The sequence below is a fragment of the Rattus norvegicus genome, chromosome 4 (genome assembly GCF_036323735.1).
Source record: "Rattus norvegicus strain BN/NHsdMcwi chromosome 4, GRCr8, whole genome shotgun sequence".
Classification (NCBI taxonomy): domain Eukaryota; kingdom Metazoa; phylum Chordata; class Mammalia; order Rodentia; family Muridae; genus Rattus; species Rattus norvegicus.
Window position 1 is genome coordinate 157,170,059 of NC_086022.1, and position 71,670 is coordinate 157,241,728.

The 71,670-nt window shown below is 44.0% G+C and overlaps 2 protein-coding genes across 10 annotated transcripts; one reads left to right on the forward strand and one right to left on the reverse strand.

Annotated features, from left to right (window-relative positions):
• Positions 1-3,095: 3,095 nt before the first annotated feature.
• M6pr (mannose-6-phosphate receptor, cation dependent) lies at positions 3,096-12,235 on the forward strand. The gene is made up of 7 exons (NM_001007700.1): positions 3,096-3,248; positions 6,658-6,837; positions 7,593-7,759; positions 9,480-9,589; positions 9,718-9,848; positions 10,579-10,705; positions 10,848-12,235. The coding sequence occupies exons 2-7, from the start codon at positions 6,659-6,661 to the stop codon at positions 10,968-10,970; spliced, it is 837 nt and encodes a 278-aa protein (NP_001007701.1). The 5' UTR covers positions 3,096-3,248; position 6,658; the 3' UTR covers positions 10,971-12,235.
• Positions 12,236-12,289: 54 nt separating this feature from the next.
• Positions 12,290-35,446, reverse strand: Phc1 (polyhomeotic homolog 1). Of its 9 annotated transcripts, none has more exons than NM_001107886.1 (15): positions 34,416-34,502; positions 31,806-31,963; positions 30,189-30,299; positions 29,296-29,376; positions 28,552-28,701; positions 27,755-27,910; positions 19,923-20,412; positions 17,539-18,362; positions 16,859-17,006; positions 16,408-16,619; positions 15,440-15,554; positions 14,765-14,873; positions 14,443-14,593; positions 13,819-14,050; positions 12,290-13,182 (listed from the first exon to the last, which is right to left on the reverse strand). In NM_001107886.1, exons 1-15 carry the CDS (start codon positions 34,450-34,452, stop codon positions 13,028-13,030), a joined length of 3,129 nt encoding a protein of 1,042 aa, NP_001101356.1. In that variant the 5' UTR covers positions 34,453-34,502; the 3' UTR covers positions 12,290-13,027. The 9 variants fall into 9 exon arrangements, with proteins under 9 accessions (NP_001101356.1, XP_063142195.1, XP_063142196.1 ...); XM_063286125.1 differs by lacking the exon at positions 34,416-34,502 and adding an exon at positions 35,418-35,446 and having other exon boundaries at positions 12,293-13,182; XM_063286126.1 differs by lacking the exon at positions 34,416-34,502 and adding an exon at positions 34,512-34,650 and having other exon boundaries at positions 12,293-13,182; positions 27,755-27,886.
• Positions 35,447-71,670: the final 36,224 nt, after the last annotated feature.

A 71,670-nucleotide genomic window follows, 5' to 3' on the forward strand; every position in this document is an offset into this window, starting at 1 on the left:
AATTGAAGACCCAGAAATGAACCCACACACCTATGGTCACTTGATTTTTGACAAAGGAGCCAAAACCATCCAATGGAAAAAAGATAGCATTTTCAGCAAATGGTGCTGGTTCAACTGGAGGGCAGCATGTAGAAGAATGCAGATCGATCCATCCTTATCACCCTGTACAAAGCTTAAGTGGATCAAGGACCTCCACATCAAACCAGACACACTCAAACTAATGGAAGAAAAACTAGGGAAGCATCTGGAACACATGGGCACTGGAAAAAATTTCCTGAACAAAACACCAATGGCTTATGCTCTAAGATCAAGAATCGACAAATGGGATCTCATAAAACTGCAAAGCTTCTGTAAGGCAAAGGACACTGTGGTTAGGACAAAACGGCAACCAACAGATTGGGAAAAGATCTTTACCAATCCTACAACAGATAGAGGCCTTATATCCAAAATATACAAAGAACTCAAGAAGTTAGACCGCAGGGAAACAAATAACCCTATTAAAAAATGGGGCTCAGAGCTAAACAAAGAATTCACAGCTGAGGAATGCCGAATGGCGGAGAAACACCTAAAGAAATGTTCAACATCTTTAGTCATAAGGGAAATGCAAATCAAAACAACCCTGAGATTTCACCTCACACCAGTGAGAATGGCTAAGATCAAAAACTCAGGTGACAGCAGATGCTGGCGAGGATGTGGAGAAAGAGGAACACTCCTCCATTGTTGGTGGGATTGCAAACTGGTACAACCATTCTGGAAATCAGTCTGGAGGATCCTCAGAAAATTGGACATTGAACTGCCTGAGGATCCAGCTATACCTCTCTTGGGCATATACCCAAAAGATGCCCCAACAAATAAAAAAGACACGTGCTCCACTATGTTCATTGCAGCCTTATTTATAATAGCCAGAAGCTGGAAAGAACCCAGATGCCCTTCAACAGAGGAATGGATACAGAAAATGTGGTACATCTACACAATGGAATATTACTCAGCTATCAAAAACAACGACTTTATGAAATTCGTAGGCAAATGGTTGGAACTGGAAAATATCATCCTGAGTGAGCTAACCCAAACACAGAAAGACATACATGGTATGCACTCACTGATAAGTGGCTATTAGCCCAAATGCTTGAATTACCCTAGATCCCTAGAACAAATGAAACTCAAGACAGATGATCAAAATGTGAATGCTTCACCCCTTCTTTAAAAGGGGAACAAGAATACCCTTGGCAGGGAATAGAGAGGCAAAGATTAAAACAGACACAGAAGGAACACCATTCAGAGCCTGCCCCACATGTGGCCCATACATATACAGCCATCCAATTAGACAAGATGAATGCAGCAAAGAAGTGCAGGCCGACAGGAGCCGGATGTATATCGCTGCTGAGAGACACAGCCAGAATACAGCAAATACAGGGGCGAATGCCAGCAGCAAACCACTGAACTGAGAACGGGACCCCTGTTGAAGGAATCAGAGAAAGAACTCGAAGAGCTTGAAGGAGCTCGATACCCCTTATGAACAACAATGCCAATCAACCAGAGCTTCCAGGGACTAAGCCACTACCTAAAGACTATACATGGACTGACCCTGGACTCTGACCTCATAGGTAGCAATGAATATTCTAGTAAGATCACCAGTGGAAGGGGAAGCCCTTGGTCCTGCTAAGACTGAACCCCCAGTGAACGTGATTGTTGGGGAGAGGGCAGTAATGGGGGGAGGGTAGGGAGGGGAACACCCATAAAGAAGGGGAGGGGGAGGGATTAGGGGGATGTTTGCCTGGAAACCGGGAAAGGGAATAACACTCGAAATGTAAATAAGAAACACTCAAGTTAATAAAAAAAAAAAAAATAAGACAAGGTTACTGCTAACATAAGATAAAGATTGTTCTTTGATGAGGAGCAAGATAAAAGAAATATACTGTTATCACTAATATGTAATATTGGAGGTATTAAAATGTTTATATCTGAAATTGTTAGCCAAAGCAACGGAGCAAAAATAAATAAATAAATAAATAAATAAATAAATAAGAAGTATTATGTACTAAAAAAATGTATTAAAACTTTTAAGTTAACTTTTTTAAAAAGAATGGGACACTGCAGTGTTAGCAGTTTCAAACACAATACTACCTCTGACATGAATCCCTGTTTAAGCAGACTGAGGGAGGTGCATGCAAAAGCACGTGAGAGTCAAAAGGGCATGACCAGTTAAAGCAAAAAAAAAAAAAAAAAAAAAAAAAACTTCAGAGGAAGAAATGAATAACCTGGAGAGCGATTCCAGGAAGCCGCATAGTTTAAAACCAAGCTCTAAGAACACCTAGGGCTTGAGACAGTGGATAATAAATCCAAGGAGCCTTCAAATGACCTTACCAAAGGCACAAAGTCACCCTGGGCCCCCCAAACAGAAGTTCAGACTAGAGGACCGGCCACACATAGGGCAGATAAACAGAGTATGCCTATCTAGCAAGTTGCCACAAGAGGACAAACTCATTACACAGTTAACAGTAACAGTAGTTATGTCCTGAGAGAATTCGAAAATTCTGAACAAAGAAAACCAAGACATATGGGACCCTAACGTTCCATTGTCTGGGTGCCTGAGTCAAGTGCAGACCAGAAGCGATCCCAGTCGACCGATAGCTAAACAGCACCGCACAGAGGCCAACACGGTAGCAGAAGTCTAGAAACTACAACTCCCAGAGAGCTCCGGGCGAGGGAACTACAATTCCCAGCAAGCCCAGGGAGCGCCACTCTCCGTAATTTCGCAGATCGCCCTCACGTACTGTCTTCAACTGGACCTATCCGGACACCTGGCGCATGACCCCCGCGTGAATGGGGTGCGCCCGCCCAGAGTCCCTGGAGGCAGAGCTCGAACCTCATTGGTAGAAAAGAGACCCGAAAAGAAGAAACTGATCTTGACAATCTCGGAGTGATTGGGGTTGATGGGACCGGGGAAAGAGTGAACTCGGCTGCTGACCAATCAGCGTTCAGAAGAAAGAAAAGGGAGCTAAGGTTCTGCGGTCACATGCCGCGGAGTCTAGTGGGAGGAGCAGTTGCTCAGCAGGCTCTCCTTGCTTCCTGTTTCCGGCTTCTGGAGCGGGGCGCAGCGCGGCGCCTAAGGGAGCGCTGGCTTCAGAGAGGAATCGAGGGACTGGGGTCTGTGCCCCCGCACCCCCGTTCTCCGGCCGCGTCTCCCAACCCCACAGACACATTCTTGGGGGTTTCTGAGCTTCGGTTGCTCTGTTTTCCTGTGACACGTGAGTGTTGGGGGCGTGGAGGAAGCGGGCTGGGGTCCTTGCACACCTCTGCACTGAAGGAAATGCGGACCGCGAGTCTCGCTTGGCCCTCGTTCTTGCTGGAGATACTGCTAGGGAGCCGAAGGGCGGACTGGAGGCAAAAGGCATGAGAACGGAAAACGTCAGACTTTTAGGCGTGAGGAAAAGGAGTTCCAAGTTCAGAGAGGAATTTAAGATGTTTTAAAGGTGGGAAAAAGTGCCCATGTGTGAAGTGTTACTGGATGCTTGTAGAGAGAATTTTTGACCTGTATCATGGGAGTAAAGTGGCGTCATGGCGTCATTTGGGATAAAGTATGACTTTGAGCAGATGGAAGGCGAGAATTTCCAGAATCCTGGAAGAAGTTCGAGGAAGGTCTGTTAGTGTGGTGTGGAAAAGAGTAACAGGAATATCTTGTCTTTCTGTGGAGATTTTGAAGCATAGAACTACCTCCTTGAGGTACTTTAAACATCAGGCCTTTCTGCCAGTTGAGACTGATCTTAAAAGTGTTGGCTACAGTGAACCAGGAGGAAGAAAATAAAGCCCTCCATTAGAAAATGGAAAACGGCCATGAGTGGAAAAGTAAGTACAAGGCTGAGGTCAGCAGTTTGCCAACCCCTAACTTAGTCATTGGCTGTCCTGTAAAGAAGAATGTTTCAGCACTGCCAGTAGAGCTCTCTCTATAGAATAAGAAAATTGAAGGGGAATTTCCAAGAGCATAAGACCCTGTTTTACAGCATCGAGACAAATGCTTGCACTCCTGAGATTTTTTTTTTTTTTTTTTTTTGGACCATGTTAAAAAGGAACTGCCGAGCTTCGGTTTCATACTCCCCTCTTTTTGGGTCCATGTTTATCAGAAGTTTGTCCACAAATGCTTTCTTGTCATTAGCCATCCAGATTCATCCGGCAACCTCATCCATTTAATATTTGTGTGACCTAGGACAAGTAACTCAGTAGGCAGCCCTAAGCCTCAGTCCCCTCATCTTCTGTAGGCTATGGGACTGACATAATGCAAGTAAAGCGTTTAAAGCATACACCACACTGAATCAGAGAGAAGCAGTTCAAACTTGCAGTCAGATCTTAAGCTGAGAAGAGCGTAAAATTATTCTTCTAACTTATTGAATAGCTAGGCAAATGGTAAGCAATTCCGATCATCAAATGCCTACCGTGGCTTGTTTTAATTCTTCATCCTGTCCCAATTTTTTCAAAAGTGTTTGCCCTAATTTGGGAAGAGAAAGCAGCAACAAATGAGGAAATAACTTTGAGACCAGAGTGCACAGCCTTCATTCAGTGAGAGCATCCCTACAAATTATGTACTGGGCAACAAGCACTTCAGAGCCCTGAACATTATCATTTTTAAATTCAATCCTGAGAGAACTTGAAGAAAATGGCACCGAGTAGGTTAACCGAGGAGCTCTAGGTGAGTTGACTGGTTGAGCAATAGCTGAGCTCAGAGGAGGAGAGAGCTTAAATCTGGGCTCTTTGTTAAACTACAGTTAACTGTGAGGAAGAGCTACTTCCCTTTCCTGCTCTGTTTTAAAAAGAAGAAAGGCAGCTCTGCTTTGGCTCCCAATGGCTCTGGAGCCATCTGTCTTACTCTGTTAGCTATGTCGGTGGTATTCATTCTGTTTATCCTGTAGTTTTTAGTTGTGAAATAGAGACGGTTAAATTTAATACATAAGGTTTGGGGAGGATTGACTAGTTAATGTCAGGTAGTTCTGGCTTGAAGGCTGTCACTCCTACTAAATATGTCCAGTGGTGTCATATAGGAGTGCCCTTGACCTCTTGGCTACATGTGATTACTATGTGGAAATGCCTTGCTTGCATTAGTAAATTGATGTGTGTTGCCCTCCCTGCATGTGGGAAGTAGAAACCTACATGTACCTTTCAGGGAGAAAGGGAATGAGTACGGGGTTAGAGCTTTCACTTTCTTATTGTAGAAATGTCTGGAAGAGATAACTGTCAAAAAAACAGTGAAGCCATAATAAAATTAACAATGTCAATAGCCTGAAGGGTTACTTACAGGTACTAATAGAAGCCTTGTGCAAGTATCAATCACTATGACCTAACTAAGAAGATGGGAATAGCCAACTTTTCAACATCGAAATAGACATTGTCATCCACAAATATGCTGGCTGCAATCACAGATGCCTGGGGATATATGTGTCCCATGGGCCATAGTTTAGAAGGGCCTGTTATAATAATACAAACAGAAAGTGAACTTGGGCTGGAGAGATGGTTCAGTGGTTAAGAGCACTGACTGCTCTTCCAGAGGTCCTGAGTTCAAATCCCAGCAACTACATGGTGGCTCACAGCTATCTGTAATGAGGTTTGAGGCTCTCTTCTGGCCTGTCTGAAGACAGCAACAGTGTACTTATATATAATAAATAAAATCTTTCAAAAAACAAAAAAGATACATTAAAAAAAAAAACAGAAAGTGAACTCAGGATTTTAGAGTGGTAAAAAGACAGCCTTAAGATTTGTGACTTGGGGGCTGGAGAGATGACTCAGTGGTTAGGAGCACTGACTGCTCTTCCAGAGTCCTGAGTTCAATTCCCAGCAACCACATGGTGGCTCTCAACCCTCTGTAATGAGATCTGGTGCCCTCTTGTGTGTTTGAAGACAGTGTACTTATATATAATAAATAAATCTTAAAAAAAAAAAAAAAGATTTGTGACTTGGAGGGGCGAAGATAGTTTTGGAAGACTTCAAATCACTCATTTTGAGCCAGCGAGCTTTCTTCTGTGATCGGATGGCTTTTCAGGAGAATGGCACATAAGTAACTGACGTGAGTTAAGGTACTATGGCTGCTTCACCCACACTCCACATGCTTCAGTGAATGTGAAAAAAGATTATTGGATGCCCCCTACTGATGTGTTAGGGCCCAACATAGTCGGGCTTCTCTCTCTCCTTTACATCTTTCATAGTTAGACATTATCGAGGATCTGTGTACATCAAGACTGGGATGTTCCAGGGAAGGCCACTGACTTTAGGCGTTATTTATAAACTAGTATTTGACTTTGAGAAACAGGATAATACAACATAAATTTTTATCAAACAGAAACAATGCAAAGATGGGTGCACCCTGGCTTTTACAATTCTTTTCTTCCTCTTACCCCCCACCCCATTTGTTTTGCTGGGTTTTTGTGTTTTAGAGGTTTTTGAGACACGGTGTCTCACCAAGTCTCTCTTGCTGGCCTCACAGAGTTCCATCTGCATCTGCCTCTGAGTGTGGAGATTGAAAACATTTGACTCTACACTGAGCACCCATTTGTTTTGAAGCAGAATCATGTTTTTTGCATAATCATAATGCTGTAACTTTGCACAGTTATGTGACTGATGTATTTTCTTTCTCTCCTGATCCTGCCTTCACCTCCAACACTCTTCCAAAAGGATGTTCCCTCTCTCTGGCTGTTGGAGGACTGAACTGTTACTGTTGCTACTCCTGGCTGTGGCTGTGAGAGAATCCTGGCAGATAGAAGAAAAATCGTGTGACCTGGTAGGAGAAAAGGATAAGGAGTCAAAGAATGAGGTGGCTCTCCTGGAGAGGTTACGGCCACTGTTTAACAAAAGGTAGAGAAGCACCGGAGAGGACAGAAACTATCTTTACTAAGGGTCTTTTCTCTTTAATGAGTTACCTCAGCTTTACTGTGGAAGGAGTGTGTGAATTGTACAGGTTCTAATGTGAACCTTAGCAATGACTAGTTTATTGGCTGTAATGCATTTCCCTCTCTAATGACAGGCTCACAGCCATGTTACCGTGTGTGTGTGAATTGTACAGACTCTCATGTGAACCTTAGCAATGACTAGTTTTATCTGGCTCTAGCACGTTCCCCTCTCTAATGACAGGCTCACAGCCATGTTACCATGTGTGTTTTCTTTCACAGAAAAGTATCAGGTTCTAAAGACTGGGTCTAAAGCACCTGCTTGTACAAATTGGAGCATTACTTGATAACTTCATATAAGACAACTTTAGAAATGTCAGACACATGAAAACATAGACATGTCTAAGTATGTCTTCATCTGTGTCAGGGAATCCAGATAAACATGAAAATGGCCCTTAAACATGGGACTGTCCCATGAAAACAGACAGGCTCTTGCTATGAGGAAACAGCTGACACTTTCACATAGCTAGAATGGGTATTCTAGAATGTATTGCTGTCTTGGAGGGTATATTTCAAGTTATTATCAACAAGTAGGACAGTCTATAGGGCCACAAATAACTTGTAATTCAACAGATGTTATGCCTTTGATGGAAGGGAGGAGTCTGCATTTTCCTGAGCATGGTAACTAGTAATTGTTCTTTCCTTTCCTACTTTCTTCTGTAGTTTTGAGAGTACTGTGGGCCAGGGCTCAGACACTTACAGCTATATATTCAGAGTATGCCGGGAAGCTGGCAACCACTCCTCTGGCGCAGGCCTGGTCCAGATCAACAAAAGTAATGAGAAGGAAACGGTGGTTGGGAGAATCAACGAGACTCACATCTTCAATGGAAGTAAGATATTTCCTGCTGACTAACCCCAAGTCAGTCCTCCAGTAATCCTATGTTGGCCTTCTCCAGCTTTTCGAGTGTGTCGTGTTTTATGGAATTGGGCTAGACTGTAACTCATAGTGCCTAGTTCTAGAGCTGCTCAGGGAACCTCTGTGTTTGAAGACAGTGCAAAACTTTCACAAAAAGAATATAAGACTGGGGATATTGTTCAGGGTAGAGCACTTGCACAAAGTTCTGACTTTAATCCTTAACACCACAAAAAAAGGAAGACAGAGAAAGGAATAGAAAAGCAAATGTGGATATGAATGACTGAGAGTGGAAGGGAATCTGAATCTAGCCAGAATTTTACACAGTCCCCTCTAGTCACCCTAACACTTAATCAGTTCCAGACCAGCCACCACCATTTCTCATCAAATTAACCAATATTGAGTTTAAGATAACATTATGTGCAAACCAATAAGTCTGTTTAAGGGGGAAAATCCTCCTCTACTTGTCCTAAGTTATATTTTCAGTGTCATGAAGGTATATGCTGGAGGGAGCATCTGCGGCGTCTCTCTTCCCATAAACATAGTCATCCAATGTAGATATTCACTGGATAAAGAATAAAACAGTTCTTGACCCCGCTCACTCTCCTAGTGTGATGGTGTTTTAGTCACTCACTATAAAGAGACACCATGACCAAGACAACTGTTTAAGAAAGCATAACTTGGAGGCTTACATTTTCAGAGGTTAGTTCACTATCCCCACAGAAGGGAGCATGGCAGTACACAGGTATACGTGGTTCTGGAGAAGTAGCTGACAGTTCTACGTCCTGATCTAAGTAAAGGTGGGGAAACACTCTGGGCCTGGCATAGACCACCCCCAGTGACCTACTTCTTCCAAAAGGCCACACCTCCTAATCTTTACAATCCTTTCAAACTGTTCCACTCCCTAGTGACTTAACCAGTCAAATATAAGAGCCTATGGGGGCCATTCTTCAGACCACAACAGATGATTTTAAGACATCAGCTCATTAATTTTAAAATCTTGTTTTCTCATATGCAAAGTTGAAAAAGTCCTTACTTACTTGTCAGCCAAACAATATTTTACAAAGAACTTTAAACATAGTAAATAAATACTTGGACGTCTCCCTGCTGCCTGGCAATCTTGTGGAATCTCCTCTCCTTTTGCATTGTGTTGAGAAAATGTGTATCAGTGTTAAAAGCTTGGGTAGAAACTGGTTTTTTATACAATGTTTCCTACCTTTAATATAAAAATAATATTAATCTTACATTTCTGGTTATTGCTCTTAAAACAAGGGAATAAAAAGTTTTAAGAAGCAAGTTTTAGGAGCTGGGGATTTAGCTCAGTGGTAGAGCGCTTGCCTAGGAAGCACAAGGTCCTGGGTTCAGTCCCCAGCTCCGAAAAAAAGAACCAAAAAAAAAAGGAAGCAAGTTTTAAGGCCAGGTAAGGAGGCTCATGAACTGTGACCTCAAAACTTGGGAGGCAGAGGCACAAAGATCACAAGTTGGAGGCCGGCCTGGTCTACGTAGTTAGTGTGAATTAAGGCCAGCTAGAGCTCTTTGTCTCTTAAAAGATTTTAACCTAGAGTTCAGATATACCAGCTGTATCAATTATCATTACCTAAAAGCGATTCTGGTAGCATATTCCACTCCACCATGCTACCATTGCTGCCCCCACCTCCCCTGCACTTCACAGTGCCATTACTCTTGTCCCTCCTCAGGTAACTGGATCATGTTGATATATAAAGGGGGTGACGAATATGACAACCACTGTGGCAAAGAACAGCGCCGTGCAGTGGTGATGATCTCCTGCAATCGACACACACTCGCGGTAAGGTATCCTGGGACATCTGGAACCAGGAGCAGCAAATGTTTGGGGTTTATATAGTCACTGGGGGGCTGTCTTGTTTGTTGGATGCAAGCAGAAAGACATAACTGCCGTTTGGTCCTCATCATCAGGGTAATTTTAACCCAGTGTCTGAGGAACGCGGCAAAATCCAGGATTGCTTCTACCTCTTTGAGATGGATAGCAGCCTAGCCTGTTCACCAGAGGTCTCACACCTCAGTGTGGGCTCCATCCTCCTTGTCATGTGAGTACTTTGCACCCTCTCAGTAGCATGCATGTTTACATATACAAGTCAGAGATGACTCACTGACACTGTGTCTGAAGAAATTAAGCTTGGGAATATAGCTTGGTGGCAGAGTGCTTAGTCAGTATGCATGAGGTCCTATGTTCAATCCCTGGCAGTAGTAAAAAATAAAAAATATTTTTGAAAACAGCCTTGCTTTGTGCTTATGGCTGGCCTCAAACTCAAGAGAATCTGTCTTCCATGAGCTGATATTAAAGATGTGCCTGACCAGACTTGTCTTCTTAAAAATGAATTAGTCCCATTTGCATTTGGAGATTGGTTTATGTAGACAGTGTCTCCTCCCTGTGTAGCTTTGGCTGGCCTGGCGATGTAGACAGCTGGCCTCTGCCTCCCAAATGCTGAATTAAAGGCGTACACACGATAACCCCCACTGTTGAGCTTCTCTCAGGAAGGCTGGACACTACAGTATTACATCAGTAGAACAGAGCAGAACATAGAGTCGTGTTCATGCTATTAGAATCACATACTAAGTGCCCCTCTCCCCTTTCTGGGTGTTGACATTGTTCTTAAACAGTTTTTCTGAGGAGCTGCCAGCCCTTCTTGTTTGGAGTGTAGCTTAGGAAACAGCTGATATTGGATGTACAGTTTAGCCTTGGCCTTCTCAATGCTGTTAGAGGTATGTGGTGCCACTTCAGAGTTGCTAAGTTTAAGTGTGTGTCTCCCTGTGTAGATTTGCATCATTGGTTGCTGTTTACATCATTGGGGGTTTCTTATACCAGCGACTGGTAGTGGGGGCCAAGGGGATGGAGCAGTTTCCTCATCTGGCCTTCTGGCAGGATCTTGGCAACCTAGTAGCTGTAAGTAGCAAGATTAATTTGGGCTAAGCCTTGGATATTGGGTATTCTTTGAAAAAAACAAAAAACCCACTGTCATTTTGAAACCATATTTCACTCTAAAATAGATGATCAAGACTGTCTTTCCTTTGCTTTTTCCCTCCAGGATGGTTGTGACTTTGTGTGCCGTTCCAAACCCCGCAGTGTGCCTGCGGCCTATCGTGGCGTCGGGGATGACCAGCTGGGGGAAGAGTCAGAAGAAAGGGATGACCATTTGCTACCAATGTGATTGCACTTTTCATGTCCAGCCACCTCTTCAGTCCCCAAACCAAAGCATCCTCAGCAGACTTCTCGAGCAGTCTCCCCCTCTCACCTCGCCATTAATATTCTTGCTTTCCAGTTGGCTTTGATTTGACACTAACCTGCCTCCCTTTGCTCCTATTGTTTTTCCTCTGCACTAGTACAGTGGAAGGCAGACAGACATAGGGCCTGTGCTGTGGGGAGGCAGACTCCTATACCCCAGGAAGAGAAAGGACAGCTAACTAGGCAGAAAGAAAGCCATGAGCCCTGGCTGTAAACATTTCCATAAATTGAGACACTGGGTTCTTTGCTCGTACCTTTGGTTGCCTCCCTCATGTTGTCCCTGTCCCCGCAGTAGTCCCAGGATCTGAGTGTAACTCGCAGGTGCTCTGCAGGACTTCTTACCTGGCTGTCACCCAAATACTCCCGTTTGCTTTGAGCCTGCAATTAGTCACATGATTGTCCCTTGTGTGGGATTAGGACAGGGAAAAAAATGTGAACTTTCCCAACTTGAGGATTCTAAGGCGCCATCACGTTGCTTATAGGTCTTTGAGTGGCTTGATAGTTTGAATTGGGCCCTAGGCTGCGGTTATAAATCCATAGGTAACCCAAATGCCTAACCAAGTAGTCCTTTCTAATTACACAGACTGTGTCACCTTGTGGTAGTCTCGCTAGCCAGCCTTATTCTTCCTCCTCTCCCTACTGGTACTTGCAAACCTGAGTTGTACTTTTCTCACAGGTCTGTAGTTTGGCTTTTTATACTTTCCCCAATCTTAAAGGAAGGGAATGGAAGCAGAAGTGGACGTGGAGGCTCTGCAGGTCTCTGCTATGGTGGGGACACTGCTGCACCTGTCCCTCCTGCTGGCTCAGGGAAGTGTCTGACCCACTTATCTATGGAAAAGGTCTTTAATCCTCTATTTCTTTGTGTTTAAGCCATGTGCCCAGAATCCCAGGCTGGTCTTTCTAAAATAGTGAATTCCTAGGCCACTAGGTAACAACACAGTTCATCTGAACACAGGCGATGTGGAAAAGGCAGGGCCATTTGTTCCCTTTAGAGAAAATGAATGACGTTATTCCTACTTCCCAATACCCTTGCAATGGCAATGGAAATTTTGTTTTCTTTCTATACAGGAAAAATAATGTTATTTTTAAAAAGGCTTCTCATTTGTTGTTTGCATTCTAACCCCTGTGGTTTTAAAGGAAAAATAATATACCACTTTTGTACAAAACCAATAATTAAAAACATAAAAAACATGCTGACTGTGTCATTTGTGTTAAGGAGGAAACAGTGAAATGCAGTAAGACAATGGAGACAATTTTCATCCTTTTACTGAGGAAAAATACTTAATATTTGTATGAGGAACAGTGCCTAAGGCAGGTGCTTACAGTCCTGGCCTCAGCCCCACACACTCCTGTTTTGTAAAGCTATAGGGCAGAGCAGAGTTGGAATGGAAAAGACAGGGCTGGAGATGAGAACAGTGGGGAGCGGGGATGCAGAATGACAACAGCCACACACGTGCCAGTCAAACACTATGTCCCTGCAGCAAATCAGATACCAACAAGTGTCTGCAGTGGCTGGTGACCCTGCCGTGGATGCAGAGGAAATACTCAGTATTAACAGAAAACTGAGCTGCAGCCACTATGAGACTCCAGGAGAGCACCAGGTTTGCTGTTCCTTGTAAGCCAGGAAAGCTGGCCTCTCCCAGGGGGAAGCAGACTGACACTCACCCATTTCCTTGCCTTCCCATACAAGACGTTCCTCCTTGGAGAAATGAGACCCTGGCTAGTCATTCCTCTCCAGGAGACAGCTGAGCAGTCCTAGTCTCTAGTCTGCCTGCTTAAAAACTGGTTAGGGTAGATGTGATAGTGAGAAGATTTTTAAGAGAAACCCAGAAGTGTCAAAGCTGCCACCATGTAGCACCAGCAACCAATTCTTGCAGTTCTGCTTCCAATCCCACACAGGTCACACAAGAGGAACAGCTCTTCCCAGGGTATAACCCCAACAGTCAGGGCATCTGCTTTAGGCTGAGCTGTGCAGAGGGTCACTTAGGTCTCCTTGAGGACATTGATCTTGGCACAAATCTTGAGAGCAGGACCTAATTTGATGTTCATGGCACTCATAAGATGTTCTTCTTTAAGTAATAAAAGGGCCTGTCCATCAATCTCCTGGGAACGAAACTCTTCTGCAATCTCTTGGCAACCTAAAAGGAAAAGGTGGGAACACATGAGAAACTTGATGGCAGCATCATTACATGGAAAGAAACTAAAACAGGCCTAGGAATAGCCAGTCCTAAACACTATCCTCAGTTTAGTATTACAAAGGTTTGAGGCAAACTCTGAAAGCAAGTGAAATCAGAATTACCTATTCCATACAGCATCAGGCAAATAACAAGTCCATCTAAGAAATAACCTCAAAACTCCACAGAGATAAAAGCTACACTCATAGCTTCTTTGACAATGGCAAAAAGATGAACAGCTTTTCCAACATTTTCTCAGAACGACAAATACCAAAGAGCAAAGGTGTTTATTAATATGGCAGTCCTGCCTCAGAAGTCAACAAAGGTCTCTCCTAATAGACTCCTCTGGAAGTCATGTACACTCAGTTACTCAAACCAAATAGAGACATTATCCAAAAGCTCCCAAGTGAGAAATATGGTTAATACAAAGTAAAAACGAATACCAAAAAACTGAACACTGATCAATGGTGCTGGCCCAGGAGGAAATTAGTAAACCACACTATAGGACTGAGTAACTGCCAGATACATCCCAGTCAGTCTGGTGGGATGACCTAGGGAAATGTGGACCTGGTTCTACTGAACCAGCACCTCCCCCAGTACCTTGCAGAGAAGCAATAAACTCGTAGACCTCCTCGACACTCCATTGGCTAGGATTACTGGACAAGAACACAGGGTTGATGCCCTGTAACTCTGGTGTGGACGGGGTTGTAATGGTGTTTCCTAGATCACGTTCTCCATGCCCAGCTCTTACTGACAGTGGCCCAGGAGATGTCGGAGAGAGTGCTTCATCATAGCTGGAATTATCTGAGCCCCGGCTAGAATCCTCTTGACCCTTAAGAGGAGATAGCAAAACAGTAAAGCCAGTGAGAGAAGGAAGGAGAGCGACACCGTGAGTTCCTTCTCCCCACAACTACACCAGGCTACAGGAAAGCTTTCTGAACAGGTGAACTAAAGCTGCACCTCACTTGCAGATGCACAAAAGCACCAGTCAAGTGTGAACTCGCTGCGTGTCCCCTGAATTAGTTCAAATGTAATAAAGGACTCGTGGATGCACAAACTTGTAGTTAGGGAAAAGAGACGGGACAGAGTCGTTTACAATATGGATCAATGAAATCAGTGTCAAACTAGAGTTCTGAGCGTTCTGTATCCAGGGCTTTATCCGAGGAAAGTGACTCCGTGGGAGGGGCATTTTACACGCTAGCTGGCTCTGCAATAGCAGCTCACCCGATGGCGCTTGCCCTGGATCTTAGCACGAGCAATGTCAGAGGAGCTGCGGCGGGGTCCACGCCTCCGAACACGTGCATAGCTGGCTTCCTGAAACTCTTTCATTTTTTTCCTCTTCAAGCGGAACTGGTGACTACAGCTCACATTGTACCTACAGGGACAATGTAGGGACATACAAGGTTGCTGTCACAGTGCTGTGAAAACGACATTTTAACTTGAACAGAATGAAAAGCAAAGAGGGATATATAAAGTATCAGCTATGAGAAGGGACAGCATTCAGTGGAAAACTCTATGAAGGCGAGCAGGCCAGTGGCCACAGTACCTCTTTGCACATGTCATGGAGCAGAACCTTTTAGAGCCTCGAAACTGCTCTGCTGGGGCGTACTTCCCACAGTATTCACACTTGAGGAGATTTGCCTTCTTATCTAAGTCTGAAAAACAAGGCATTCTTGACTTACCACAGGTTTCTGCTACCCTCATTTATTAGGCCCAGAGATCAGTACTAATTTTCCTCAGAGTCTTCTGCAAAGACCTACACAGTCTAACTGAAAATCCCTAATACCCTAAAGGCTTGATTCTCAAGAAATATATGGATGGGTATAAATACAGGCCTATAATCCCAGCACAAAGGAAATGGAGGCAGGAAGGTGAATATATCCTTAAATGATATAAAATAAGCCAACCCGTTCCTTTAACTGGGTAAAAAGTTCCCTTATAGGTTTTTGTATGGTTCCACATACTCAGCAGAACACATCTGTGCATAGACAGACCTTGCCTAAATTCTTCCTTTAAGTAAACAAGGACTGACTGGATGGGTGTGGTGGCCCATGCATGTAGTCCCCAGACTTAGGAGGGGTCTGAAGTTAAAGGCCAGTCTTGTCTCTAGAGAATGAAATCTAGGGATGCTGTTCATTTGTAGAACCGACGCATAATATGTGCTTCCCCCTGGCTCAATCCCCACAGCTATCAAGCATCTCCATGAATATCTAGTACTTACCTACACAGGGGCTATCACCCCCTAAAGGGCCACCTGACTGACTCTCATTCAGCCCTGTTGGAAGGCCAGCCGGCAGTGGCTTCTCCGTTTCTTTCAGGAACTGAGAACATCCCACCTGTCCCAGAGAAAGAGCAGTTAAGGCAGCATAATCCCTTTCTGTCATCTATAGCCTTTTATAGTCACCTTGTCCCTGCTTGGGTGAGCTCTGAGTTGATGGCCAGATCTGCCTCTGAGGGGATCTCATTCTTTATTTTCTTAAGACTTTGTTGTTGTTGTTTGGGGTGGGGCAACTGAGACTGAAGCAAAGTCTCATTACATGGCCCAAACTATGCCAGAAGTTGCTATATAGACCAGGCTGGCCTTGAATTCAGAGAGCTGCCTGCTCTTCTGCCACCGAAGGACTCAAAGTGTGTGCCCTGCCTAGCCAGGTATGCAGGTACATAACCAGAGTCAGATACTCAAGTGCTGGAGTTGGTATAACTGGGACACGGGTGCTGGGGACGCAACTCAGGTCCTCTGAAAGAACAATATATTCATTTATTGCTGAGGCGTCTCTCTAGCCCCAAGACCTTTCAAGATGGCAGACAAGGGACTCTAGCTGGCTTTTTCCATCTAAGTCACTGGAGACTTGGGTCCTTACACTTACTCCCCCATATTATGGTTTTCTCCACAAAGCTACAATAAATGCAGGAGTCAAGATCCTGGTTTCCTTCATTACAACTCGACCTAATGTACTCACCAAACACTGTAATTTTAAAAGCTGACTTTCCTTCTGTTCTCAGTATTTTCACTTTCTGGCCCACAAACTGCCCTTGTGTCCTTCACCCTCTAAGTAAGCACATAATGAACCATTCTCTAACTATGGAATAGTTCTGCACTTTCCTTCTTTTAAAGGAATGTGAGAAAAAAAAAAAAATGAGATCACCTCTCCCTTCCCAGCCCCACTTTCAGGCAGGCCCCACCCTCACCGGGAAAGGCTCTGCTCCTTCCTGGATAACAAAGCCTTCAATGATGTGCGTGAGAATCTGGGGCTTCACAATGGCCTGTGGGGGTTTTGAGTCCCCCATCTGTCTGGACACCAAGGCCAGAGTAGGAGGTGGTGCTGATGGGGTAGGGGCCAAGGCTACTAGATCACTGTTTGGAGGATTAGCATTCAAACTGGCCACTGGTTCAGCTTTCTCTGAAAAACAAACACACATAAGGAGCGTGTAGACGACACAACTGACTCGCCCATTACCAAGCCTGAGCCTCCACAACACGCTCATCTCTGACCACTCACCATGGAGCCCTATGTCTGTATCTACTTATTGCTCACCATGTCCTGGCCCATTTTCTACTAAATTAGACTTATCTTTTGGCTCACTGAAAACACTTGTTTATTCTCTGGCACCAGTAAGATTTTAGATGTTGGCTACTCACCTACAAGACTGTTCTTCTCCTCTATTACCTTTGGGCTCTCTGCTGCTGGTGATGCCTTTGTAGGAAGCACAGAGCCCAATGCAGAGAGGTCTTCTCTCTCCTCCTCAGACTCAGCTTTGCGTTTCACAGCCAACGTCTGGGCTTTACCCTAGAAGAGGAATAAACAAGAAAGCAGCTAAGGTTTAGGTGTGAAAGGAAAGCTTTAACTGCATCCTTCCTGAGGACATCCTCAGTGCCCAAATTTGTTTACTTCCTTTGACACACTAGACTTCCTGGTCACCCCAATGTGTAACTTCTGCATCAGAACAGAAAGACATCACTAAGTCCTGGCTAGGGACTCAAAAACTCATTGTAGACCAACTGTTGGCTTTACAAAGACAGATCTGGTTAAGGAGCTCTTGATGGAATCAACATATATATAAACACCCTAAGACAGTAACAAACTTAGAAATTTGAAGTTTAAACATTTTATATATATATATATATTATAGCATATAAACATATAAATATACATAAACATGTCACTCTTTAAAAAAAATAAAAAAGAGCACATGCATGCCACCATTCGCCTTCCCAACTCTTCATTCTCCCATTAAACTAAGTTCTAGTTCCACTCAGTCCCACGCCCACTAGGATGTGGACGTGTAATAATACCTTCAAAATGACGGAACCTCACTCACCGGCAGGTGCACCGACTGCATGTAGAAAGCAGCAGGGACCTGAGCCACAACAGGAGAGGAGGCTGTAGGCCCACCCTTTACCACATGTGCCGTTCCCTGCACAGGAGCAAGGGTCATCCCAGTAGCCAATGCAGGAGGACATTCTTGAAGTGCACCAGGAGCCTGGGATGAAGGTTGCGAGGAGGCCAGGTGGGCCTGGCCAGGCTGGACTGCCCCTGGCATCCCCCGGGAAGTAGGTACAGCAGCTGCCAGTTGCGCTAATCCCAAAGCCTGTGCCTGGGCTGTACCTGGCTGCCGGGTACCGACAACTTGCACAGGGATATGTGGTGGTGGCTGCTGTGTAGCTGACATCTTAGCAGCTCCTAGTTGAGGAGGTTTGATAGGAGCTACAGGAGGTTTGGACTGAATGGGAATAGGTGGTTTGGGAGTTGGTTCAGGTGGAAGAGACAGGGGTGAAGACTGAAGCATGGGTTGGACCACCAGAGTCTGGGCTTGCTGTTGCGACTGGGAAGGTGGGACCTGCTGAGTAGGTGGGACCTGGGGTGGCTGAGGGGCAGCGAGAGTTGTTGCTTGCTGTTGCTGCTGCTGCTGCTGCTGCTGCTGCTGCTGCTGCTGCTGCTGCTGCTGCTGCTGTTGCTGCTGCTGCTGCTGCTGCTGGGCCAACTGGAGGTGCGTGGCTGTGTGAAGTAGCTGGGACTGGCGGTGTTGGAACTGTTGCTGGTGGTGGATGGCAATCTGCTGCTGGATCACCACTTGCTTCTGCTGGAGGTGGATCTGCTGCTGTTGCTGAATCAGGGAATGGGGCTGGATCTGTGTGTATGTGGCTATGTGTGAAGCAAGACAGAACGGAATGAAGGAGAAAAGGAGCAAACAATGATAATCCTTCTACATTAAAACAGAAGCATCCTAAGATTTACCTAAGGTAGACTCAATGAACGAAAATTTCCTTACTAGGAAATCAGACAGTGAACGGAAATCTGCCTGCTTAGAAACACAGAGCTTCAACATCACTTTACTCATACTCTTTCCTCTCAGTACTGACTACCTCCAGGACAAAGATCTCAAGGCAAAAATTCAGGGCACAGCCTGGAAACCCAAGTACTAGGAGTCCTCAGGCGAATCAAGATCTGCCTGAGCAGCTTAGTGAACTGTTTCTCAAAATACAGAGTTAAAAAGTTAAAAAGGACAGGACTAGGTGTAGCAGCTCTGGGATGGAAACTTGGCTCGGTGTGTTCAAGGCTCCCCAAGCAGCACAAAAAAAAAAAGGAAAGGGGGACGGGGATGGAGGGATGGAAGGAGGGAGGGAGGGAGGGAGGGAGGGAGGGAGGGAGGGAGGTGAATGAAGCATAGCCCTTAAATCAGCAATAATCTTCAGTCATATCTGTTCTTTATTTTGCTATAACTACCCTACCCTTCCATTTGGTACTGAGCAAATGATTGACTCCTTCCTTCATTATCTCAGGGTTGAATCCATGTTTACTCATTCTGACATACTTAGAACTCATTCTGGTGTTGAACACATAAAATGTATTTAATATTCACCAGTAGAATTCCCAGAGGGAAAGGTATCACCATCCACTATGAATGCCTCCATTTTTAAAGTTCATCACACTAAGTCACCACCTAAAAACTCTTAAGAACAGACAGAAGCTCTGAGCACTCTGTCTCCCCTGCTGCAGACTGGAGTTGACAGTCTCTGCCCTGCACGTTACCAGACCATCCAAAGAACACACAAAGCATGCACTTTGGAAGAAAAGCTAAGGTATATAAGTATCTAATATTGGTAATTTTTGTGATGAAATTATCCAATTATATCAATGATTAATTAGTATGACGAAAAGAACAAACAAAAATCCAACATTACCAAGTGTAAACATTGGCTAGATCTGACCCGGTCTCAAAGCAAACACAAACGAGGGTTACTGTTCTCATTAACTGAGTTTGTCCTTCTCGTCCCAAAGTCAACACACGAGCACAGCTCCACCTGCTGGTGGTGTCCTTAGTTATTTAGACTACAGCTATTTGAGCCACCCACTGCAAAGGGCCAACTCATCCTCTACTGAGCACCACAGCACGCAAGGCCGGGACTCTCTGATGTGTCTCTAGCACATTGTCAGCTCCGCCAGGACTGAGTGAAGAGAATGAACTGAATACAGAGACTGCACGAAGTACTTTATAAGCAGTTTGCTGCTGGGAGGAAACCAAGATCTCCACTCACTCACTATTCTGTCTCTGTGCTAGCACGTTCAAGACTGACAAGATTCTCTTTTTTTCTGCCATTCTGTATCCTAGAGGGTTTTTAAAAGTTTGTGGGGTGGGGGTTCCTTTAAATATATCAAATTTCTTCTGAGAAATTAATGACATCATGAGAGGTGACACCTTACCTGAGCTAATAAGCGTCTGGCTGGGGGCAGGTGTGGCTGTCCGAGTCAGGTTCATGCCCACACTCTGCTGGCTACTCCCATCTCCTTCTGCCTTCTTGGCCGCTGCACTCTCTGCCTCTGTTTGGCTTCCCTGGCTCACAGTCACTGTTTGAGCCGCAGGTAAGGGCTGCACCACTCCTGTACCCTTCCGGGGACAGTTTCCACCAGCTAGTCCTGAAGAAGGCAGCTGACCCAAACCCCCAGGCGCCTGGCCACCTCCACCCGGACCCATGGAGCCTGGGAGGCTATTCCCACTGCCTCCACCAGCTTGACTGAGGTTGAGTGACTGGCCTGAGGCCCCAGAAGCCTGTGCCACAGCTAGAGCCTGGCTTGAGGCCTGGGAGAGGCCAGAAACAGGAGACGCTCCAGGAGGGATGGCCTTCTGAGTAGAGCCTGGTATTTGGGGTCCTTGAGCTGAGGCCTGTTGGTTCCTCACTGCCAAGTTCTGCACCTGGAAGAGAGTAATATATACGTGTGTGTGTGTGTGTGTGTGTGTGTGTGTGTGTGTGTGTGTGTGTGTGTGTGTGTGTAGAGAGATTCCTGCGACTGAGTCCTAACTTCTACACCAATTAGGTCATTTCAGGCTCTCAAAGAGCTTCCTTGTAAACACATTGTTTGCTATGTACTATCAAGTGTATCACCAAATTTCAACAAAATTCCTTCCAAATATATCTCTGACTTTCTCTTTCCTCATTTACTCAGCATCTATTAAATACCACACTTCAGGTACTGGCTTGGATAGTGGAAATGCAAGTGCTGCATGGTTTGTTAGAGTAGAAAATCAGCAAGTATAACCAAGCAATATCCACATACATGTAAACCAACTTTACAAGAGATCATAAAATCAACTCTACCTGGGAGGCTAGTCTTCTAAAGCAGATGATGTCTGCCCTGAGGCTCAGAGGGGGCACAGGGGAAGGAAAGGCCTAAAGGTATACCAAATCCACAGAACCAAAACATCATGTCATGTTTTAATATAAACATTTCATTGTGTTCAGTTACAGGGAGCAGAAAAATAAGAAACAAGAAAGGTGGTTGGGGTTAGGAAGACAGAGAGGCACTCTGCTAGGTCACTAAGGTCCTGGAGTGTTAACATAAACAGTCTGAATTGTAACTTACAAACAACAAATTTAATCTGTCTTGCTTATTATTAATAGCCCCAGAATACAACAGTGTTAGGCATGAGCACAAAGGGAGAGAAAAACAGCTACCTGGTTGATTCTATTAATCAGAATACTATCACAGTTAATAATAAGAACCGACACGATAAAAATCATAGCTGAGTCCAATTCTTAAAAATATTGTGGGGCTGGGGATTTAGCTCAGTGGTAGAGCGCTTACCTAGGAAGCGCAAGGCCCTGGGTTCGGTCCCCAACTCCGAAAAAAAAGAACCAAAAAAAAAAAAAAAAAAATATTGTGAGAGGGCTGGAGAGATGGCTCAGTGGTTAAGAGCACCGTCTGCTCTTCCAGAGGTCCTGAGTTCAATTCCCAGCAACCACATGGTGGCTCACAACCATCTGTAAAGAGATCTGATGCCCTCGTCTGAACCTCGTGTGTATCTGAAGACAGTTACAGTGGACTTATATATAATAAATGAATAAATCTTTAAAAAAAAAAAGATGTAACTTTAAAAAAAAATATTGTGAGAGAAAAATTGTCATTACATCCTAATCATAACTGTTGTCACTGTACCCTAATGGTGACTGTCCACATGTTTACCCACCCACATAGAACTCCACAAGAGAAACTGCACGTGGCAGATGAACCATGCAGAGTAACAACCCTAACTGACAGCCACAGAAGAGGACTACATTCTGAAAACAGAATATTACATAAAAATTAAAATTATAAATGACTATAAACAAAAGTATCTTGACAATATGCTGTGAGGAAAGCATTCTCAGGCCCATGCAGAGCTGCGCTGCTGTTGTATGTGTTACTAAGGCCAAGGCAAAAGGAAAACAAGACCATTGTTCAAGGCTACTCAGACCAACATAACAAGATTCTGTCTCAAAATACAAATAAAATTGTATTCTGAAAAAGATTACAGATAGCTAAGTTTTCTATAAATTTAAGTACAAGTAAAACATATCATTTCAAAATACATAGCAATACTTACATTACATATTGCTGTTTATAGATTGTTATATATGTTATATATTATATGCTTGTATGTATGTATATATATATATATATATATATATATATATATATATATATATATATATGGTAACTAGAGTCTGCTTCAAATTAATCCATGGTCAGAGGGCAAGAGCGCATGGAATGGTCATCTATTGGTATTATTGAAACTCAGTGGTAAAAACACAGATTAAATTTTGTATATACATTTTCATTTCCCACTAAAATCAATTTTCAAAGTAAATTTTAGAAATATATAAAGAGATAATGAAGCTATATTAAAGGGGACCAATAGAAGGATGACCATAGAAATCAGTGTACATACTCAATACCATGGATAAGGACAGACACAGTGAGCAAATGCTTCTTACATTGTCTTTGGTTTGCAGCACTGGGGATTCAACCAGGGCATCTTCTACATACAAGGCCAGCACTTCACCAATGAGCTACACCCCAGCCCGCTTGCTATTTCTCTTTTAAAAAATTTACTGAGTAAAAGGCTAGAGAAATGGTTCAGGGACTAAGGGCACTTACTGATGTTGTAGAGGGCCCAAGTTCAGTTCCCAGAACCTACACCTCCCAGCCCTGCATGCATGTGCTGCACATAAACACATTCAGGAACACATATACAAAAACAAATAATTTTTATTTAAAACCGAATTTTTAAAAAAGTGAGCCAGGAGAGGAACAATAGTAAGACAATAATAAACCACATCACTAGAACAATCAAATTCTGTGTACTAGAGGTACGATATTTTTAAAAAGTCAGTAACATAATACATCTCTTGTTTTCTTAGTGTGTACATAAGTGCTCGTGTGTATGCAGGTGTTCATGTGTATGTGGGTACAGGTACACATGTATACACATGCATATGTAGGTCGAAAGACGCCACTATGCAATTCCTCAGGCACCCCCTTTCTGAGACAAGGTTTCTCACTGTCCTGGAATTTACATACTGGAAGGACTAGGCTAACTGGCCAGGGAGCCAAGGATCCATCTGTTTCTGTCTCACCACGGTTGGAATTACAAGCAAGCACCACCACGAATGGGTGGAGATTCGCTTTGGTTTTAATGTGGGTTGTGAGAATGGAACTCAGGTCCTCACGCTTCCGAGCACTGTCTGAGCTAATCCCTGGGTTTTTGTTTGTGTTAAAGTCATCTTGATAGAAACATGGAAGAAGATGATAAGCAGTCAGCCAGATGAAGTAGAAACTTGAATCCAGAAGAGTGGAAGAGAAAAGGCCAGCTTTGCAGAGGTGCCTGGAACTCTCCAGTATTGAGAGTCAGCTTCTCTTCTGCAAAGGCCATTCCACTTTTCCACTCTCCCTACACTCAGAACCACCCTCTCTGCTCCCCTCCCTCCACCTCTGCAGAGACAATGAAGACCCCACCCTCCCTGCAGTACCAGACCCTTCTCTCACTCCTCCTTCCTCCTACCAAGGGCGATCCTGTGCCCCAATCCTCTCCCCCTGCTTTTTAAGATTATCCTAACAACTCTCTTACTCTTGGCTCTATCAGCCTCTCCTGGCTGTGTGATCTGCCTGTGCTCCTCTCCCTGCCTGTTCCCCCTTCCCCAGCCATATCCTCCTTTCCGAATGACTAAATTCTTGTGCATCCACTGTACCCATTCACTCTCCATGCATGCTTCAAATTCAATATTCCTTCAAGTTCAATCGCCCTCCTAACTCCTCTAAAGTAGCTCTCCCTCCAAACTAACAAATTCCCATTTTCCTCTTTTACACTGAAAAGAAATGAGGCTCTCAACCCTACACCCATACCCTCCACACCAGTCCTGTAAGACCTGTTCCTCTGTCCTCATGTTACTACAGTCTAGACTTTCTCTCTTCTATTTTAATTCTGCTTCCCTCAGTCATCCCGTCACCTTTTCCAGGGGTTTACCCCAACCCTCGGAGCTCTACATGTTCTTTCTCTTCAGCCCATATGCTCTCATAACGATTTTCAATATTTCCATAACTTCCACAGATGTGTCACTCACATCTACCGTTTTCACGTTTAGCTCCAAGTTAACTCTCCTAAACTCAAGGATCACACCCAGGGCTGCTATCTCAGCATCTCATGCATGTCTCAAAAACATCTCTAACTTGCCATGTCCAAAACTGAACCTAATTCCTCTTCTCCAGTGTTCATCCCATAAAGAGCACCAACTGTTCTACAGTGTTGTTTCAAGGTCTCACACCTGGCACTCCTTCAGCTCCCCAAACTCTGAACCAGTTTCCTCCACCTCTCGTAATTCCTGTTACTCTCATATCCATGGACTTCTCCATCTTCAGTGCTGTGCATCCAAACACCATCTCTCTCCTAAATGATTCATTTCCCTAGTAACACATACAACATAGCTCTCCCTGTTACTTTATACTAGAGACTTTTTATAGCTTTATACCTTTATAAAGCTTTTGAATTACCCTTAATATAAGACCTAAAGTCCTAAACAAAGCCCCAAAGGCCTGTGAGGTAAGGTTGCTTCCAATGGTCTAGTCCTCCAAGAAAATAAGCCATCTTGTAATTCCTCAAACAAACTAACTCTTCTTTAAGATCTTTAGAAATCATATTCTCCAGGCATTCAACATCTCATCACATCCATACATGGCTAACTTCTATAAAGCCAATATTAAATGTCACCTCCTTGATGTCTACCCCATCCTACAACTAAGTTCCCTTCTTTATTCATAGAACACTTTACTCTTGCTAATGAAGCAGTTAGTATAGCACTTAGGTAACTGTTTGCTTTAAAGATCTATAATCTCCATAAATGTAGGCATCATGGATTTCCTAAGCATGCAGAGTTACACAGTGATAATAGCTGACTAACAGTAACAGTTTAACGATCTAAAATACAAGTACTTATAATCAACTCCATCAGTCCTCACTATACACCATACATCAGGCACACTCTATCTATGAAGAGATCACAGGAGAAAAACTAATTTAGATCGCTTGTCCAAGGTGATCTAAATTACACAGTTATATGTAGAGCTGGGGCCTAACCCAGACACCAGGTACACATACTAGCCACTATGCTCATACTGAGTGTCAACGGATAGATGGATGGATGGATGGATGGATGGATGGATGGATGGATGGATGGATGGATGGATGATGGATGGATGATGGATGGATGATGGATGGATGATGGATGGATGGATGGATGGATGATAGATGGATGGATGATGGATGGATGATGGATGGATGGATGGATGGATGGATGGATGGATGGATGATGGATGGATGATGGATGGATGATGGATGGATGATGGATGGATGGATGGATGGATGGATGATAGATGGATGGATGATGGATGGATGATGGATGGATGATGGATGGATGGATGGATGATGGATGGATGGATGGATGATGGATGGATGGATGATGGATGGATAGATGATGGATGGATGGATAGATGATGGATGGATGGAGGATGGATAGATAGATGGAGGATGGATGGATGGATGATGGATGGATGATGGATGGAGGATGGATGGATGGAGGATGGATGGATGATGGATGGATGGAGGATGGATGGATGATGGATGGATGATGGATGGATGGATGGATGGATGGATGGATGGATGATGGATGGATGGAGGATGGATGGATGATGGATGGATGACGGATGGATGATGGATGGATGATGGATGGATGGATGATGGATGGATGACGGATGGATGATGGATGGATGGATGACGGATGGATGATGGATGGATGATGGATGGATGGATGGATGGATGGATGGATGATGGATGGATGGATGACGGATGGATGATGGATGGATGATGGATGGATAGATGGAGGATGGATGGATGGATGGATGGATGATGGATGGAGGATGGATGGATGGATGGATGGATGGATGGATGATGGATGGATGACGGATGGATGATGGATGGATGGATGATGGATGGATGGATGACGGATGGATGATGGATGGATGGATGATGGATGGATGACGGATGGATGATGGATGGATGGATGATGGATGGATGACGGATGGATGATGGATGGATGGATGATGGATGGATGATGGATGGATGGATGATGGATGGATGGATGGAGGATGGATAGACGGTTGGTTAAACTAAAGAACTGATAAGAAACACAACCTGCTCCCTCTTTGTGTTCTGCTGCTTGAACAGCTTGCAAAGGTATTTTATTTTATAACTAGATGACCCCAAGACTCTTTTAGCAGACACATGTTCCTTGATTCTTTCAGTTCACTCTGTTCATCTGTTGTTCAATAGCCAATAATGGTCTCTGCTATCCACAAAGTTTGTTGGTTTGTTTTGGGTTTTGGTTTTTTTTTTTTTTTGGGGGGGGGGTTCTTTTGAGGGTTGTTAGGATTTTTGTTTTTGTTTTTGTTTTTTTATTATTTTTCAAGACAGGGTTTCTGTGTAGCCCTAGCTCTCCTGGAACACTTTTTTTTTTTTTTTTGGTTCTTTTTTTCGGAGCTGGGGACCGAACCCAGGGCCTTGCACTTCCTAGGTAAGCGCTCTACCACTGAGCTAAATCCCCAGCCCCGGAACACTTTTTGTAGACAAGACTACCTTCAAACTCACAGAAATCTGCCTGCCCCTGCCTCTGAAGTCCCAGGCACCACCACTGTCCAGCTGCCTATAAAATTACCTACAACCTCCTTTCCTTGGCTTTTAGTGTCCTTCCACCATTAGACATCTTCCACCATTGGGCTCATTGTCTCTTTGCTTTGTTTTTGACAAAACTGGAGATCAATCCAATGCACCTGACAGGCTCTACTAAAGAGCCACACCAGGCCCCTGCTGTCCCTCCTACCCAGTTTCCCCTGGGGTCTGACTTCTGTAAATGAACGGAGCCCTCGGAGCTGCTCTTCTTCCTCAGTTCTCTCCTCACTCCACATCAATCGGCCAATCCCTTAAGACTCTACTCAAGCATCATGCAAAGTAACAGCCAGCTCTGGAAACTCAGGGGTACAACACTACTGTCCCCTTAATTAAGTCATTTGAAGATTTGGCTCATCTCTTTTTAGTGCTCCAAAACTCTAGACGCATATCCAAGCACAATATATTATGTAGTTTTTGACAGACTAGATGAATGAGACAACCATTATAAGGCCCCAGTTAACATCTGATACATGTTTAAAATTAAAATATATGTTTTTTGGGAAAAGTCACAAAAAGCAATGGGAAGAAAGACTTTACTGAGGAAACATGAACAGGAATAGGAGACTAGAAGTTGAGAACTACAGTAAGTCAAGAACAGAAAGAATCAAACATCCTACCAGCAACTCAGCCAGGCCTACTTCCCATCTAACTTAAACTTAAACAATTCCCTCCAACATCCCTATCTTCACATGACGTTTCTATGAGGGAATTAAGAGTCTTAATAAAACTAAGCTGGAGAGGGCAAAAAGGATGCCCTGAAAATCAACTTGTATTGTAAGACGTCCAGATCTATAGGATCATTTTAGGTGATTCTACTTCCTTCTTTAGCTCAAATCGACTCAAATATTTTAAGGGAGTTTTTATTTATAGGAGTTGAGGAAAGGGAAGCTGAAACAAAATAAGAATTATAAAAATCAATCAAGGGGCCAAGTGTGGGGCCTAGCCTATGGTCATCCCCTTCATGCTCCCAGGCTTCTCCACAGTAAGTGGTGCCACTGACCTGATCTGCATCTGCATGAACTCCAGGAGACTGAGCGGGTGGCACCTCCTGCTGGACTGCAGCCACTGCCCCATTAGGCATCAGGATGAGCTGGGAGGCTAGAGGCACATTCCGGCCCAAGGTCCGGTTAACCTGCAATAGGTTGCCCAGCTGTGGCTGGCGAGGAGAGGAGGAAGGAGAGTAAAAAGAAGAAAAGAGAAGACAGAAGAGATGGAAGGAAAGGACCACAAGACAAAAAACAGCAGGTATTAGACAGCTGAGCCTGCGCCTTTCCACACCAACCCAAGAACCTCTCGTTCTCCAAATGTGAGGAATCATCCAGAAGAAAACCTAGATAGTACAGAAGACTACGAATGATAACAGTCAAACATCAAAGACATTTAGACAGTGAGGATTTTAGAACACATAGTTCTACACAGAAATAGATCAGCTGAGAGATACCTATAATTTGTGTACCCAAGTCGCACATTTAAAGTCTATACTACACCTAACACTGATCTATCAAATATCAAAGCCACATCTTCCAGCAAAGGATCTCAATGCTATCTAAAAGCATCTTTTCTAGCCTACATAAGAAGTAGATCAGCTTGTGTTAAAAAGTGGATGACCAGAATTAAATACAACAGCTTTCAGACTGAGGGTATCGCCCAGGGGCTGAGCACTTGCCTAGTATGCATGAGGCCCTGGGTTCCCTCGATAGCACTGAAAAAATCTTTCATTCTTTTTTCATTCTTTGCCAGGGAAAATAAATTATGAACTACACCCCTAGGACAATGGTGGTGGTGGCTATGACTTACCCGCAGATACATCTGGGCCTGGGACTGGTTGAGAGGTGGGGAAGTGGTGTTCCCCAGTAACACAGACTGAGTCAGGGTGGTAGCACTGGGGGAGCTCACACTCTGGGATCGGCTGATGAGCTGAGCAGCTGACGTGGTTGCTAGATTGATCTGTGCAGTATAAAAAAGGAACTGGGGCTGAAGACTTGAGGGGAAACCACAGCTGACAATTCGAGTGACACAATCAAGAACAGGATGTTACTTCCATGAAGTTAAGGGAAAGAAATGGTAAGTTCCATCTCACACCTCACCCTAGCTACTCTGGAATATTACTAAAGCAAGCAGACAATCAAAAAGAAAGCAAGTCCACAATCACCAATTTTCATTCTTGAGCAGGAAAAGGAAAGAAAGAAACAGATTTTCTTTCTCTGGAAGAGCAAGCTTGCATTTGTTATCTCTCCCTTCTTTAGACTTGCCCATTTAAAGACTCCTGCATAACAGGTCATAGTGCATGTCTGTAATACCAGCTCAGGAGGCAGAGGCAGGAGAATCACTGTAAGTACGAACCCAGTATGGACTAGCTAAGGAAAACCAAGACTCCTACACAGGTTCAAATAGTTTCCCTGGTCTTTTTTTTTTTTTTTTGCTTTTTGCCAGTCTCTACTTAAGAGCGATAAATGCCCACTGATGACACAATCGACCTTCCAGATTAGCTGCAAAGACCAGTCCTTGACAGACACTGCCCTCAGGGCAAGACGGACTCACCGAGGCCTGTGTGGTGGCGGTCTGCTGCTGTGCAGTGCTGCTGTTTGGAGAGCTAGCCTGACGACTGGCAGCAATGGTGGCCTGTTCAAGGGGAAGCATAAGAGAAACAATGAAAAGGCATGTCTCCCTGTCTTCTAGCATTAATCCATGGACAAAACAGAAATCTCAGGTAAGAACAGAGAGGCTGTATGTGGGAGTATGAAAACAATACATCACTATCCAGGATATGTCACATGACCACATAAGCCTGTCCAGCAACATCAGGGCAGACAGGCAACCTGTACTCTGCTACTCCAGCTTCAACCCACAACAGCAGTCACTGATAAATCTAATGCAGACTTGTCCAATATAAAGTCAAATGAACCATTTTCTACTACATATAGAGTATTAATACATAAAAAGTATTAAGTAGGATGATAAAAATTTCAGTAACTTATTTAATACAATACATACAAAATAAATATTATCATTTGGGGAGGAATGACAGATGGGACTGAATCCTGAGTTTTACACATTAAAGGTGCACGCTTTTGCCTCAGAGACCCAACTCTGCCTCCAAATACAATCAGAACAACATTAAACTGCCATAGAAATTACTGAGATTTCTTACCTTCTTTTTGTCAACTGATGTCTTCTACAATCTTAGTGTCACCTCAATTTGAACTAGTCACATTTCAAGTACTCAATAACTACATATGGCCAGTAGCTAAGATATTAGAACAGGTCTACAACATAGCTATTCTCTAAAGAGTCTCCCTCCCACAGTTTATACTGCAACCCCATAATCTAAGATCATCCTTTCTCCAAAGAGTTCAGGTGGTAAAGGAAGGCTTTGGTGTGGAATGCAGCCTCGCCCCTCCTCCCTCCTGCCCTGATGGCTGCTGACCTCTCACCTGCTGAACGGCTGCCAGGCTGTGCAGCTGGGCATTACTGAGCTGCTGCTGGAGCATGAACTGGTGGAAGTACTGAGCTGCATTAGGCTGCCGCTGCAGGGCTTGCAGAGCCTAGAAGACAGGACACAGTGTTCAGATCCACCACTCCTAACGCTTATGTGCATGACTGCTGCAAAGGGACTCAGGAAGGAGAGGAACAGGAGGAGACAAAGAACGAACATCATCAACATCCGATTGGTCCTTACGATGTTGGACCCATAGTCTAGTCAGCCATCTAAAACAGCAGAGACAGCTGATTATGTGGTCTGTCCTTAACACATAAAAAAATCAAACCAGTGCATATGAACTTTTACTTCTCAAAGTAAGACCTGAAAATATATAGCAAGATCTAGACAAACTACAAATAAACGGGATACTGACTAACATAAGGAAAAGAAGCTAGACATGGAGGCAGATGCGTATAATCCCAGCCCCGGGAAAGCTGAAGCAGGAAAATGAAGAGTCCCAGGCCAGCCAGGGTAACAGAGTAAGCCATGTCTCAAATAAATAAATATACACACTAGTAACAAAAGGAGAAGGCTAGACACCATAGGTATCTAGCATAGATACAGATCCTTAAGTGTTTATAGAGAGATGACAGAAACACAGTAATGACTTCTGAGCAATTCTGCCAGGCAAAACTCAACTAACAGACATTTCCAAATATCTACTGTATAATGTCAATGGCTAATTATAAAAATGAGTGATCAGTTTAGTGTCAACTGGATTTTGCTATGTTCTTATTCTTTAATAATTACAACCAATCTACCAAAGTCTTTTAAGAAAATGTTTCATTTCCAACAGAATATTTAAAATATAGAATTTGCTATGTGTCCAAAAGTAACTGTCTAAAAAGGTCATTGATACTTCTATTACTCAAAGTAACTTATAAGGCCCCAAATTGAAAACTTGACAGCTGAAGCAGGAAAGAGCTCTGTGGGAAGAGCACCCATAGCACGACCCCGAGGACTCAGTACAGAACAACTTAAAACAGAAGGCCAAGTGCAGTGGTGCACATCTTCATGAGATGGCAGATGGAGTCAGAAGTGACAGAAGCTCAAGGGCCAACGGCACCTATATATACTGCACAGCACAGACAAAGCCTCTAAGTGTCTGACCTCCACATACACTGCACTACACACACACACATACACACACACACACACACACACACACACACACACACACACACCTCTAAAGAGTAAGTAAATATTTTTAAGCAATAAAAAGAAATGGTTAATTAAAATCTATTTATGTGTGAACTTTATAGTATTTCATATTGAATCAATGAACTGCATTCTCCAGCTCTATCTTTGGTAGTTTTATTTCTAGATAGGTTCTCACCAAGTTGCCCAAGCTGGCCTTGAACTTGGTACATTGCTAAAAACCAAAACAAAATGGTCAGACTTCACTCTGGGTGAATTTCGCTTGCTCTAACTTTGTAAACTGCTCAGATTCTGAAGTGGAAGGAAGCTCATACTTTATCTGCTAGGGAAGATCTGAGGATGACGATCTTCTGCCGTCTTTGACTCACCAGAGTCAGCATTCACAGACCTCAGCCACTCAGCTGAGCCTCACCTGCACTGCCTGCCGCTCATACAGGGACATTTGTGCTATCTGGGGCCGAGAGCTGGCCCCTGAGCTGGAACTCCCATTGGTCGAACTCGAGTTCTGCTCACTCTCCGTTTCCATGATAGCGTTCCAGGGTCCCCAAGAATGGTGCTCTGACTCAAGCCCTAGACAGGAATCAGTAAAAGGTTAAAGTTACACCTTGAATGGAAAATGTCATTTCATGTCATTATTACTGAAAATCACAGTAAGTCCACAAAGTGTCTAAGAATCTTCCTCTGAGGTCTTAGAACCCCCAAATCTGCAATCATATCTTCCCCCCTCCACCATCTTTTCAAGCTAGTCGCTGTCTCAAAAGAAAAAACCTTTACATACCCCCTCCTGACTACCATTAACTAAAATGACCAGACTATTAACAAGCCACCTCACAATTCTACAACACTGAAGGCACCTTCAGTCCCCAGCACTTTTCAAAGTTTAAAACTGATCCACTGAAAACTTGCTGATACCCTTATCTCCATGTATCATTATCAAGCTCACAACAGACAGCACTGCCCATGAAGCTTCGAGTCGCCTTCATTCCCTGGCCCAGCACAGGCCCTTCACCTCTGCTATCTTTTACACTGCTGTGTGGTAAATATCATAGTCTCCATTTCATAATAGAGGGAACAAGCATCTTCTGTGTATCAAGCCTTTATACTACTTTGTCTCCTCCCAGAACAACAACAACAAAAAAAAAGCAAACAATAACAACAAAAATCTGTTGTCAAAGCAGTGTCCCTCAGTGTGAGGATTCCATGTCCTCATTTCAGAAGAGAGCCCTGAAATACTGATGAGGCAGGCAGAGTGGACAGGTCGTGGAAGTGGATAAGTGTTGGGAGCAGAAGAGCTAGCCTATTGCCCACATGTCCAAAGTAGCTGACTGGCTGCAGGCCAAGCTACTAATTAAAGCCTCGGGCCTGTCACTTCTCCTTATATAAGGTCAGTGTCCCTACTCGCAAATAAGGTAACAAAGTGAGCAGGTTACACACTCCCAAGTATGTAACAGTAAAGCGCATTCTAACTTAAAAGAATAAGATCCAACTTTACTAACGTGTAAGAATTTATCCTCTGGCAGCTACATTAAAACTAGCAAAAGTAAATTTAAAAAAACACATACATATCAAAAAAGAAAAAGAAACGAGAAGCAGACAGAAACACTCTCCTAAAGCAGCAGGAAAATGACTACTAGAAATACCAGGTCACCCAAGCACTATCTGGCTTGGGACTATGAACGTCCGATCCTAATTTCTGCAAGGGACTATCTCTAGTTTCATTAGATGAATGGATTTACCTCAGGAGTGCATCCCAAACAAAAATCAAAGTCCTGGCCTTGGCCATTAAAGTTGAGTTCAGTCCCGATTCTCTCCCCGGCATCACTACATCACATAACTGTCCCCAGAGAACTCTACCCATTTTAGGAAGAAACAGATGTCACTCCACACATGGATTTAATGGAAGAGATACAGACAGGGCATTCTATCAACCTTGGTCTACCTTTTTCCCCACATCCTTTGCCAAAATATCAAAGCACTGAACAGATACAGACCCATGAGTCCTCAATATCAGCATGTGAAGGAAAAAAAGTGGGTAAGGATTAGAGGCAGCACAGCACAGTTGTACAGATTACTGGACTTATCTCACTGGACTCAGAGACGAAAGACCCTGTTACTTGCAATAGAGGCTTATATAAAAAACGTTCATCAATCCGATGACCCCTTCATTTCCCCTAGATCGTGAAACAGAGAAGGGCCAATTTAAAGTCTTTCCACCAGGGAAACTGCCATCAAAAACCTCGCAGGCACACTAATCTATTTCTTAAAATCTTCATTTTTTTTCCAATTAATGTTGTGAGTTCCAGATTCAATGTAGAAAGTGAAGACAGAAAAGCGTTTAGGTGGCAAACTCAATTAAAAATTAAAACTGAGAGAAGAGTGAATGGCCATCCTAAACGGTACCACCATTTGGGTGTGGGTGTGTAAGGATTCTACTGGGGAAGATGCACACCGACGGGAAGGGACTAGAAAGTAATATTGAGATGGACATACTACTGGGCCTATTGGGTCAGGTGTTGGAAGAAGTCAATAACCCTGGAGTACAAAACTCTGTTGCAGTAAGAATGGAGTGAGAAGCAAGGGGGTGAGGGGTGCCTCGGGAAGACTCCCAGGGGTTATAGTTCTTCACAGAACCGTGATAAAAACGCAGTTCCAACGAGAAACCAAACACACCGGGAGAAGGGGGTGGATACAGTGCCGTGCCCGAAGCGAACGGACTCGGTAAGCAGGGAATTGTACATTCTAATAGTAGGGAGCCAAGCAGGGGGAGTCACAGAAGTCGAGATTGGGGAGCCCGGCGGAGCGCGAGAAGCAGGGAGATAACCAGACAGCATGCTCGGATGGAAGGACCAAAGTCGGGGAAGGGAGAAATGAATGAGAAGGCGAGCGGTCCGAGGCAACGAGGTGACGGACAGACAGCACCGAGCACAGCCAGCGCAAAGCACGGAGACCGGGACGCGAAGCACCAAAGAAGCACCGCAGAGCACAGCAGAGCGGGAGGCAGGAGCGCGGCTGGGGGAGGTACCTGGGCGTTGCACACGCCGAGGTGGCTGAGGAAACATCCCCGCGCCGCCGAGACCCCGGGATGCGGCCCCTCCCCGGCCCGCGGCCGCCCGGTTACCTTCGCGCCCGGCTCCGCACCCGAGTCCTCGCGGGGGGCGTCCACCTCAGGGGCGGGGGAGGGGGGGGTCGCTCGGCCTCGGCGGCGCGCCGCCTCCTCCCCTTCCTGGAGGGGCGGGGGCCCAGGCGCGGTGGGAGGTGCCCGGCGCGGCCGCCGCTCCCCGCCCCTCCCGCCGTCCGGGTGCTGGCCGCGCCGCGGCTCCGCCAGGCCGGGGGCTCGCGCGGGCCTGTCACTTCCTGCCCCGCCGCGAGGGTGGGGGCCGAGGCCGGGGGGCCGCGGGCAGGCGGGGAGGGGGCTGCGGGGAGGTGCTTCCGGGGCAGCCGACCCCTCCTCCGGCCCGCCCCCTCCCCGCGCCCGCCCTCGCGCGCGTCCCTCGCTTCCTGTCGGCGCCCGTTGCCATGGCGACGCTGCTCCCGGGCCTCCCGGCTCTAGGCCCGAGTGTTTTTTTATTTTCCCCCCTGGCTCTGGATCTCTTTCTCGTCCTTTCTTCCCCCCTTCTTTCTCTCCAAATTCCGCTCTCGGTTTGAAAGCACGAAGCTAAGAAAGCGCTGGCCTGTAGAGGGGGACTCACCTCGGAGAAGAGAGGGAGAGGGGAGGGAAGTGACGTGAAAGGGGGGGAAAAGAAGGTATTTTCTGCAGCTTCTGGGAATAGGGGCTCGAAGAAAGGATCAAAGGGACCAGCAGCCAGAGAGGGAGGAAGCTGAGCAAAGACCCTTGAGAAACGTCGGTCTGTGAAAGGAAATAGAGCAGAGGGAAGGAAAGATGAGGAAAGAAAAACTTCGGGATTGAGGGAACAGCGAGAGAATGCTGATTGTTTAATCCCTCGCCTCAACTCCAAGAAGGCGGGAAACAACGCCGCAAAGAAACTGAACCCGTTAGAAGCTGCACTCATTTAAAAGCAGGAACCTGATGCAACTTGCTTTGAATGATATTTAAGTCTGTGATTTCAGGGTTGATTGTGTGCTTTGGAACCTCTAAAAGTCACACGCACATGTGAAAGAATCAGAACGCCCAAAACAATGGAAAAGGCGGGGTGTAAAGAGGTGAACAATGGTGCTGCCTTTGGGAAGGCTGAGCTTGTGGTGGAGGAGGCTCGTTTTATTTGTAACACAAATTTAACAGGATTTAGTTCTCAGTCTCTCCATGCTCCTGGAACACCTACTGTGTGCCGGCCACTCTTGAAAGCTTAATTTTTTTTTTAACCTCTGCACTGATGGGAAAGATAACTGTTTTCCTTAACCTTTACCTACCGTTGGGTGGGTGTTACCTAGTGATAATAGCTGGGATTTGAGCTTTATCTGTAATCTTTCTGCTAACCTCAGCCATAATTAGTTGTTTTCTCGAGCCCACGCGTCATTGAAAACCCATGTGTAATTAATTTGTATTTAGAGAAAAATTGAAGCATTCTCATTATAAATTAGATGCATTTGTGTTCGTATCAATTCCCACTCTTAATTTGTGTAGCCAGATCGCCGTGAAGTAAGATCTTTAGGAGGCTTCTAGGAACCAGTTAAACAAGTATGCAAACCCCAAAGGGCAGCCAAAGGACTGGAGAGGCAGTAACAAGGGCGTGGAGAGGTGAAAGGGTTTGTTGCCGGGCCAAGGATGATAGGTGTTGGCTGGGGATGAATGGAAACCTTCTGGCGAGATCTCGTGGTTAAAAAACCAGGTGAAGCATTACCCACTTAATTCAAACCTAGAACTTTGGCAGGTCAAGGAAGGTTAAAGCTTTCTCGTGGAGGCTTAATACCAAAAAGAACAATCAGATTTATATACCCTTCCAGGACAAGAAACAGATATCCTATTGGAAAACTATCAGCACTAATGAGTCGATATGATCCTGTAATATATGCCCAGAAGAAAGAATCCAGAGGTTATATCCTTGTTTTCTCAATACCTGACAGGGTTTGTATAGAATTACCAAGGCCCTCTCCCATTGAGCTACAGCCCCCTTAACGGTGAATAATTACTCCTGCTTCATAGAGCTACATTCCACCTCAAAGTTTTTGCTTTTGTTTGTTTTGTTTCTCTTTCAATCCAGTATCATTGGTTTCATCATCTACTGAATGATAGTAGGGGATTGAAAACTGGCATGATTTTTTTCAGCTTCTGATCTAACATTAGCCTAGGAATAACCCATTGCAGCATAAGCCGTGTTGGTCATGGGCCAGGAGTTCCGTGTTCATGTAAAGATCTCCAAAGCTCCTGGGTTTTCTGGGTCGTAGTTCTAAGTAATCTCCACTAAAATAAATTTAACTTAGTATTTTTTAAAAAAGTATCAACAGCAAATTAAATTTTCAGGAAAGGCTCCATCCACCAAAAAATCATTTTCATACCCTGAATTACCTTGAGAACAATTCACCTCCACCTAAGCAAAGCAAAACAGTTTTGTTCCCTGATGGAGATATCTCTCTCTCTCTCTCTCTCTCTTTCTCTCTCTCTCTCTCTCTTTCTCTCCTTCCCTGCCTCCCCCTGTTTGTTAAACTTTCTCACTTTCATTTAATGATTCTTCTGGAATTAGTCTTTTCTCTTTCAAAACAAACGGTTCCGTGGAGCGAGGCTAGGTGACTTTGCTCTACATGACACAGAAGGCCATTAGCCTAAACAGGTGTGAAGGAAATGCATTCAACCTGTTTTGCAGAAAGCTGAGCCCTCCTGCAACTCCTCAGCCACCTCCAGAAGGGCTGGGATTTGGAAGGGGGTTTGGGTGCAACTGAAACAAACAGAAGGTAGGGTAATGGAATCTCGGTCATCCACCGAGCAGCGTTCTTCGAGCTGACCTGTGAAGAGACGGCTCTCACTCCACTAGTGTTACGGTGGACAGCCAACCAAGTGAAAGAGAGGAGCACGGTTTATGCAAATATGGGAAGAACGTAGCAGGACCACCTATATTCTAAACTACACCACATCACCCACCTTCCACATCCCACCCCATCTTGAGGCAGTTCTTCTTAAGGTCTAGCTGGAAGAGAGGAAGATGAGCTTTAAGGGCATTTTGAGACTCCGATATTTAAAGCCAAGTGCTGTCCAAGTCCTTTGGTTTTCCACAGAGAAAAGGGCATTTCAGGGCTAGAACTAACCCAATAAGTATTTGTTGTTCTCCACGTTACCTAAACCATTCTTTATGGTTTACTTAGCGTCCACAAGTATTTAGTCATAACTTAGTGAGGTGAATTTAATTAGTGAATTTATCTACATGAAGAGCATTCCTTGGGCACTGCATTTACTTGTATAAGGCTTCAAGGGCGCTCCTCTGGTCAGTATTTGAGAAGTTAGAATACAGATTCATGATGAGATCAAACACCAGATTTACACCCCCTGGGGTTTTGTTCCCTAGACCAAGAAAGCTCAGCATCTGGGAAGATGTCTAAGGGGGGGGGAAACAATTCAAAATACATGCTGCAGCTTCAGAGCGCCCTGGAATTCAGGCCTCCAGACAACCGTTTTGGGTCCGTTATAATATTTGCAGATGGAGAATATAAAGCTTGAAAAGTCAAACTGTTCAAGGTCCGTTAGTGGGGACTTAAGTTTTGGAGTAAGAACTTTAAATTAAGCCTGCGTGCCACCACAGCTCAGAACCACCTCCAGTCACAGCCTGAAAGAGAGATGTGAAATTTCCACTCAGGTGCTCAGCTCTGAATGTTCCTAGAGAAGCTTGGCGTTTGCCATTTAAAAGTTCGGGCAATGGGCGTGATCCACGCTGACTCAGTTACTATCTCCAGCTATCGGTCCAAAAGACGCTATGTGGGTAAGGACTGGGGGGAATTAGCAAACGAGAAAGAGAAATAACGACGTACATCCGAATTCCCTCACTTCTGTTTCTGGTGTTGTCGGAACTCGTAAGCTGCAGTAAGAATAAGTGAGCCCACATTTTTCCAGCCGTGAAGCCTGCGAGCATGCTCTGTTAAAGAGCAAAGGGGAAGTAACACCGTTTATCAGCTGCCCTTTAAACAACTGGAGATTCCGGAGCGTTATCAGAGCAGCTCCAGGGTGACGTGATATATATGATATATGTGGATATATGTGAATGTGGAGATAGGAAGCGGAGGATGCAGAGTGGTTGGTAGGACCTGAGAGGTACTCAACCCCATTCTTACTGACTTTAAAACACCAGGCAGCAATAAATCAAACAATGTAGGAAGCCTCTAGAACAGCGGTTCTCAACCTGTAGCCCTGGACTCCACAAGGGTCACACATCAGATATTCTGCATATCAGATATTTACTTATGGCTTATAACAGCAAAATTACAGTTATGAAGTAACAATGAATAATTTTATGGTGGGGGGGGGGCTCACCACAATCTGAAGAACTGTATTAAAGGGTCCTAGCATTAGGAAGGTTGAACCACTCTTCTAGAAGCTAGAAAAAAAAATTTAACTAAATGAATCTTCCCCCAAGCTCTGACAAGAGAGAACACAGCCTTCCAAACACATTGACTTTAACCCAATGAAATGCATGTCAAATTTCTAACCTTCTGAACTGTAAAGTAATATATGTGTCAGTTTAAGCCAGGAAGTTTGTAACAGAATATTACAGTAGCTGTAATATAACAAGTAACCCATGTTCAAAAATATGTAATAGAAGAATGTATTTCACAAATAATATACAAGCTTTCAACTGTGCGCCATTCTGAGTAGTGTGACACAGTCTTGCACCACAGGCTACCTTGTTTCTCCCCACCCTGGATAGGAATCATCACTCAGGTGCCACAACATACTGCCACCTGTCAGTCACTTAGCAAACTGACTCCAGGTCATGGCTTTATCAAGTTATTCGGGGTCCCCTTCCGTGAGTTATTAGTCTCTTAAATAATAATAATTAAACCGCCTCACAAGGAAGCTCAATGACCATTTCATAGAGCTTAATAGAAAAACAAGGCAAGCAAGCTATAAATCTCTGTGGCTGCTGAGTGGAGGAAGCTGGAGAAGAGTAAGCCAGGCTTTTGAGTCAGGGTCAAAAAGGCCGGCATGTTCAGCAGTGGAGGTCAGTGAGCAGCTGCCCAGTGGAGGGGGAGGGTTGGGAGAGTCAGAGACCAGGCAAGAAGCCTAGAATGTCAAGGAAAGTGGAGTAGAACAGGAAAACAGTACTTGGGCTTTTAGAAAAGGACAGAGATTTAAAAAAAAAAAAAAAAAAAAAAAAAAAGCTTTTTAAATTTAGAACTCAAAAGGCCGGCAGGCAGAGAGGCAGGTGGGTCTCTGTGAGTTCCAAGACAGTCAGGGCTACACAGAGAAACCCTGTCTCAAAACACACAAACACAAAGCTGGCAGACTTAGCAGTGGAGATCCATCCAAATGCTACTGCTTTGGTAGGGGTTTTTGACAAAGCTAAATAAACACATTATCTCTTTAAGAGGATAGTTATTTCTCTGGTCTTCTGTGCATCTTCATGTGACTCAGCTTTCCCCAGGGTTAAACTTTTGGACAGATGATGGACAGGTCCTGCTGGATTAACATTTTTGTTGTTTGGGGTGTTTTGAGACATGATCTAATTAAGTAGCCCTGGCCTAGAACTCAATCCCTGCTTCTGCCTCCTGAATGCTGGGATTGAAATTGTGAACAACCATGCGGGGGTGTAGGTGTCCAGGCGGCTGAATTAACTCTTAAGGGAGGAGACAATAGTATGTGATTAATTTTTTAATCTTTGGAGCAGAATTAAGAACAGTTGTGAAGTTTTCCTTCCTAGTGTTACTGGAGAAATGGGAGGTGGAGAGCAAGGCTGGCCATGAGGGAGGGGTTATCCTCAATGGCCCCCAAGGCTATCAATCCCTATCTAGATACCCAGCATTCCTCTCTCAAGAGCTGAAACCCTAAAATCATATCTGAGATAGGCTGATATCATAGGGGATTTCACCATGGAAATCCAGAGCTCCAATTTCAAAGCTGTCTCTAACAGGGACAGGGTCTGATGGAGCAGCCTCATCACAGCTTCCAGGCAGCTGTGATGTCAGAGAGTGATAAGAAGCCAGAGTTCCTTCTGGTGCTCTTGTCTCCAGCCAGGACAGGCCCGAGGGCATTTCCAGCTTCTGGACAAGGATAAGAGTGAAACCTGCCTGAGCAGTATCTGTATCCTCTACTCTCCCTGGTCACAGTCCCTGTCTTCAAGAAAGCCTTCTCTAGTAACCTAACACAGCTCAGCGCCGAGGTCTTACCTCAGCCCACCTCATTCACTGTCTCATACCATCCGAAGCAGATGAGGGCAGTAAAATAAGACAGGTCAGACTACATTTGCATGACCTTCCTTGAAGCACGCGATTATGATTGGTCCGTTTTATAATGACTAATCTCTTACTGTATCAGCAAGTGACACTATCATGTTACATATGTATCAGGAACAAACAGCGTATATAGGGTTCTGTATTAGCTGCGGTTTGTTTCCAGCAAGCATGAGATGTCAGAGAACATGTCCCCTATGGATTAGCGACCAAGACTTTATTTTTAAAAGCCACGGGGCTAGGTGTGGCATATTGTAAGTCTGTGCTAATAAACAAGAGCACAGGAATCCTCTCCTGTGGCAGCTTTCGGTGATGTGAAAAATAATTCCGAACTGTTCTTTTCAAAAAAAGGTAGGTTTACAAATTTACAATGAAGGTCAAAGACTTCATGTTGATGCAGGAAGCAGTATTGAAGTCAGCCCACATGCATTTGAGAAATTTGTGTGTTTCCAGAATTAGTAAGAATGACTGACAGAGGCAGGTGACTGGTCTGAGCACAACTGGTTAGTGACCCACATGAACCATAATCTTCAGGGTTGTCTTTTCACAGAGATGGGAATTTGAAACACTTGTTTCAACAGCGACAAAGATGAAACACGTGTATCTATAAAATAATCTATACCCCACTCTGAGTTATAAAGGGACTGTGTCCATAGGAAATCAATCAAGTGATGAAGCCCAGACAGAACCAACAGAGAGTAACTTCCGCCTTCTAGTTCCAACATCCAGGTAATTGTTTTAGCAAGTAAAAATCTGAGTAACTGTTAGAGTTGCTGGAATCAGAGAGATTCCAGTCACAGCAGGGCTGTCTCCAGCCTAAGCTCAAGGGTGATAGTTTATCGGTGTTTCCAGCCAACTCGCTTCCCCCTCACCCAAGGCAGAAACCCTGGGACTTTCATCCATGCATCACCCCCTACATCTGATCCATCCTTTCAGGCAAAATCAGCAAGGCTGTGTTGCAGATCTCCTAAGAGACTCTGTGTGGATGTCCATCGAGGCAGATGAGACACAAAGCCTCCTCCCCCTCCTGGAGTTTGTATTACAGTGAAGTAGAAGAGGTAGAAACTGCATACAGAACCTCAGGTCTCTTACTTGATGACCAACTCAACAGTCAGGCCTACTGCTTCTTAGACGCTGACCAATGCAACACTCAGGCCTGCTGCCTGTTAGATGATGACCAATGCAACAGTCAGGTCTACTGCTTCTTAGATGCTGACCAACTCAACATTCAGGTCTACTGCCTCTTAGATGGTGACCAACTCAACAGGAGAAAATGCTAAGGGCTGTTGTTGGGAGAATTGAAGGCTGAGTCTTAGTGTTTAAGAGAGGTGACCAGGAAAGAAGACCTTACAGAGAAAGCAGCATCTGAGAAAAGATGTGACAAGGAGCAGACAGACTAGTCAGCAGTTAAAAGCACTTGCTTTTCCAGACATCCCCAGTTTGATACCCAGCACCCATATGATGACTCAAAATCATCTGTACCTCCGGTTCCAGGGGACCCAGGACCCCCTTCTGACGTCTGAGGATACCAGGTACACTCATGGCCCACAGACATATATGCAGATAAACACTCATACACACAAAAATAAGTATGTCTAAAAGGGATTTTTGTAAAGAAAAAACGTGGCAAGGCTGAGAGGAAGGCCTGTTTGTCTGCCCCCAGGCAGAGGGACATATTCAGTGGGCTAAAGAACAAAAATCAATATGACCATACCAAGTGACACAGGAAGCCCTGGAAAGGAGGTCAGAACCAGAGGAAAGTACAAATTATACCAAGAATTACTAGATAATTCAATGTTTAAAGAAGGGCCTAGACACTCACAGGACAAAGGAAGAGATAATACTGAGAGAAGCCCAGAGATGTCCCAGAGATGCTGACCTGACCTGAGGGACAAGGATGAACTCGGAAATGACCGAGTGTCCTTGCTAAAGGTCATCCTTATTCCCCACGAACCCTCACCCCATTTCTCCATAACCTCATGTCTAAGATGGGATGATGTTTTAGGGTATTAACATGGAACCTCAGACCAGTGGCTCTCCAAATAAAATGCACCCTGAAGATTCAATTCATAGGCTGGAGACATGGCTCAGTGGTTAAGAGCACTAGGTATTATTCCAGAGGACCCAGGTTCAATTCCCAGCGCCCACTCACTATTCGTTGACTCCCAGTAAGAGCAGCAGAAGCTCTAGGTATCCCTTAAAGTCCCTTAAAGTATACAGTGTCTGTCCCCTAATGAACAAGTCAGTAGCTCTACTCAGAACAATTTACTGTCCCAGTGTACATCCGTAGTGTGGTTTGTTGTTTGAGATGGGGTCTGAACTAGCCTTGAACCTTATAAGGCTATAAGGTTTATGCTAACCTTGATCTCATCTTTCTGCCTCCCTAGTACAGGCACGCACCAACATGCCCAACTCCCCCTCCCGTGTGTGTGTGTGCGTGTGTGTGTGTGTGTGTGTGTGTGTGTGGTGTGTGTCCTGTTTACATTCATGTGTATGCACACGTGTGCATGAGGAGACCAGAGGTTGACTCTGAGTGTCTTCCTCTGCCTCTGCCCATGTTATTTTTTGAGGCAGGGTCTCTCACTAAACCTGACTCATTAATTGGTTAGACAAGCTGGGCCGCAAGATACAGGAATTTGCCTGTCTTCAACCCCCTCACCCCCATCCAAATGTTGACTTCTGTGGTCATGTATATTAAATACCTCTGCTAGCTGATTTTCATTTTTTTAATCAATTTAACTTTCTCTTATGTCCTGAGAGCTCATTTTTTGGTACCTGCTTTAGCTTTGGAGTTTGTCAATAGGCCTGTACTTCTGAGTGTTTTCTGAGATGCTTGCCTAGAAACCCTTAAAAGAAGCCAGATCCAGAGAGGAAACACAGTAAATAGGACCTTGCAAGTCACTGACTCAAGTTAGAAACAAGTTAGAGATTCTAGGAAAGAAGATTGAAATTTATCAAAGTCTTCAGTTGAGGTTTAACCCAGCCAGCCGAGGAGTAAAAGAGTTTTCAGGAGAAAATAATCAATATCTGTCTTTAGCACACTTAGTTCTCAATGCCGCAGTAGACGTGCGGGAAAAGTAGAGAGCACTGCCCGTCTTGCAAAAGCTTACACCGTGGTAAGGTAGAAGATGAACGGCTGCAGCCAAATCAACATGCACATTTTGGATCTAAATATAGTAAAACCATGATACAGTGTCACTGGGTGGTAAGTGCAAGCCAAAAAGAAGGTCCCGTAGGGCTGGTTGGTTCTATTAACGCTCTTAATCTTCTCAAGCTTTCACTGAAGAAGCACTGCTTTCTCCTCTTCAGAGATGAAGGTCCTGAGTCAGATTAGAACGAAGAACGAGGTTCTTCTAAGCACATTCTAAATCCTTTGTGCCTTTGGTAGATTGAGGGAGGCTTCAAAGTTTGTCACAAATGTCCCTTCTGAGCACATGGTGGGATCACACTTCCCCACCTCCCTGAACTCTGGTCCATCCATGTGTGAGCGAGCATGAGGCACATCACTTCTGGCAGAAGCATCAAGAGTCCGAGCATGGAACTGGTTTCCTCTTTCTCCTGACACAGCACGTGTCACGTGAGGTGTGATGTATTCCTATGAGGGTGCCTGTTCAGTCCACCTTCCATTCTCAAAGAAGAAGAAAGAGGAGGAGGAGGAGGAAGAAGAGGAGGAGGAAGAGGAGGAGGAGGAGGGGAGGAGGAGGAGGGGAGGAGGAGGAGGTAGAGGAGGAGGAGGGGGGAGGAGGAGGAGGAGCAGAAGAAGAAGAAGAAGAAGGAGGAGGAGGAGGAGGAGGAGGAGGGGGAGGGGGGAGAAGGAGATTCACAGCCTCCATCCAAACATCTCAATAAAAATATAGAATGAGGAGTATAGCATTTGTATACAAGCACCAAGTGTTGAGGCTTGGATTTTAAATGTCTCCTGAGACGTGTGTGTCCAATCAAAGCTTAGTCTTCAGCCTGGGTATTACAGGAAGTTGTGGGACCTTTGGGAACTGGGACTTACTAGAGAGCAGTGATATCACTGAGTGTGGGTCCTGAGTGCAGGTCCTTGTAGATAAGACTGGGATCTGGGCTGTCCTGTTTTCTGGGCCACTACAAGGTGAACATCTTTGCTCCAAGGCAGGTTGATGCTCTCCTTGCTACAGACGTGAAAACAACAGTGCCAACCAACCATGAATCCAAATAAACCTTCGGTCCCTCAAAGCTGATCTTATCAGCTATGGTTGTCATGACAACGTAAATCCAGCACAGCAAGGCTTGAGATTATTTACTCTGTTTTTTTTGCTTGTTTGTTTTATTAGTTTTTTTGAGATGGGATCTCCCTATGGAATCTAGGTTGGCCTTTGATGTTGTATAGCTCGGAGTGGCCTTGAACTAACAGTCCCCCCATCTCAACTTCACCAGTTCTGGGATTACTTGCATGACAAGTCAACCCTATTTATTTTAACAGTTTAAGCCAACCAGCCTTGACTAGTTGGGATTTGACTAGTTGACACTTGTGCTGACTTAGTTCTGTTGTTGTTTGTTAGTTTGTCAACTTGACACAAGCTAGAATCATCTAAGAGAAAGGAACCTTAGCAAAGGGAATAAAATGCCTCTGGGGCTGGAGAGATGACTCAGTGGTTAAGAGCACTGACTGCTCTTCCAGAGGTCCAGAGTTCAATTGCCAGCAGCCATAGGGTGGCTCACAACCATCTGTAATGAGATCCAATGTTCTCTTCCGGTGTGTCTGAAAAGAGTGACAGTGTACTCACATACATAAAATAAATAAATCTTAAAAAAAAAGCCTCTATAAGATTGAGTTGTGAGCAAGCTTATGGGGAAGGTTCTTTTTTTGTTGTTTGTTTTTTCTTTTATTTTTGACTTTTTCACTTTACATCACGCTCACTGCCCCCTCCCAGCCACTCCCTCCCACAATCCTTCCTCCCTTCCCCCCTTATCCTCGGAGAGGATAAGGTCTCCCTGGATATCACTCACCCTAGTACATCAAGTTTCTGTGAAGTTACGTACATCATCTCCTACTGAGGCAAGACAGAGCAGCCCAGCTAGAAGAACAAATCCCAGAGAGAGGCAACAGCTTTTGGGAGAGCCCCAGCTCCAGTTGTTCAGGAACCACATAAAGACCAAGTTACGTATCTGCAACCTATGTGCAGGGTCCAGCCCTTGTATGTTCTTTGGTTGATGGTTCAGACTCTGAGAGCCCCAAGGGTCCAGGTTAGTTGACTCTGTTGGTCAGCCTGTGGAGTTCCTATCTCCTTTAGGGTCCCCGCAATCCTTCCTCCTATTCTTCTACATGGAGGTCTCCAACCTCCATGTACTGTTTGGCTGTGGGTGTCTACATCTGTCTGAGTCAGCTGCTGGTTGGAGCCTCTCAGAGTACAGCCATGCTAGACTCTTATCTGTAAGCATAACAGAGTATCATTAACAGTGTCAGGGATTGGTGTTGGCCCATAGGATGGGTCTCAAGTTGGGCTGGTTATTGGTTGGCCATTCCCTCAGTCTCTGCTCCATCCCCTGTCCCTGCATTTCTTGTAGACAGATAAATTTTGGGTCAAAAGATTTGTGGGTGGGTTGGTGTCCCTATTGCTCCACTGGGGTTCCTGCCTGGCTCTAGGAGGAGGCCTCTTCAGGTTCCATATCCCTAGTGTTGTAAGTCACAGGTAAGGTCACCCCCATTGATTCTGGGGGGGGGGGGGAGGATTCTTGATTAAAGATTGATGTGGCCTCTGACAATTGCAGCTGGTGCTACCCTTAGGCAGTGTTAGGTCTCAGGCTAAGACACATGTAGTCCCGGGGTACATAAGACAATAAACTGAGCAAGGCAGGAGGAGCAAGTCAGCAAGCATCACTCCACCATAGTGTCGCTTCAGTTTCTGCCTTGCGTTCCTGCCCTGACTTTTTTCAGTGTTGAACTGTGGTGGGGACACTGTTTGGTGAAACAAACCCTTTCCTGCCTAAGTTTCTTTTTTATCTTTTCTTTTCTTTTTAAATCACAGCAATAGAAACTCTATTAAACTCTTTAAAATGTCTCAGTGTAGACCTTCTATCAAAATTTGGAGGCCTCAGGTGCCTGCAATAAGTGAGGAATAAGTGCACGCTAAGGACCAGTTAGTGAGCAGTGAGGAAGCTTCCTGGTGATGAAAAGTCTGGGGAGAAGTCAAATGTGTGTAACGTGGCTATTGGACTTTGTGATCTTACAACTCTAGAGAAAGGAAGGAAACATGATTTTAGGCTCATGCAGTTGGATCTGACAAGGACAACAAGGAAGAAATGACCCAAGCAAAGACTAACTCTCCTTGGTTTGTTTTGGTCTGTTTTAGTTTGGATTTGATTTTTTTCAAAGATAAGATCTCATGACCTCAAATTCATGATCCCCCTGCCTCTGTCTCCCTAGTGCTAGAAATACAATTGTACGTCGATGTGACTGTCTACCAGATGAACTTTAGTCAGAACAAAAGCAGATTAAGAAAAGAGAGAGAGAGAGAGAGAGAGAGAGAGAGAGAGAATGCCTTGTGTATTGTATGGATGCATCACCTGTCAATCAAAAAGCCTATAGCCTATGGCTTAGGCAGGAAATGGGAGGTGGGACATGCTGGAGAAGAAAAAAATTCTGGGATAGAGCCAGATGCAGGAAACTCGGCCCTGGATGTTGGGAGGAGACAGACAAATGGCACCTGAGCACAGGTAACCAATCACGTGCTAGAATGTAGGTAAAATACATGAGTTATTTTAAGTTCCGATCTGCTCAGAGAAGAGCCTAGATACATGGCCAAGGTATTTGTAAATATATTCTGAGTCTGAGTCTTATTTCTGGGAGCATGGGGCTGGGAGAAAGGAGTGGGTTCAACTTCTGCAATCATGTATTTGGAGACTTGTAGGCAGTTTTGTAGAGTAGGACGTGAAGAATGAAGTCTAATTAGACCACGGCTTTGTGGTAAGGTGGAATCAAAGTGCAATCGTTGTAGGCTTGGAACGGGTTCACGTGCTACTCAACAGATCCTTTCCCTGAGATACTTAGATAAAATGGCTCAAGGAAGAGCTGTCAGGCAGCTTAACCAGCCCAGCATACCTGTAATTAAATTGAGAAAGAGCTAGGAGATGAAGGAAATATAGAGGCAATGACTGACACACAGACCCCGAGAAGAGTGAAATAGTCTAGAGTCTGACTACGTTCTGAAACCGTGGGCCAAGATGAAGAAATCTGAGGCTAAAATAAAATGGCTGTTGCATTTTTAACCTTCTATACTATAAAAACTGTCCAGCAACCCAGTGGCCAGTAGCAAATCAGCATGACACCCTGAAATATGCCACTCTGGCACAAGGGTTCTTTTGAGCTGAAGGCAGTTGAGGAAAAACAAGCCAGAGACAACCTCTCCTCCGTCCCCGAACCCAAGAAAACCAGGCTTCAATTTCTGAGAAGGCGTTTCCTTTTCTATAGCAGGAAGAGAAGAATAACCCTGTCACCAGAGTTGAACATGGCAGAACAGTCTACACAATAAGACTCCCAAATTACCAAGTTGCTACAAGATAAAGCTATACAATAATAATAATTAATAATAATAATAATATAATGAAACACTGTGTCTCTTCCAAATTAACTGATTTGAAAAAAATAGTGGCACGTCTTAGCATGAAGCAGAGTGTGGCTTACTTTCTTTGATGATGGCAGCATAAAATATTTCAAAACCATTTTTAAGAGTTTGGCATTATCTTGCAAAATCAGATTCAAGAATCTGGTCTAGTCAATGCAATGACATGAACCGAGAATATGACAGGCAGTAACATGCAGTGCTATGGATGGATACTAAGTGACTCACAAGATATGAGACTCAAAGGATGCAGTGCTGCAGTGTAGTTCAGTGGTTATCACTCCCTCTCGGGCTCAGGGGCCTTGGTTCAATCCTTAGCACTGTAAAGAACACACAAAACCAAAGACTTGTCTACTGACACCAACTTCAAAACCACACCAATCTTCCATATTTGGAAACACAAACATGGGTACTGTGACGGTTTGCATATGCTCAGACCAGGGAGTAGCACTATTAGAAGGTGTGGCCTTATTGGAGGAAGTGTGTCACTATGCATATGGGCTTGGAGACCTTCATCCTAGCTGCCTGAGGATGCCCAGTCTATTCCTGACAGCCTACAGGTGAAGAGGTAGAACTCAGCTCCTCCTGCACCATGCCTGCCTGGGGGCTGCCAGGCTCCTGCCTTGATGATAATGGACTGAACCTCTGAACCTGTAAGCCAGCCCCAATTCAATGTTGTTCTTTATAAAACTTACATTGGTCATGGTGTCTGTTCACAACAATAAAACCCTAAGACAGGTACTAAAACTATAGCTAAACCAAGGTTGCGATGCTGGCCAAATAGGAAGTGTGAAGATATTGCTTACCTCTGAGGATGGCAAGGGTTGTTTTGGTTTGGTTTTGGTTTTTTGTTTGTTTTATTTTGTGTTTTTAACATTTTATTCTCTGTGAGTTTGATTGACATCATGCACCCCGAATTCCACTCATCTCCCCATCCTCTTATATCTGCCCTCTGCCCTTGCAACAACCCCCCCCCCGCCCAAAGTAAGTAAAAACACAAGAAATTTTTAAAGGGGAGAACTGGGTGGTTAAGAGTACTGTCTGTTCCTCGGGGGTCCTGAGTTCTAATCTCGCAATCGCATGGTAGTGAAAGACCCCCCTCCCAGAAAGGGAATTGTACAAGCCCAAGGCCCTCAACTATAGAAGTAAAAAGTAAGTTTTTAGATATGTGGGACAAGCTGACCCAACATTTAGACAAAATAGCCCAGAAAAGAAAACAAAATACAGAAACCAGACTAAATTATGGGCATTGCTCCATGGGCCACCTGGCAGGGAAAAAGAAACAGTCCCTGACCCCCCGGGAGACCCGACCACCATGTGCTTTTTGCTAACTCATTGTTATGATTATAGCCAAAATAGGTGATGTACACGTATGTTTCATTTACTCCACCAATCACATCCCTGTAACCATGCATCTGCTTCTGTAAGCCTGCTTCTGCTCCCCAAAATACTATAAAAAGCCCACCCTGGCTCTGCTAGGCGCGCCAGTCTTCTGAATTGACTGGGACGCCCACAGATACCTGTGTATCCTGATCAATAAAAATCCTCTTGCACATTGCAGCCTGTGGACTCGGACTGGTCATTGGGGCTTGAGGATCTCCCTCCTGAGGGAAGATTCTCGCTGAGAGTCTTACAGTAGTTCACAGCCATCTATTCTGGGTCTGATGCCCTATTCTGGTGTGGGTATGCAGGCAGATGTACATGCAGATGGAGCACTCGTGTGTAAAATAAATAATCTCTAATTAAAAGAAAAGAATAGAAAAGAAATACACTTAAACAAGCAAAGCATAGAAAACATCTCGTCACAGAAGCTGCTGCTTTGAATCTGCAGCACTGGCTGGCCCTTTCACTTGCTCCAGCTGTTCATAAACGAGGTAGATTTTGGGGTGGGCCAACTCAAATCTCTGGAGAACTATGCCTGGATGGCAGCTGAGTTGGTCAACCTGCCAGTTTTCCTGTACCTGTACCACCAGGGCAAGCTCTCCAGGACCACCAGGATGCACTCACCCAGTGCTGCAGCTAGCAGCACATGCCACCCCACTCACGTGCCCAGGGATGGCTCACTGGCACCTGTGTTTCCCAGGTGACATGCAGGGCCCACTTTCCTGAATGCAGCAACTGGCTAGGGGCAGAAGCAGATCTCCTGTTCTTGCTACCTCAGGGCGAGCACTCCTGACTGCATCAGGTAGTGAGGGTGAGGAAGGCATCTACCCCTCACACAAGCCACCTCATGGCATGGGAGTGGCGGGCCAGCTGTCCCAGGGTTACACTCTTGGGGGGGCTGGCTCACCATCGAGGCCAGCTCTACTGTGCTGCCCAGGTGAGGTGTGGGGCCCACTTTCTCCTGAGTGCTGAGACCTGTAGCAAGCAAGCGTTAGGGCCAGCTCTCTAGCTCTCATGAGCCCAGGACCAGCTCTCCCGACTGTCAAGGTGGTCGTGGGTGAAGGGAGGGAAGGACTTTTATGGTTGAGAGAAGCACAGGGATCTGGGTCACCTACCATCTCTATGGATATAAGGAGTTTGTTACGTTGCCAAGTCAGGGTTCAGGCACTCTTCTTTGGTAAAAGTAAACTCTCGACAGACAGCATTAGAAACTAGGTTATAGCTAATATCTGCTCATTACTCACATTTGTGACAAAGGCAGTAAATCCCTGGGCATTTTCAAGATCACAATAGGAAAGGAAAGAGGGAACCAAATATATAGTCAGATGTCAGTATGGTATCTTTGTATTTTAAGGGGAAGTTTTTTGGTTTGTAAAACAGTTCCCTTAAGGAATTGTCTTAGTTGGGGTTTTATTGCTGTGAAGAGACACCATGTCCAAGGCAATTCTTACGAAGGAAAAGGGCTGGCTTACGGTTTCCAAGGCTTGGTAGTCCATTATCATCATGGAGGGAAGCATGGCAGTGTGCAGGCAGACACGGTGCTAAAGAAGGAAGCAATTGTTCTACATCTTGAACTGAGGCAGCCCAAGGGGACTGTGTCTCACACCTGGCATAACTTGAGCATAGGAGAACTCAAAGCCCACCCCCACAGCAATACATAACACTACAGCAATACACTTCCTCCAATAAAACTACACCTACTCCAACAAGGTCAGTCTCCATTGGGCCAAGCATCCAAACGTGTGAGTTTATGGGGACCTTATACATTCAAATCACCACATTCTACTCCTTGGCCCCCACAAGCTTGTAGTCATAATATAACACAAAATACATTTAGTATAACTTCAAAAGTCCCCATAGTCTTATTACAGTATCAACAATGTTTAAAACTCCAAAGTTCAAAGTCTCTTCTAGGATTAATGTACTCTCTTAACTGTAATCTCCTATTAAATTAATGATAATGATGATGATGATGATGATGATCACATACTTCCAACATATAATGACATAGGATATATATTACCATCCCAAAATGGAAGAAAGGGAGTGTAGTAAGGAAATATTGAACCAAAGCAAGACCAAAGCCAGCTGGGCAAACTGGTTCTATAACCCCTTTCACCTACCTTTGATTCTAAAGACAGATCCACATGGCTTAAGCTGTCAAGTTCTGCTACTTGCTAGGCCTGGAACACAGCTCTCTCATTTAATTACCTGTTTTCAGTGGTTTCCTTCACTAGCTAAGTTTGGCTGTTCTGGAACTTTCTCTGTAGACCAGGCTGGCCTTTACCTCAGAGATCTACATGCCTCTGTCTCCTAAGTGCTGGGATTAAAGGTATGTACCACCACACCTGGGCCTAAGCTTTTCTTTAATTCCTTTTCACAGGCTGGGTGGGATCTTGCCCCAAGGTCACCATTTCCTTAATTCCACTTAATATCTCTAATCTACTTATTTCCTAGAACACAGGCTTTAGCTCCAATCCACTTTTTTGTGCCTCTTTAATCCTTGAACCATACATTTTGTATATTTTTTTTCTCAGTGTGCTCCTTTTCATCAAAGCACTCTTCATACGAGAGTGAACCACAGGACAGAGTCTATATTAAGCTGTTTTGACTTTTCCTTTGCCAATGCAATTACTCTAAGTCTCTTTGTCTTAACCCCAGACAGATTCTTTGGACAAGGGAAAAAAGCAGCCATATTCTTCACCAAAGCACTGTAAGAATGATCTCTAGGCAACAGTAAAATTCTTCTCCTCTGAAATCTCTTGAGTCAGGCCCCCGGAGTACCCTTACCACCACTGCTTTCCATACTTCTACCACGATGGCTCATTAAAACCCACTTAAAGCTTTCCACTGTTTTCCTAATCCAAAATTCTAAAATCCACATTCCTCCAAACCAAACTATGGTCAGATCTATCCCAGCAATTCCCCACTCCTGGAACCAGCTTCTGTCTTAGGGTTTCATTGCTGTGAAGCGACACCATGGCCACAGCAACTCTTATAAAGGAAAACATTTCATTGTTTTAGAAATTTAGCTCATTATCATCCTGGTGGGAATCATGGCAGCATAAAGGCAGACACGATGCTAAAGAAGGAGCTGTGAGCTGCCCCCAGACCCGGTGAGAGAGAGACCCAACCGCCTGGTCAGGTGGGCACTCCTGGGCTGCAGAGCAGAAGAGACCACCAACACTGCTCACCCCTGCCCACATCCCTGGCCCAAGAGGAAACTGTATAAGGCCTCTGGGCTCCCGTGGGGGAGGGCCCAGGAGCGGCAGGACCCCTGCCTGAGACACCACCGGAACCTGAAAGAAACAGACCAGATAAACAGTTCTCTGCACCCAAATCCCGTAGGAGGGAGAGCTAAACCTTCAGAGAGGCAGACAAGCCTGGGAAACCAGAAGAGACTGCTCCCTGCACACACATCTCGGACGCCAGAGGAAAAAGCCAAAGACCATCTGGAACCCTGGTGCACTGAAGCTCACGGAAGGGGCGGCACAGGTCTTCCTGGTTGCTGCCGCTTCAGAGAGCCCGTGGGCAGCACCCCACGAGCGAACTTGAGCCTCAGGACCACAGGTAAGACCAAATTTTCTGCTGCAAGAAAGCTGCCTGGTGAACTCAAGACACAGGCCCACAGGAACAACTGAAGACCTGTAGAGAGGAAAAACTACACGCCCGAAAGCAGAACACTGTCCCCATAACTGACTGAAAGAGAGGAAAACAGGTCTACAGCACTCCGGACACACAGGCTTATAGGACAGTCTAGCCACTGTCAGAAATAGCAGAACAAAGTAACACTAGAGATAATCTGATGGCGAGAGGCAAGCGCAGGAACCCAAGCAACAGAAACCAAGACTACATGGCACCATCGGAGCCCAATTCTCCCATCAAAACAAACATGGAATATCCAAACACACCAGAAAAGCAAGATCTAGTTTCAAAATCATTTTTGATCATGATGCTGGAAGACTTCAAGAAAGACGTGAAGAACTCCCTTAGAGAACAAGTAGAAGCCTACAGAGAGGAATTACAAAAATCCCTGAAAGAATTCCAGGAAAACATAAATAAACAAGCAGAAGCCCATAGAGAGGAGACACAAAAATCCCTGAAAGAATTCCAGGAAAACACAATCAAACAGTTGAAGGAATTAAAAATGGAAATAGAAGCAATCAAGAAAGAACACATGGAAACAACCCTGGATATAGAAAACCAAAAGAAGAGACAAGGAGCTGTAGATACAAGCTTCACCAACAGAATACAAGAGATGGAAGAGAGAATCTCAGGAGCAGAAGATTCCATAGAAATCATTGACTCAACTGTCAAAGATAATGTAAAGCGGAAAAAGCTACTGGTCCAAAACATACAGGAAATCCAGGACTCAATGAGAAGATCAAACCTAAGGATAATAGGTATAGAAGAGAGTGAAGACTCCCAGCTCAAAGGACCAGTAAATATCTTCAACAAAATCATAGAAGAAAACTTCCCTAACCTAAAAAAAGAGATACCCATAGACATACAAGAAGCCTACAGAACTCCAAATAGATTGGACCAGAAAAGAAACACCTCCCGTCACATAATTGTCAAAACACCAAACGCACAAAATAAAGAAAGAATATTAAAAGCAGTAAGGGAAAAAGGTCAAGTAACATATAAAGGCAGACCTATCAGAATCACACCAGACTTCTCGCCAGAAACTATGAAGGCCAGAAGATCCTGGACTGATGTCATACAGACCCTAAGAGAACACAAATGCCAGCCCAGGTTACTGTATCCAGCAAAACTCTCAATTAACATTGATGGAGAAACCAAGATATTCCATGACAAAACCAAATTTACACAATATCTTTCTACAAATCCAGCACTACAAAGGATAATAAATGGTAAAGCCCAACATAAGGAGGCAAGCTATACCCTAGAAGAAGCAAGAAACAAATCGTCTTGGCAACAAAACAAAGAGAATGAAAGCACACAAACATAACCTCACATCCAAATATGAATATAACGGGAAGCAATAATCACTATTCCTTAATATCTCTCAATATCAATGGCCTCAACTCCCCAATAAAAAGACATAGATTAACAAACTGGATACGCAACGAGGACCCTGCATTCTGCTGCCTACAGGAAACACACCTCAGAGACAAAGACAGACACTACCTCAGAGTGAAAGGCTGGAAAACAACTTTCCAAGCAAATGGTCAGAAGAAGCAAGCTGGAGTAGCCATTCTAATATCAAATAAAATCAATTTCCAACTAAAAGTCATCAAAAAAGATAAGGAAGGACACTTCATATTCATCAAAGGAAAAATCCACCAAGATGAACTCTCAATCCTAAATATCTATGCCCCAAATACAAGGGCACCTACATACGTAAAAGAAACCTTATTAAAGCTCAAAACACACATTGCACCTCACACAATAATAGTGGGAGATTTCAACACCCCACTCTCATCAATGGACAGATCATGGAAACAGAAATTAAACAGTGATGTCGACAGACTAAGAGAAGTCATGAGCCAAATGGACTTAACGGATATTTATAGAACATTCTATCCTAAAGCAAAAGGATATACCTTCTTCTCAGCTCCTCATGGTACTTTCTCCAAAATTGACCATATAATTGGTCAAAAAACGGGCCTCAACAGGTACAGAAAGATAGAAATAATCCCATGAGTGCTATCGGACCACCACGGCCTAAAACTGGTCTTCAATAACAATAAGGGAAGAATGCCCACATATACGTGGAAATTGAACAATGCTCTACTCAATGATAACCTGGTCAAGGAAGAAATAAAGAAAGAAATTAAAAACTTTTTAGAATTTAATGAAAATGAAGGTACAACATACCCAAACTTATGGGACACAATGAAAGCTGTGCTAAGAGGAAAACTCATAGCGCTGAGTGCCTGCAGAAAGAAACAGGAAAGAGCATATGTCAGCAGCTTGACAGCACACCTAAAAGCTCTAGAACAAAAAGAAGCAAATACACCCAGGAGGAGTAGAAGGCAGGAAATAATCAAACTCAGAGCTGAAATCAACCAAGTAGAAACAAAAAGGACCATAGAAAGAATCAACAGAACCAAAAGTTGGTTCTTTGAGAAAATCAACAAGATAGATAAACCCTTAGCCAGACTAACGAGAGGACACAGAGAGAGCGTCCAAATTAACAAAATCAGAAGTGAAAAGGGAGACATAACAACAGATTCAGAGGAAATTCAAAAAATCATCAGATCTTAGTATAAAAACCTATATTCAACAAAATTTGAAAATCTTCAGGAAATGGACAATTTCCTAGACAGATACCAGGTATCGAAGTTAAATCAGGAACACATAAACCAGTTAAACAACCCCATAACTCCTAAGGAAATAGAAGCAGTCATTAAAGGTCTCCCAACCAAAAAGAGCCCAGGTCCAGACGGGTTTAGTGCAGAATTCTATCAAACCTTCATAGAAGACCTCATACCAATATTATCCAAACTATTCCACAAAATTGAAACAGATGGAGCACTACCGAATTCCTTCTACGAAGCCACAATTACTCTTATACCTAAACCACACAAAGACACAACAAAGAAAGAGAACTTCAGACCAATTTCCCTTATGAATATCGACGCAAAAATACTCAATAAAATTCTGGCAAACCGAATTCAAGATCACATCAAAACAATCATCCACCATGATCAAGTAGGCTTCATCCCAGGCATGCAGGGATGGTTTAATATACGGAAAACCATCAACGTGATCCATTATATAAACAAACTGAAAGAACAGAACCACATGATCATTTCATTAGATGCTGAGAAAGCATTTGCAAAATTCAACACCCCTTCATGATAAAAGTCCTGGAAAGAATAGGAATTCAAGCCCATACCTAAACATAGTAAAAGCCATATACAGCAAACCAGTTGCTAACATTAAACTAAATGGAGAGAAACTTGAAGCAATCCCACTAAAATCAGGGACTAGACAAGGCTGCCCACTCTCTCCCTACTTATTCAATATAGTTCTTGAAGTTCTAGCCAGAGCAATCAGACAACAAAAGGAGATCAAGGGGATAAAGATCTGAAAAGAAGAGGTCAAAATATCACTATTTGCAGATGACATGATAGTATATTTAAGTGATCCCAAAAGTTCCACCAGAGAACTACTAAAGCTGATAAACAACTTCAGCAAAGTGGCTGGGTATAAAATTAACTCAAATAAATCAGTTGCCTTCTCTATACAAAAGAGAAACAAGCCAAGAAAGAAATTAGGGAAACGACACCCTTCATAATAGACCCAAATAATATAAAGTACCTCGGTGTGACTTTAACCAAGCAAGTAAAAGATCTGTACAATAAGAACTTCAAGACACTGAGGAAAGAAATTGAAGAAGACCTCAGAAGATGGAAAGATCTCCCATGCTCATGGATTGGCAGGATTAATATAGTAAAAATGGCCATTTTACCAAAAGCAATCTACAGATTCAATGCAATCCCCATCAAAATACCAATCCAATTCTTCAAAGAGTTAGACAGAACAATTTGCAAATTCATCTGAAATAACAAAAAACCCAGGATAGCTAAAGCTATCCTCAACAATAAAAGGACTTCAGGGGGAATCACTATCCCTGAACTCAAGCAGTATTACAGAGCAATAGTGATAAAAACTGCATGGTATTCGTACAGAGACAGACAGATAGACCAATGGAACAGAATTGAAGACCCAGAAATGAACCCACACACCTATGGGCACTTGATTTTTGACAAAGGAGCCAAAACCACCAAATGGAAAAAAGATAGCATTTTCAGCAAATGGTGCTGGTTCAACTGGAGGGCAACATGTAGAAGAATGCAGATCGATCCATGCTTATCACCCTGAACAAAGCTTAAGTCCAAGTGGATCAAGGACCTCCACATCAAACCAGACACACTCAAACTAATAGAAGAAAAACTAGGGAAGCATCTGGAACACATAGGCACTGGAAAAAATTTCCTGAACAAAACACCAATGGCTTATGCTCTAAGATCAAGAATCGACAAATGGGATCTCATAAAACTGCAAAGCTTCTGTAAGGCAAAGGACACTGTGGTTAGGACAAAACGGCAACCAACAGATTGGGAAAAGATCTTTACCAATCCTACAACAGATAGAGGCCTTATATCCAAAATATACAAAGAACTCAAGAAGTTAGACCGCAGGGAAACAAATAACCCTATTAAAAAATGGGGTTCAGAGCTAAACAAAGAATTCACAGCTGAGGAATGCCGAATGGCTGAGAAACACCTAAAGAAATGTTCAACATCTTTAGTCATAAGGGAAATGCAAATCAAAACAACCCTGAGATTTCACCTCACACCAGTGAGAATGGCTAAGATCAAAAACTCAGGTGACAGCAGATGCTGGCGAGGATGTGGAGAAAGAGGAACACTCCTCCATTGTTGGTGGGATTGCAGACTGGTACAACCATTCTGGAAATCAGTCTGGAGGTTCCTCAGAAAATTGGACATTGAACTGCCTGAGGATCCAGCTATACCTCTCTTGGGCATATACCCAAAAGATGCCTCAACATATAAAAGAGACACGTGCTCCACTATGTTCATCGCAGCCTTATTTATAATAGCCAGAAAATGGAAAGAACCCAGATGCCCTTCAACAGAGGAATGGATACAGAAAATGTGGTACATCTACACAATGGAATATTACTCAGCTATCAAAAACAATGAGTTTATGAAATTCGTAGGCAAATGGTTGGAACTGGAAAATATCATCCTGAGTGAGCTAACCCAATCACAGAAAGACATACATGGTATGCACTCATTGATAAGTGGCTATTAGCCCAAATGCTTGAATTACCCTAGATCCCTAGAACAAACGAAACTCAAGACGGATGATCAAAATGTGAATGCTTCACTCCTTCTTTAAATGAGGAAAAAGAATACCCCTGGCAGGGAAGGGAGAGGCAAAGATTAAAACAGAGACTGAAGGAACACCCATTCAGAGCCTGCCCCACATGTGGCCCATACATATACAGCCACCCAATTAGACAAGATGGATGAAGCAAAGAAGTGCAGACCGACAGGAGCCGGATGTAGATCGCTCCTGAGAGACACAGCCAGAATACAGCAAATACAGAGGCGAATGCCAGCAGCAAACCACTGAACTGAGAATAGGTCCCCTATTGAAGGAATCAGAGAAAGAACTGGAAGAGCTTGAAGGGGCTCGAGACCCCAAAAGTACAACAATGCCAAGCAACCAGAGCTTCCAGGGACTAAGCCACTACCTAAAGACTATACATGGACTGACCCTGGACCCTGACCCCATAGGTAGCAATGAATATCCTAGTAAGAGCACCAGTGGAAGGGGAAGCCCTGGGTCCTGCTAAGACTGAACCCCCAGTGAACTAGTCTATGGGGGGAGGGCGGCAATGGGGGGAGGGTTGGGAGCTGAACACCCATAAGGAAGGGGAGGGGGGAGGGGGATGTTTGCCCGGAAACCGGGAAAGGGAATAACACTCGAAATGTATATAAGAAATACTCAAGTTAATAAAAAAAAAAAAAAAAAAAGAAGGAGCTGTGAGTTCTAAATCTTGATCCAAAGGCAGTCGATGAAGACTGTGTGCCACACTGACCATAGGAGACCTCAAAGCCCACCCCAACAGTGTCACACTTCCTCCAACAAGGCCACACCTACTCTAACAAGGCCACACCTACTCTAACAAGGCCACACCCACTCTAACAAGGCCACACCCACTCTAACAAGGCCACACCTACTCTAACAAGGCCACACCTACTCTAACAAGGCCACACCTTCTAATAGTGCCAAGGATCCAAACTCATGAATCTATGGGAGCATACCTATTTTCAAAACACTACAGGAAGTAATCAACATAAGAACTGAGAAAAAAACATATGAAAATGACCTTGGGATGGGTAGGGAGGCAAAGTGAGACAGGATTTCACCATATAGTCCAAACTGGCCTCAAATTCATGACTTTTCTCCTTCATCCCTCCAAGGAATGAACTAGGAATGAATTCAGGGTCTCATCCTTGTAAGCACAAGCTTTAACACTGAGCTGTAGCCCAACTCTTAGTAGGAATGCCTTTACTAGTAAATTTTTATGTCATTTTCTCCTTGTTCTGATATTTACATTTCACTTCCTTCCGTTAGGAATGGAAGGTGTTTTATATAGTTAAGTGAAATTACTTAATTCTCCTGTGCTGTGGTTGGGAATCATATCTGAACAGACAAGTGAGCATCTCAGGATCTTGTTGAGTAGTAGGTTATAGAGCATCCATTGACTTCCTGAGGTTGGCTCTTTGGGATAAGACCCAGGAGTCATTAGGAGTTAGGCTCTAGAAGTTTGTATGAGTTCTCATCACTGGTAACTAAAGTTCTAAGAGGTCAGGTCAGATTGTTAAAGTGAGAGAATTTTGGCTTTGATTTTTGTCTCTTTTGTCTCTTCTACTCTTCCACCTTCTCTGACACATCAGCAAAGACAAGTCACCAACAAGGAGCAAATATCATCTTTCTTAAGAGCTGAAAAGGGACATAAGAGGGGGGTAGTGGCATTGCTGATTTGTCATAGTGTTGTTAAGATGATGAAGTACAAAAGGTTCCAGTGGAATTTTGGTGAATGTAGAGTGGTTATTGTAAGAGGTTCAAGACCAGACCTGTGACATCACTTGGAGGTTAAGAAGTCTATCTTAGTTTCTGTTCTATTGCTATGAGAAGACATCACGAGCAAGAAAGTTTATAAGAGAAAGCATTTAATTGGAGTTCTGCTTACAATTTCGGAGGGTTAGTCTATGATCATCATGGCAGAAGCATGGTGACAGGCAGGCATAGCACTGGGGCAATATCTGAGAACTCACATCTGATCTAAAAAGTTTGCAGGGAGAGAGAGAGAGAGAGAGAGAGAGAGAGAGAGACAGAGAGAGAGAGAGAGAGAGAGAGAGAGAGAGAGAGAGAGAGAGAGACTGGACCTTCCTGGCACAGGTTTTTGAAATCTCAAAACCAACCCCTAGTGATACTTCTCTTCCAAGAAGAGTATACCTCTTAATCCTTCTTAAACACTGGGAACCAAACATTCAAGTATGAGCCTGTTACAAAGAGCCCATCAGAAATGGCTGCTCATACACACTTTGTATCCAACTGAAAGTCCTTATTCTAGTCAACAGAGACTACAAGTGTAGTGCAGACCGTTTCGAGTAAGGAATTTGTAAAAGGCAAAAACCATATCCTTCTATTTCACCGAGGAGCTGAGGGGGGAAGGTTTCGTACAAGCAAACAGTTTAATGGAAGCTAAGATAGGTTATTTGGGCATTTGACTTCAGGTTCCTTGAATAGAGTTGGGTCATTTTCCATGGGATTCTCCATCAAGGAGATCAAACCCAGTTAAACCCAAAGTGGCCCCAACAAGAATGCAAGATGAAGGAGCCTCTGCACTGCCCTTTTTTCTGTCACAGGCCTATGGGAAGCCATTCTTGTTCGAACTACCACATGTCATTGGTGGTAGGAGACAGGTGCCAGTATCAGTGGAATAGTCAATACATGGAGCTCTGTGGTCTACAGTCAGGAAAATGCAAACTATATGAGACGAGTAAATAATCATGGCTGAAACGGGTGATTAAGCCAACAAATAGATGAAGAGAGTCAGTAACCACAAAATGAAGCTTCCTGTCTGCTCTTCCTGAGGAACCATCCCTCAGAGATACTTTGTCTTAAATCAGATGAACCTTCTGCTAGTCTTTTAGCTGCATCTCATGCTATCCCCAACAGACAGGCACAGACACAACCCTTTCCCAGGGTCAATCAGGTATCCCCCCTGGTCTCTGTCAACATGTCAAGATCATGGTGGTTTGGGAGTAATGCTGAGGCTAGGGAAGTCATCCTTAAGGACCTCAAAGGCCACTGAGGTGTTGTCCAGTACCTGGAACATCAATATAACGGTCGAATACATTACTACAACCCTATCCAGGTACTAGCTCCAGTTTGTCCCTCTGGGTTGAGCCCTGTCTGCAGCAGCAGTGACTGTCCCTCGGGAACCCACTCTGATAACAGATGGTAGGTGACTACTGTTAGAAAAGTAGTCCTGTGTCACATAAAGGATCACCAAAGCACAATGGAAATATCTCAGCAAGACAAACCTTTACTCTTGGTCAGGAAGGGTGCACTACCCAGACAAGGAGAAGAACATCCAAGGTGGGATGTGTGCTTGGTTCTTATTCTAATGCGGGGGGTGGGGGCGACTCTGTTTTTCCCTCTTGGCTGGAATCTGACCTCACAGTCTTTCGTGACTGCCTAGTTTCAAAACAATCAGTTCAAAGGAAAGGGGGAAACTGGGAAGGGGGTTGTCAATGAAGTTGGGAGAATGCAGCACCGGCTTTGTGTAAACAAAAGCTTTACAGGGTGGAGGGGGTGCTAAAACATTTGCATAAAGGTTTTATGAGAGGGGTGAATTCCTTTTCTCAAACCAAAGTTTTACAGTGTTTGACAGAGAAGACAGCTATTTAACGTCTCTTACACCAGAAAAGAGACACTTAACAAGTACCAATTGTTTTAGAGAGGAAAGGGACTTCCTAGTACTGTGTATTTTAACATGTTAGCATGAGTGGGAGAAAGTGAGGAATTAAGTGAGTCAGAACAGAAGATAAGTTTAGGCTGTTAGACGGAAGGTGAGGAGAAGGGTGCACAAAGGAGTGGGGAAACTGAGGTGAGAGGAAGACATAGGGTGGGGGTGCGGGTGTAAAGACATGAATTCGGATTTCATATAACAGGTCAACTTCTGGGTTTTTGGAGGTGTAACAGGTGTAACAGAGAGGAATGGGGCCTAGGGAAGAGAAAGAAAGAGAAAAAAAGGAGGGAGGGAGAGGGGAGAGAGAGAGAGAGAGAGAGAGAGAGAGAGAGAGAGAGAGAGAGAGAGAGAGAGCATGGGAAGCTGGGAACACCTACTGCAGTGACCTACCTACCACACTCTGGTGAGAAATAGCTACAGGAGAGGAAGGAGAGCTGGCAGGGTCCAAGGTGATGGGCTTGAACATTCTTTCCTCTCCTAGGCTTTTTCTCTCTGATCTTGATCTGGGCTGTAGTCATTGTCGATATCTTACTAATCCTGTTCCCCTGGGGGTGGGGGGCCCAGCTCCCATTGTGTATAGACTGCTCCCTATGCTGTGGCTAGCTGAGGGGAAAAAAAAAAAACCCGCCATCCCGGCCACAGGTGCTGTGCTCTCACAGGGGCTGCAGTACTCAAACTGGTTAGAGTTTGTGCTCAGCTCCCACAGCATCTCCTTTCCCCGCTGGGATGCTGATGGCACCTGTGGTGTGTTAATCCCACCAGGTGAGAAGGAAACCACCACAGACCACAGCTTTTGAGCCAAATCTGGGGCAAGCTTTATTAAATACTAGTCAGAACAATGGACACTGGCTGGGACCATCCCCAGAGTATGGCACCAAATTACACTCGTCAGATGCTTACAATGGCAAACCTTACAAGGCTACTTCCTGCTTTTGTCCAGTCACTGGCAAGCACACGCCCTGACATAGTCCCTGTGTATGTCTACCTATGCAGTTGAGACAACCAAGCAAAACGCAAGGCTCGTTATCTTACAGGAACAACAGCTCCCAGAATTCCAGGAAGCTGTCTGTCCTTGAGGAAGTGAGGCTCACGGGTTAGAGGCATTTTTGTTCTTTAGGTCTCTTATGCACAGTAGTTTAAACTTAGAACATCACTTTAGCCATCACAGTAGAAGTCTCTGGCAGTCCCTTCTATGAAATCTCTGTTAGTATATCTCTTGTAGATTTCCTGATAGGAGTCTTTCAGCCTGTTTGGCTGTGATTGCTGAAGTAAGACTAGTCTGATGGTGGAGAAAGCTTTTAGTCTGATGGTAGAGGGTTTTTGGAGACTGGAGTAGTTGGTGGAGTGGTAAAATATCCCAGCTTAGGGGGTTGGGGATTTAGCTCAGTGGTAGAGCACTGGGTTCGGTCCCCAGCTCAGAAAAAAAGAAAAAAAAATATCCCAGCTCCCTCTGTTTACCAGTCATTCGTTCTGATATGACTTCTAGTCTCTGTACCCTCAGCTGGCCCGGAATTCACTATGTAATCCAGGCTGGCCTTAAACTCTTGGGCCAGAACCTTCTACATTCTTAGCTCTTTAAGGTAAGTATTATTTCTCCTGTTTTACAAAGGAGGAATTGGGCTGTAGGTAGATTAGACACTTAACATTCCTTTGCTCTGTACATAGACATATTGTGATTTGAATGTGAAATGTCCCCGTCGGCTCATGTGTTTGAATATTCGGTCTCTAGTCAGTGGTACTGGGTTCATTAGGAAGTGGAACCTCACTGGAGAATATGGATCCCTGTGGGGAGGGGATGGCATGGGGGGCCCCAGGGAGAAGGTGGTGGATTCATAACCAGGCTCCATTCCCTGTTCATCTCTATGCTGAGTATAGCCACGGAGCTACTTACCTGACCGAGTTTTTTTTTTTTTTTTTTTTTTTTTTTTTGGTTCTTTTTTTCGGAGCTGGGGACCGAACCCAGGGCCTTGCGCTTCCTAGGTAAGCGCTCTACCACTGAGCTAAATCCCCAGCCCCACCTGACCGAGTTTTAATTTTTATTTTGAGATGAGGTCTCACACAGGTGCGCAGGCTGACCTTTGAACTTTCCATGTAAGCCTCAGATTTGTGATCATCTTGGCTCAGCCTCCTGAGCAGCTGAGGTTGGTGCCATTTGACACTACATTGGCTTAGAACATCCTTCTCTAGCTTCAAGCCAAGTCTGATAGAGCGTCACTCAACCAGTATTTGTTCTATTGCTCTGACATACACAGTGTCCTCTGGGTCAAACTCCTGAATGTGAGCCCTCTCTGAGACTTAACGTGAGCCCTTTCTCTGTTATCTGCCACAGCACGGTCTGTCACTTCTGCTTTTAGTGAGACACACAGTGACCAATGGAAGAATAGAGAGCCTACGCTTGAGAGATCATGTGCTGTCTTGAGGTAGAAGAAATTCTGTCTGGTAGGCAGGAAGGAGCAGAGCCTTTGAGGCCTCCAATCAGCCTAAGGAAAAGCTGGCTACTCACACATTTTTTTTTAATTTTTTAAAAATTTATTTATTCATTTTATGCATATGAGTATACTGTCTCTCTTCAGACACACCAGAAGAGGGCATCAGATCCCATTACAGATGGTTGTGAGCCACCATATGGTTGCTAGGAATTGAACTCAGGACCTCTGAAAGATTAGTCATTGCTCTTAACCCCTGAGCCATCTCTCCAACCCTACTCACACATTTTGAATGTATCTTGGGTCTCAAAGTCTCATTCCTCCCAGCCTGACCCTGGGTCTACCAGATGGCTGGCTTCTGGAACGCCAACCTTCTCTGTTCTTAGGCTGAAAGCTTGAATGGGTCTTTAGCTTTTCCCACACCCTGGCTAGAGAAGTTAACTGTTTGTTTCTTCCAGGAAGTGTTCAACTTTCATATATAACAATGCTCCTATTTAAGTGTCCATCCACCCACAATGACCAGGACCAGGTCTTCTTCAACAGCTGATCCCCCAAAGCACAATTTAGATACTGCTTTCTTGAACTGCTTCTGCCTGTAGCGTTCCCGATCAGGTTGTTAAGGAAACAGAGTCTGAGATACAGATTCGGAGACAGCCAATGTATTTCCTCAGATCAGCACTGACAGAGAAATGAAGCAAGCAGATTAGGGGAGAGAAGAGAGAGATGGATCTCAATCAAATACCACAAATACCATAAAGGGTCCAAGAGCTGAGATGTCTGTGAACAATGGTGCCAAATTGGGGCAAGAAGGTGGAGCCTTATCCCCTAGGTTAACCAGTTGTTGATTTTGTCTGTCCTTGGTGAATGGGCACAAGAGCTAGCAGAGAGTCTATGGCACCTCATCAACTATTTTTTTTTTTTTCGGAGCTGGGGACCGAACCCAGGGCCTTGCGCTTCCTAGGTAAGCGCTCTACCACTGAGCTAAATCCCCAGCCCACCTCATCAACTATTAAGACTCCCAGCAACCAAAGGATTCTGTGTTTCTGGTGTGAGAGGAAGTGGTCCTGGGGTTGCAGGGCCGGTCACAGAGCTCACTGCGATTCCATTATTCAAGGACTATGAGACTGGAAATCTAGATGATCTAAAAGAATCTAAAGGGAAAACCAGCACAGCAAGTGAATTTGGCAAGGCTGATGGATTTGAGATCCAAATATCAAACACATGTAAGAATCAATACGACAGCACTGAAGTGTGCAGACGCCTGGAACTTTAATGTAAGATGCGTGACACTGTGACGCTGAAAACCGCAAATATTACTGAAATAAACTGAGGATTGCTTTAACACTTAGTGAAGTGAACATTTTAATGTCATAAAGATGTCAGTCATTTTCAGATCTGTACCTCGAAAGTTAGCCTCCCAAATTCCCATCAGGGTTTTTTTTGTTTTTTTTTTTTTTTTTGAAGAAATGAAACTGAATCAAACTCATATGGAAATTCAAACTGTCAGAATTTAGCCAGGCTATCTTAAAGAAGAATCATATGATTTGGGCAGGCAAGGGGGTTCAGCAGGCGAATGCACTCGTCACCAACCCTGATGGCCTGAGTTCAATCCCTAAGACCCACACAGTTGGAAAGAACCAACTCTTACAAATTGTCCTATGACTCCAGGCTTCCACTATAGTATTCACATGTGCACACACACACATACACAAACACATACACACACACATAATTAAAAACTACAATAAGCTTATACTTTTTCTGTTTACATTTGTATTATTGAGCAAATTAATGGAAAACACTAAAACCAATAAAAAAAAATCCTTACAAGATTCCCCTCTTTGTTTTAAAAGTAGCACACTTGTGGACTAGGGGAAGGATGGTATTTCTATATTTGATTCTCAGTCACTTGGATAGTCACACAGGGAAAAAAGGCAGCATAAGCCTAACTCCATCATATGTAAAACTCAATTTTAGACTGTTTATCTAAACACTGAAATCAACACACAGATGTAAAAGTAATTCTTGGGCCGTTTTCTACTGCGTTTTGCTCTCAAATAACTTCAGTGCCTTTCTATGCCTGCTCTGGCCCTTTTAGCTCCTGAATAAAGACACAGACACCTGGTTGTTTTATTTAAAAACTGCAAGCACGAAGGACTGGGCAGATTCTGATCTATTCTAGCCTGTGTAGACCTTCGCTCTGATCCATGTGTCCTCACGGCCGCTTTTTCATTGAGATTTCATGGAGAATCCTCCAGGTCTCTCCACCTTCTTCACCTCCAGTGCCTCTTCTGTACTCTCTAATCTCTTTTGGGATCCCCTGACTAATCTTGGAAGTCCTGTCCTATCTCTACTGCCCAGCTAATTGGCTGATCAGATTTATTAACCAATCCAAGGTGATGGAAGACAATTTTTTACAGAACATTGAGACCGGAAATGCTTGACCAGGCCACTCTCCCAACTGCCCCAAGATGTCAGGGCATAGAAATCAGCATCTGAACACACGGAGTGCAGGTCTCTTCCTTCACATCTATTTCACACACGCAACAAGTGGCTATATAAGAACATTCCTAAAAAAAACAAAAAAAAAAACAAACAAAAAAAACATTCCTTTTCTCCACTCAGAAACCCTAAAAATGTAAGAACAAGGAGGTTTTAAATCTGTTTAAAATGGATCCTGGCTGGTTGTGACACTGAACACCTTTAATCCCAACATTTGGGAGAGAGAGGCAAGCGACTCTCTGTGAGTTCAAAGCCAGCTTCTCTACAGAGAGTTCCAGGTCAGCCAGGAGTACATAGTGAGACTCCGTCTCAAAAAAGTAAAATAAAATAAATTCCGGGGTTGGAGAGAAGGTTCAATGGTTAAGAGCACTGTCTGCTCTTCCAGAGGTCCTGAGTTCAATTCCCAGCAACCACATGGTGGCTCACAACCATCTGTAATGGGATCCGATGCCCTTGTCTGTTGTGTCTGAAGACAGCTACAGTGTTCTCATTTACATTAAATAAATGTGTGTGCCTATATGCTCTGAGAGGAGGGGTATGGATGGGGGACAGGAGTTATGGTTGTTTCGGGTAGGGGTGTGGGTGGTACTGAACATAGAAAGCAGGGTTTCAGGCTTGCTACAGAAGTACTCTACTAACAAGGAGTGATCTCCTAAGACCTAGGACCCACACTGTCGGCTTCTCAGTCTCACTCCCATTCACTCCCTTACTTTCTTCTCTCTGCCTACCTCATGTTTTTTGTTTTGTTTTTCTTTGCTTTTAAAGATTTATTTGTTTTATGTATATGAATTCCTGTAGCTGTCTTCAGACACACCAGAAGAAGGCATCAGATCCCATTAACAGGTGGTTGTGAGCCACCGTGTGGTTGCTGCGATTTGAACTCAGGATCTCTGGAAGAGCAGTTGGTGCTCTTAACCGCTGAGCCATCTCTCCAGCCCTGCCTGAGGTTCTCATTTCAGTGTTTTTATACAATGAGGACACATTATGAAAAATACAACTTTTTTCAAACATTTAAAATATACGTGTGTGTGTATATGTGTGTGTGCCTTCACACACACCAGAAAAGCGAATCAGATCCCAGTACAGATGGTTGTGAGTCACCATGTGGGCGCTGGGAATTAAACTAGAAGATCAATCAGTGATCTTAACCACTGAGTCATCTCTCTACCCACCCTCCTCCCACATTTTTTAAACCAATAGGAAAATTATTGCTTTTAAAAATCACACTAGAGGCTATAAAGGTGGCTCCGTGAGCAAAATACTTGCCTTCTAGACATAAGAAACTGAGTTCATTTCCTGTAACTCTTTAAAAAGAATCCAGATTGGTGCCGAACTCTTGCACCTTCAGCGATGGCAAGGTGGAGACAAGAGGGTCCCTGGGCTCACTGACCAGCCAACCTAACTGCTTAGTGAGTTCCAGACCAATGACAGACCATGTCTAAAATCTAAGGTAGAAGGTTGTCTTCTGCCCTTCCCCCCTTCCAATCCCCTGACCTCATGGAATAGGGTAAGACATAGATGCAACAGGGTCGGACACACAGGTAGACAGACACATGTACTCATACACTCTCCAATACACTCATAATCCCATAGAAACCATCACACAAATGCCACTATTGAACTATGGAGATATCATGCAAGAGTGCACGATTTTGCAATGCAACACTTAGGAAACTGAGGCAGGAGGCTCTCAAGTTCAAGGCCAGTCTGAGCCACATAGCCAGACCCTGTGGAAACACACTTTCATGAAACAAATAAAAGCTTACCAGGACAATGACAGTATTAAAGGAGCATTCTTTCCCCAGAAACTCCCCTTCAAAAAGTCCCTTCTCTCTGAATTGTACCACTCCGCCCCAAACTCCTCTCCCTGCCTGTTTCTCTGTGAAATGAATTGACAGGTTATACTTGGGGGATTTCAGAGGTCCTCATTCAGAGGAAAATGCTGCTTTAGCCATTTTTAGATGTCTCTGTGTGTCATGAGCACATTAGTTACAGGAACTTTCAATCAGTAGCATGCGTGTTACAGCAAATTATTAATAGCATCAGAAGCATCAGTAATCATCAGCTCCATGAGAACAATGGTCTTCTTTGTTCGGCAGACCACACTGAAGTGGGGCTGGAAAGATGGGCTAGTGTTTGGGAACACTGACTGCTCTTCCAGAAGACCTGGGTTCAATTCCCAGCACCCACATGGCTGCTCACAACTGCCTATAATTACAGTTTCAAGGTATCTGACACCCTCACACAGAAACATATGCAAGCAAAACACCAATATAAAAATAAATAAAGGCGGGGGCTGGAGAGATGGCTCAGCAGTTAAGAGCACTGACTGCTCTTCCAGAGGTCCTGAGTTCAAATCCCAGCAACCACATGGTGGCTCACAACCATCTGTAATAGGATCCGATGCCCTCTTCTGGTGTGTCTGAAGACAGCTACAGTGTACTTACATATAATAAATAAATAAATCTTTAAAAATAAATAAAGGCTGGAGAGATGGCTCAGTGGTTAAGAGCACTGACTGCTCTTCCAGAGGTCCTGAGTTCAAATCCCAGCAACCACATGGTGGCTCACAACCATCTGTAATGGGATCTGATGCCCTCTTCTGGTGTGTCTGAAGACAGCTACAGTGTACTTATATAAAATAAATTGAACCTTTAAAAAAAAAATCCAATAAAAAAGGTGGATGTTCCCTAGATATAGCCACCATATGCCCTAAATTTTTCTGTGATAAACTTAATTTCATGTAGTTTTATTTTCCTTCCAATAAAGGCAATTAGTGAAAAACAAAAACAAAACAAAACCACACACACACACACACACACACACACACACACACACACACACAAATAAATAAGTTCAAAAGGGGCGGGGAGGAAAGAAAGAAAGGAAAAAGGAAAGAAAGAAAGAAAGAAGGAAAGAAAGGAAGAAAGAAACAAAGAAAGAAACAAAGAAAGAAACAAAGAATTAAAGTGAAAAGGAGGCAGAGAACAGCTCAGAGGTGGGGAGTTTGCTGAACACTCAGGAGGCCTTGGGTGGGGCCTTAAACATTACAAGCAAACAAACCATTCTGGAAGATGAATGGGCCTGGCAGAGGGTTGGAAATGGAGCATGAATATTCAGAGTAAAAGTAAATTTTAGTTTGGTATAGTCTTGTCCGTTGGCTAGAAAATAAGGGTGACTTTATTCCCCCTGGAATTTGATGAAAATTTGAATTGTATCACATTTTAGACTGTTACTAGGTCCTTGAGAACTTCTAATTTTTAAGATTTATTTATTTATTTATTTATTTATTTATTTATTTCACATGTGTGAGTACACTGTCACTGACTACAGACATGCCCATTACAGATGGTCATGAGCCACCATGTGGTTGCTGGGAATTGAACTCAGGACCTCTGGAAGAGCAGTCGCTGATCTTTACCGCTGAGCCATTTCTCCAGCCCCAGAGAACTTCTAATTTTTATTGAAATGAAAACAAGTTGAATTAAAAGAAATCTTAGCATTATAATAAAAGAATCTGGGCATATCGTATGCACTGAGGGCTTATTTTGTATGAGGAACATGTCTAAATGTTTTTATAGTTTTAAATACTTAATCCTCTAGCTAGCACTACAGGCTTAGCATGTAGTTAAGGGGTAGAGCCCTGGGTTCACTTCTCAGCACTACAGATAAATAAATAAACAAACAAACAAATAAATAAATAAATAAATAAATAAATAAATGAAAGAAAGCAAGCTTGAATAGTTCTAGCCAAATAACTATTTTTACCAATAACTCTTTTCACAGTTAAGGAAACAGAGACTGTCAATGTTTGCTCACAACCAATAGCTAAAACCAAGAGTTTGGTGTATGAGTTGGTTAAAGGTTTTGCTATTAATCGTGTAATTGTATTATTGTAATCTAGAGTTGCAATGATGCATGTGACTCCTGAGACTGGCCAGAAAGAATGGAGACAGGCTGACCGTGTAAGACCCATTCTAGAATCCAAAGGCGGAATGTTTCATGCTTCCATATATGATAAAATTGAAATAGTGGGGAGTATAAAGTTAATTAAAAAACATTTTCTTGAAACAATGTCTCGCCAGGCTAACCTCCAACTCCTGGAGATCCACCTGCCACTGCCTCCCAAATGGAAGGATTAAAGGTGTGTGCCACCACACCCAGCCAAATTTTTCCTCATTGTTTCTACCAGGTTCAATTCCTAACACTCTACCACCGAGCTATTTAGTCCATAGCACTACTGAAATAATTAAGTGTTCTAATATTGTAAAACTATTTAGAACTGTTGCCAGTGAAAAGTGAGACCCCAATCCATATATACATTCCTATTATCTGTTGTGCTATCAAGTGTAATTGAAACCAACACGCTGTATTTAACTTTTCATCTTAACAACTGATAACACATTCTAACATTTGATACAATGCTACTTCTCTTTATATTTTGTTTCCTTTCTTGAATGTGGCTACTAGAAATCTGAAATGGTGTGAACAGCTTAG

What these genes read in the sequence shown, in the direction of transcription:
- Phc1 (NM_001107886.1), bottom strand. Translation starts at nt 34,452, where the DNA reads ATGTTTCCTCAGCCACCTCGGCGTGTGCAACGCCCAG. An exon ending in TGCAGTCGGTGCACCTGCCG is followed by an intron (nt 17,007 to 17,538) that starts GTGAGTGAGGTT and finishes TTCCTCTTCTAG; the next exon opens with GGTAAAGCCCAGACGTTGGC. An exon ending in GGAGAAGAACAGTCTTGTAG is followed by an intron (nt 16,620 to 16,858) that starts GTGAGTAGCCAA and finishes TTTGTTTTTCAG; the next exon opens with AGAAAGCTGAACCAGTGGCC.
- M6pr (NM_001007700.1), top strand. Translation starts at nt 6,659, where the DNA reads ATGTTCCCTCTCTCTGGCTGTTGGAGGACTGAACTGTTACTGTTGCTA. An exon ending in CGGCCACTGTTTAACAAAAG is followed by an intron (nt 6,838 to 7,592) that starts GTAGAGAAGCAC and finishes TTTCTTCTGTAG; the next exon opens with TTTTGAGAGTACTGTGGGCC. An exon ending in GGCTCCATCCTCCTTGTCAT is followed by an intron (nt 9,849 to 10,578) that starts GTGAGTACTTTG and finishes CTCCCTGTGTAG; the next exon opens with ATTTGCATCATTGGTTGCTG.